The sequence below is a fragment of the Arachis hypogaea genome, chromosome 9, assembly GCF_003086295.3.
Source record: "Arachis hypogaea cultivar Tifrunner chromosome 9, arahy.Tifrunner.gnm2.J5K5, whole genome shotgun sequence".
Classification (NCBI taxonomy): domain Eukaryota; kingdom Viridiplantae; phylum Streptophyta; class Magnoliopsida; order Fabales; family Fabaceae; genus Arachis; species Arachis hypogaea.
Window position 1 is genome coordinate 117,946,577 of NC_092044.1, and position 72,089 is coordinate 118,018,665.

Sequence of the window (72,089 nt, forward strand, 5' to 3'; positions counted from 1 at the left end):
GTTCATGAACACCCCTAACTAGAATGTATAATATCTTTATAATTTTATTTAAATTTAATATTTATTTATTTATTTATTAAATAATTTCTTACGTATAAAATTAAATTAATTTTAGTTCCACAGAACCTGCGGATTTAAATCTAGTTATGCAATTATTTGGTGTTTAATGCAAAGCGTAATATAGTGGTAAACAAGCCACTCAAGAATTTCACTTTGAATCGACTCACTTGATCTACTGTGTACACATCCCAAGGCTCCATTAATGTCTAATTACATTGATTTTCAAAAAAACCACTTACATTTTGAAATAGGAGTACAAATAACGTGAACTTAAATATAAACTCATTCAGCTGGTGAATTGGTATCGTCGTCAACCTTGAAGACCAAAGAAAAAGAACAAGAATGGAAAAAATGCAATTTCTCATTAACCATATGAACAAAGTTACACACTGAATACAATAGGCAAACAAACAAAAGAATATCGGTTCTAATATATGTTCATCAATGTCTATCTATGCCGCGAGAAACTCGGGGATCCAGTATTATGGCTACCCATGTAGGCTAGAGCTAGGAGAATCCATCGAGCTCTTGAAGGCAGCTTTTGCTGGTTCCGGCACCGAGTCCAAAGGGATGGATTATTGAAAGCATGCTGTGTTAATGCGTGTCCGCTCAAGCTCTGGTTGAAGAAACTCAGAGCTACATTGCTGCGCAAGAGCCTGAAATACATGATACGAGCCTTCAGACAATAAATTTAGCCAGAAAAAGAAAATTCAAACCAAATGGTACAAGAGACACGAAAATTTGCACCTCATTTTCAACCCCAAGTCCCACCCAAACAGTCCTTTAGAGTTCAGTAGGTCTACTTACCCTCAACCAGTTCATAGGAAAAGGGTTGGTCAAACATTTAAAAAGATTGGGCCATTTAAAGCATTAAGTTTGCAAGACTAAACAGTTTCAAGTGATCCAAGAACTATAGAATAGACTCTAATACCATCTTAGTTCTTAGAATTGAGTAACCTGACTCAAGCTTAAAAGCTTAATGGAAAGCAAATTGCTCAGGTGGTTATAAAGATTATCCAAGCTTTATTTCTTGGCAACGGGAGACTTTTAAAACAAATAGCAAACAACATAAACAAGTTCCTTACAATGAGTTCATCTGGTGATACATTTGTTCCTTGTGGTTTATCGTCTGCAACTGCATCTTCACTTCCCCGAGTGGGCCGACGAGTATGCCCTGGATTATCAACATCAGATGCACTCTCGGTGGCTTTCTCTAAAAGCAAACCTTGTAGCGACCTCAAAGAATCTCTTGCATCAGACGTAAAATATGGGTTTAATATGGACTCAAAGTAGTCAAGCTGCATAGATACAAGTCAATTAATTAGAACTATGCTAGAAGTTAATTTATCATGTCTAAGAATATGCAACCACCACCAAGTCGTCGTCTTATTAGATGGAATAGGCTATTTGAACCAAACAATTTCATCGTAAATACTGCACCCACCAAGTTATTTTCTTACTAGGTGGAACAGACTATATGAACCAAACAATGAAATGCAGTCATATATACAAATAGTAAAGATTCTATAATAATGTCAAAAACTCTAAATAAACACTGCAGGTGAACGCCATGTAAGCATGTACAAGATTACCACCTCTTTCTTTATGTAACTGAGAATTACTGTCATAAAATCATGTTTTCCTTGTTACTTCAAACTTCGAAGATCGGTGGCTTTATGTCATTATCTGCGGAAACCTAAACCTAATGTATTTTCTAGATTAAGGTATCCAAAATATCATATCTTTTCTTGACAGGAGCCTTCTAAACTAAATGTTTTCTTTAGACTGGAGAAACGAAATGTCTTTTCGAGATCGGGGAGGGACCGGGGCCTCCCACATCAGGAAATCAAGCTAATCTTTTTCCCGTCTCCGAAACCAACCAACCCAGCAAGAAGACCAAACAAGTGTAGGTGCAATGGAAGATTGAAGGCTATTTTTTGGAAATATCATTCACCGCCAGTTCAACAGCAAGAAGTGTCAACCTCCTAATATTCATCTTGATCCTCCCAATTCAGAACCTCTGAGTGCAGAAGATCGAAAAGGAAAGAAAGTAGTAAGAGCTAATGATGAAGAGGAAGATGATGATAAGACGGTCTCTACAGATACTTTTGACTCCATAAATCTGCAGGAAGATGATATGGATGAATGCTCGCTTATAAAGCATCCCTCTTTATTTCCTATCTTTGTTTCGCATAGCAAAGGGGCTAAAACAATTGAGAAGATTATGAGGGATTTCCTTTTGTCTGTTTTGGTGAGTTGGGAGATTTGCAATCTACATATAAAAAATAAAAAATAAAAATAAAGCAATTGGGTCTTGGAAATCCAGTATCAAAAAACATTAGTTTGACAACAAAATGGCTATGGTGTTTTCCTTTAGAACCACATTTCCTTTGGCATAAGGTTATTATTAGTAAGCATGGCTTGAATAGAAATTGATGGGATGCAAATTTTGCTTCACATGCAACTCACTCTAGCCTTGGAAATTTATTTCTAGTGGTTACACTACTTTCAAACCATTGGTTTTATTGAAAGTCAGGGATGCTTCTCGATTTTTATTTTGAAGATCATTGGTTAGGGGATGCTCCTTTTAACTTCGTTTTTCCCCATCTTTATCACCTATCCTCCTTCCATAACATCCCTATTAGAGATTTCTATTCAATTCAGGAATGTTCCTACTCTTGGAGCTCTCATTTTTTAGAAATATTAGTGATAATGAATCCATTGAGTTAGGTAACTTTCAGGTCTGCTTTGATAATAACCCTCTGTCCACTAACCCTGACAAAAGATTGTCGTCTCTTGATTCTTCGGGTATACTTGTAAGTCTTTTTTTCTGTCTCTATCTCAATCTCAAATATTGCACCTTTTTTTCTCGATAACCCACTTGGAAGTCTTTGCTTTCTCTAAAGTCAAATCTTTTGTTTGGAATGCTATGCTTAACAGAATTAACACCAATGACAAGTTATAAGTCAGAAGACCAAATAAGGCTAATTCCCAAATGTGTGTTATGTGTTCGAGAGACTCAGAAAGGATCTCACATTTGTTTTTACACTGCTTTATGGCTGTTTCTTTGTGGAATTCTATGTTCGGCAGTTTTGGAGAATCATGGTGTACCTCACATCACTAGATCAATTTCTTTTGATGAGGTTAGTGGGTTTTGGGAGAAAGAAAGAGGCATAGTTTTTGTGGCAAGGTGCAATATCAAAAGAAAGAATTTTATTGATGTATAGATAAAACAGTACACAGGAGTGGATGAAAAGGTATCCCAAAAAAAAAAAAGGAGAGAGACAGCTACACGGAACAAAGATAATACACTAATGCTACATCATTTTTTCTCTCCCAATTCATCAAAGTGAACTGTGGTTGCCCAATTCAAGGTCAAGGTCTGCCACAAGTTTCAGCTAGGCTCAATATACCATATTTATAATCATTTTAAGGCTTAAAACAATAACACTAAAACTTACCTCAAGCATGAGCTGACAAAATCCATTTGCATCAAGTGCTCCGAGATCCTTATCTTCGTTTTCATGAAAAATGCTGATGAATGTATCAATCAAACCTTCCACAAGGATGCCAAGTGTTCTATCCAACAGGGGTTTAGCACCAGCAAAAACCTACAAAAAAGAATTCAGCTCAGCATGGTACTTTGAAGAAAATAAAGCAGAAACAATTATTTATACACATAGCTACTCATCACTCATTAGGTACCGCTTAAAACCCAAAAAGGAAACAGACCTTAATAACCAAGTTTCTAAACAAGGATGTGGTTGTCACTAGAATGTTGAAAACACCAGTTTATCAACTCAATCTTTCTAAATGTGTGGCCAAAAACTAACGTGAACAAGCTAAGTTTAGCAATTCAACTTATATAGAAGAAAGGACAGCAAAGTATCATAAGGTTAGTATGAGGTACACAAAAGTGTGACAAGTCAAATTACCATACACTTTATGAAAGAAAAACAGTAAAAATTCTTTGAAAAGTGGAAACCTCTTTGATATAGAGAAGCCCCTTCTAAGGTCAAGTGCTTCATAGGGACAGTAGTCGTGGAATGTTTATTCATCTTAATAGAAAACAGCGACTTATTTGTTTAAACTTTCAGAACACGAAAAACTCCTTGAAAAGTGAAAACCTCTTTGATATAGAAAAGCCCCTTATAAGGTCAAATGCTTCATATAGACAGTAGTCCTGGAGTGTTAATTGAATAATATAAATACAGCAACATATTTGCTTCTTCATTAAACAGCATCCTTGCAGATAAGCTTGTGCACTCAAGTTGGAGCATTTACTTTTCAGCAATTCCAACAGGTTTTGACCAAGTAAGAAGCTTAGTATGGGAGAGTATATTATATTCCTTGTGTCCTTCGTTGGAAAAAAGAATGTTCAGACACTTGAAGGAAATTTTTCATCTCTAGATTCACTTTAAAATACCATAGTTTCATGGCTCTTGTGGTTTTCACCATGTGAAGTATGCTTTAAAGTAGCCTCCTTGGATACATGTAGATACTAAGCTTGACTTATTGCATTCTTAAATAATTTTGTATTTCTTTTTCCATCAATAGAACTCATTTTTACCATTTTAAAGAAAAAAGAACTGAATTTAGGATTTAAGATGCAATAATTACCTCTGCATGCACAGCTACCAATGTGTGCAATAACTCCACTGCAGCATCACGAACGCCCTGAAAGAAACCAGCATAAAATGAAACATCATATCCAAGCACCATAAGGTAAAACAAACAACCAAATAATGAGAACTATAACATTTACAATAACCATTGTTGTCACTAGTTCCTCACTTTAACTGCAGGTGCAGCTCCCCAATTAATGCCAGAGTTCAACAGATAATTCATGGCAGCAGACCTGATCAAGTTTGCCTGAAGAAAATAGAAGAAAGCGTCAATGTATTTGATGGTTAAGGCTGGACTATATTGTGTAGATTTTTTCTAACAAGAAAGTGTGTATCCAGTATTAGTAAACGCACCCCCCCCCCCCCTCTCGTTCCTATATTAAATGTGCAGTCTTTTTCATTCTGGACCAAACTGAATACAAATGCAAATCACTGTACAATACATCATATCTATTATTCCATCATGCCATACAGAGGAGTAAACATCAACAAGCCTGTACATTCATTCATTAAAAAAACCTAGTTGTCCAGCATTTTATAACAACTAATCATTGATCATCTTTTGTTGGCTGATCTGATCTTTAGAACTTTGCAGTAACATAAGCAGAAGCAACTCTTTCTCAATTTCAGTTTCTTCCATTATCCCACCTCAATGACTGAAACTTAGGCTATACAGAATACAGAAGCATTCTTTGGGGTAATAGTAGCTGCTGAGTAATGCAATGTGAACCCTTCTTTTTGTGTGTGGGGGGATCTGGGAGTTTGTTCAGAAAATGATCACTATTTGAATAATTTATTTTTGTGAAAGAAGAGGCAACATCTATTATTCTAACATAATTTTATTATCTTCAACTATGTCAACAAGAGCAGGTAATACATTGCCAAGAAATGTTCCTTCCACAAAAATCAACAAGTCAAACAATATCCAATATCAAATTAAGTAATTTAATGCTCCTTAACTTTGATTAGACTGCTAATTTCACACGTTTTCCTCCCACTTATTTCCTTGCAGAAGATGGAAACAATACTTTCTCCATTACCTTTGCAAAAGTATATTGTTCAAGGACCTTCTCTTCAAGTCCTGAGAAACAAATCATAAGATCTTGTACATCATCACCGTTTGCCTCATCCTTCCCTCTGAATCATAGGAAAACCAAGGACCAGAATGTCAGCAAATACAAAGTAGGATACAATATTTCAAGAAAGCACCACATAGCACAAAGTAAAGTATTCAACCATGGGATTCTGAAAGAGAAAACATTTGATCATTTGAAATGATTTATAGCCAAATTGGAATCCCAGTCCCATCTCTTTTGTCTGTATAGCTTAGGAAATTAACTATATACAAATCAACGTATTAAATGAATTCTCACACAATCCAACTGGATCATCAAATCAAATTGAACTGAAATAGTACCATTCCTGATAAATGCATCAATATTTTACAAGAACTCAAAAACGTACATAAATTAAGAAGGAACAACTATGATAAAGTACCTGGAATGCTGCCAGATATGTTTATATTTCTCATACAATTCATACGAAAGTTCATCTTTGCAATATCCAATATTACTTAGAACAATCAATAATTGTTGATGTGGATCGGTAACACCATCAGCTGCATTTTGTTCTAGTTCATGGGAATATCCGTTTGTTAACTGGGAACCTTCTATGTCTGATCTATTTTGGCCAATCTCAATTCCAATACGCTCTAAATTACCTAAAAATCAACCAAAATAGCCAACTTTTTAACTAAAAATCCAAGTGCACCACCATTTTATACTTACACTGGGTTTCTCTCATTCTGCTGTTACTTTTACCGGGAAGAAATAAGCTATTGGACAATAGAGACAAGATCTGACAACTAATCCAACATACCAGCAAAATCAAGGAAGCAGTTTAAAAATGCCAATCTGACAGATTCTTGAATTTCCTGAAGTTGTATAAATGTATCCTCTGATTTTGTTGCCTCGTTCCTCAAGGACAGAAGCATCCTGAAGAGATGATTATTGAAAAATTAAGACAGGTTTTTAGAACTTAGATAAAGTAAATATCATGAGTCCATGACAACTGAAAAACAAAAAAAGTATGTTGCCTGCAGTATGCCGTGTCATCGTTTAAAAATAACTAGAACCAACCAGGAAGAGGTTTATCTGTTCTATAGTCTGTACCTATTCTAATATTGCATTAACATAATTTATTCTAATATTCAATAATATTGATCTAATTCTAGTTATAGATACAAAATTATCCTTGGGACTCTACCTAAAGGTCGTAAGTGCCCTTGTGTGGCAGGCAGCTAGTTAGAACCATTATGGGTCCTCCATGGCTCCACCTGAAAAGTTAGACTTGACCACTAACAAATCTAAACCTAAGATTTTTCCTCTGCAATCATGATTTTCTAAAGTTTGAGCTAAGAAAACTACGCATTTCCCTATTTCCCCCAAAACACTAAACTGTGTTTGACAGTAAGACTAAGACATATGAAGAACTTAAAAGTTTTTTTTTTTTTAAAGGTATAAAAAAAAGGTATCATGGTGCAAAGCTTTATTGTACATACACAACTATACATATTTTGAACTTTAAATTTGTGTGACTTTCATTGAAATAGAACCATACCAGATCCTATAAGATAATCATTTAGACTTACGTATTTATCTGATCCAACGCTGAAGCTATAATTGAACGGAATGTTAAAGGCAAGTATGAGATTGCGTAAGGTGATTTGTTCCGTTCAAGAATAGAAACAATAACCCATGTCACATTCTTTGAGATCTCTTCAACTGATGCTCGCGTCCAAGAGCAAAGCCTCAGAACATAAATCTTTGTAATCTCTGATTGCAGTGATCGCAGAGCACCAACTGAAACAAAAAGAAAGACATACACTCAAAAACTTAACAAGGACAACAACTCTAGACCCCAAAAATTAATACCAGCAATCTGAGGAGCAGCTTCCTTCATTTCAAAAGCTACACATGCTTTAGATATATCTTCTATGGCATCACTCATGTAGGACTGGAGGACATTTGATTCCTCTAGATCACTAAAGATGGTAATAACCTGCGCTAATGAGAAACTATCAGAATATGGAAGCGTAAGTGGGAAAAAGAAGGGGGGGGGGTTAAAAGAAAGTTAAAAAGAAGAAAACCTGCAGCCTACATTCTAAACCAACCATAATTAATGAATGCTTCTCCAAATTACTGAATTAGGTGTTGGCATGCATGTAGCCTGATGATCTTATGTCTATTTAAAATAGTTTCCATATATAACAACTAGGACAATAATGCTTCTAGAAATTACTGAATTAGGTTTTGGCATGCATGTAGCCTGATGATCTTATGTATATCTATTTAAAATAGGTTTCCATATATAACAACTAGGACAACAGAAAAGGAAGAGGGCCCACATGTAAGTGCAGTGTTAAAAAAGAAAAACGAAACATAGAAGAGACTACTTCAGAAGCAAGATACCATTAGCAATTTAGCATCTAACGATGAATGCATTTATTTTATAAACCACTTAGCTTTCTTGGATACATCCCACACACTTTAAGATAAATTTAAAAAGGAACAAAAGAAAACATACACGGACACTTTCACACTCACTCACAGAAAAATACATATTCTTAAAACACAAGTTCTTGTTCTGAAAATAGGTCAATCTAAATGGCTCTTCCTTCCAGCACAGGATCGTGGAAAAAATAATCAAGACCAGAAGCATCAAGGACACTACCACCAAGTATATCCAGATCGAACACGGCTCAAATGTCATGATAATCCTTTTACCTTTTTGGTAAGAAAATAGCACCATCCATTCAAAGCAAACATTTCTCTAATTGAGTACAAACAAAAAGGATGAAAAATTGAGTTTTGAGATATGAACATGTTTTTAAATGAAGAAAAAAATGAATAGAGCGCAATTACCTTGTCTCCATAAACCGAAATTGTGCTGCATATCATTGCAGCAACTTCATCCATAGAATGACTTGAGTATTTTGTGTCTCCAGCTTTTTCTTCAACTCTATTAGCAGAACTGTTGGTATTTGAATCTGTTGGAACTTGTGAAGACTGGAAAGAAAAAAAGATGCAAAAATATAGTAGACGTGATTCCGTATGACATCTTGAAGAAAATAAACAGCATTAAAATAGAGTATATACAATGGTAACAACAACAACTGACAAAGCCTTGTCCCACTAGGTGGGGTCGGCTACATGAATCAAACGACGCCGTTAGAGCTCTGTCATGTATCATGATATACAATGGTAAAAGAAAAAAACAATAAAGCAGTAAACCCAGTTAAAAAGGCAATGGCAATCAAGGACGGCAGCTAGATTACAACGAGAAGTGGAAGAGTTTTTTAAGCATGATGATTCAGACATGCCTAAATTAAGACTCAAAATAAAAATGTCACAAATAACTCATGTATACATAGACTAAGTCAAAAATAAATTAATAAACTCATAGTACCTTAGCAAATTTTCCACTGAAAACAGAGAGTGCAACCTTCCAGAAGGCTGGTATGTGGCGGATGATTACAGCAGTTAATCTACGGATATACTTTCCTCTTAGAGCATCAACCTCTTCACCAGTTAGATCTACCAGATGAGATTGGGTATTACCAACAATAGGAGAGCTGTTGATATCTGACTGACAATAGTTGTAAAAAGAATATTAAAAAGGAAAAACTTAATGCCATTTTCTTAAGTCAACTAAAGAACAACCCAACAATCAACTTAATGCAGTTTGCACCTACAGATTCACCCAATTCATCTTGAATCTTCCTCCACCTAGCATCAGAAAGAGCCCTTTCATGCAATTCCTTCTTCAGATGTTCCATTCTGACCTCATGATCTGAGGTACACTTCTCAAGCAAACCTCGGATTCTCTGATTCTGTAAAGGAAACGAACCCAATGGACTCCACATTCAGCCATCTCAAAGTAAAAACTAAAGGCTTGTTTTTGTGAAAACATTTTCTATTTTCAGGATTTTGTGAGTGAAAAGAAAATAGAAAACATGATTTTATTCTTTTCATTTTCTTCACAATCTTAAAAAGAAAAAATATTGGAAATGAAAAAAGAAAATGTTTTCACAATCCAAACAAGCCTTAAGGTTCTTAAGGAATAAGTGAAGCTTATAAAAGAGAGAATATTAAAAGTAAAAGGGACATTGGACAGGGGAGCTATAAAGCTACACAATATATATGCAAAGTTACAACAACTCTAGCAGCAAAATATGAAAATAAATGACAAATATTTCAAACAATGGGTACGAACAAAATTTCCAAACCTGTATATTCAAATAATGCCAGACTGGATCAGACTCTGGTTCCAAATCCAACAGCAACCTCACAGTATTCTCAAGCTACATGGAGAATAAACATGTGTAAAAATCACCCCGCAAGCAGAATACAGATAGAAGACCAAAAACAAAAAAAAACAAGAAGGCAATACTACTTAATAGATTCATACAATTTCAGCAACTTCCAGAATGTATAATGTTTATCAGGGTAGACTCAGTCTTTTCTCACATAACAATTTGAATAGTCATATTTTATTCTAAATTTACCAAGGCAATGCAATTTTTGTAAATAAATGGTTACACAAAGGGTCAACCCAAAATCTCCTGCAGAGTACCCCAAATTCCTCATCAAACACCACTAATCCACTACCAGGGACATGACTCAATTAACAGTTTGAAATACCACACCAAATGCGAATGAAACGGTTAAGCTTCAAGTAGATACCAATCTTTAAGAAAACATCAAACCTGCTATCCTTGATGCTCCATTGTATTTAACCCATTAACCAAAATTCATTCTAAATATAGCTTGATGCAGCATTATGCATTAATTACCACGGAGAAAGTTGTAGGAGCAACCATAAAATAAGTCATCACAAACAAGGATACTGCCTGAAATGCTACCTCCCTTCTAGGTTGATGATTCTGTCAATTAATTCGAGTCTGAAATGGCTGTTAAACTGAAGAAATTAAAAACTTACACTTGTTAGATCTATTTCCGGATCTTCCATAGATTTGAAAAGCATTGCCTTGAACTCATTCATCACTTTTTCAACTTCTTCGAGAACACGTTTTAGGATCCCCACCTGAATCTGAATCAAGATCATATGAAAAGCTAACTTCAATAAGAAAAGAGCATGACAAGTTGTTCAGGAAAAGAAGAGAAAATCCATAAATATTATATCACATGGTAAATGCTGGAACGAATGGCAACTCTTCAATGGAAAAAACCTCAGTGACATCTATATTGAAATTTCAATAAACCTCTAAAATAATATAGCTTACCACCACCAATCAAACAAGAGTAACCAATAAAAAGATTTAAATCAATATAATAGTCTCGTACATGAGAAGGAAGAGCAATTGACTTGGCCTTCTTGTACTCCCTGACTGCCAAATCAAATTCCCCCTTGCTAATGCTACCACGGATAGTACTTGGTAAGTTGAAAAGGGTTCGGAATCTCTGCAGCATTCCTTGGACAGTCCTAATTTTTTCGGCTTGAGCCTACACAATCCAAATAATTCATGGAAAAAACTAATTCTGAAATATTCAAAAAGACACCACAAGAAAATGTAAAATTTAGACTTCACTCACTTGTCTCTCAAACAAAGGCTTCAAAGCACGATTAGCTTGCAAATTAACTCCTTGAATAATACTATGCAAATGGGAGGTCCCAGATCCTTCAGGATCATCCTCAATTCTTCTTAACTTTGATTCAATATCTGTATATTGGTTGGGGAGAAAAAAAAAAGGCCAGCATGTTTTAGTTCACCAAATAAAACTGAGGGGGAAAAAAAAGAGTGCTTCTTATAAAATTGAATGACATGTTCCAAAAGTGTAGGGCTCTAACCACTTTGTATCTAACTGTGTATAGTGTGTAGTCTAGATTTCGATTAAGTGGTTCATATCTTTATGCATCAGCGTGAATCAAGATCTCTTGAGACAGTTCTGAGTTTGCCTCTCATAAAGAATCAAAGATCGTATAATAAGCCTCGATTTTTGCAGTCTTCTGGTGTATTTGTTGGAAGAAAATCTAAAGTGTTTAATTATTCCCTTCCAATTATTGATATTATTTCAAGAGATTACTTTTCTGGCATCTGTTTGGTACTTTGTAAATGGCCAGTTTGAGTTCCTTTAGCGAATATATAGAAGGATTGGCATGCACTGCACGGTTTATCAATTATAGCACTTAGCATAGCATTCCAATCTCTCAACACACCAAAGAGGGAAATACTCTAAACCCTAAACAGATTATGCACTTTACACCAAATAGAGGCCAAAAATCAATCCTATCACATAAATTTGTTTCTCAAAAGTCTGTCATTGAAAGTATGTGAATTGGGCATGTTTAGCCTGCAAAGGCTTCAATGCATGATTGTGTTACAAACCAACTTCTTGAATAATATTAAACATATGGGAAGTCCCAAATTCTTAAAGGTCATCCTCGATTCGTCTTAACTTTGACTTGATATCTAAATAATGAATAAAAAATAAAAAAGGTGTGTTTGAATTTACCCGAGGAGAAAAAGGTGTGTATGGTGTATATTGCATATATATTAAAAGATTTTGCCTCTTTTCAACTCCTAAAACCAGCAAAGTAATCAAGAGAAATTGATCTAAGGTTGTAGAGCACACTCAACATTCAATAAACAAAATATTCTATTAAAAGCTAGCCACAGGATAGTGCAAAAATAGCTGTGATTTTTTAAAAATAAATAAATAAAAGAGGAACATCAAGACAGATAAGGAGGATAAAAAAGTGATATTAAACCTAACATCTTACAGATATAACGGACAACAAATGAGAAATAGAGTAAGAACATGAGCAATGAGCATGATAGGAGTACCAGTCATCAAGAATAAATGATTGATTCTCAATGGTTAAAATTGCAGTTTGAAAACCATACAATAATAATAATAATAACAATAATAATAAATCAACCACATACCATCAATTGTGGTTTTGCAAGAGACAAAGCAGTCAAAGTTATCCTTAACCAGCTGCTTTTTCTGCTCGGTACGACTTTGGAAATCAGCTTTCAAAGCACGTGCACCAGCTACCAGATCTTCAGTTTTTGTTTTAGCATGTACTCGTGATAAGAACAGCTTTGGATCGAAGTTCTCGGAAAAATAAAGCAATTTCTCTGCATAAAGGCATCAAGTACACTATCAACCTAAGTAACACTCAATAATAATCATATGAACAAAGACCACAAGGAGAGGAAGTAACAAGGTTTCCAATCTAAACAACACACGCTAGTTATTTGCACATACTTGTGTAAAGCAGAACACATTTGTAAGAGTTTATGCAATACTAGATATCCCAGTAACCTATATCTGCACACTGTAATTTGTGATTATAAATTCTCTGTATAAATTAAGAGTTTCACTATGATTTCAATGGACATTAGCCATAAATTGAGTGTTCGATACAGAAGCAAGAAGTTATAACATCCATGCTTATTGCATTTTTCCACACAACCAACCTGCTGTACCCGTAAAGGAATATATATAATAGCAACTACCTTCAATAATTGATCAAAATGGAAATGGAGAATCTACAAGCCAAGTACTGGAAAGACAAAGCCCCCTCAACCCACAAACATACTCATTCCTTCCCTCCAAAAATTGATGGAATTTCCTTTCCCTCCATTTTAAATTATACTATCAAATTATGACCCTTAATTAAACCAGAGAAAGATAAACAATACAGACAGACTTACACTCACACACACTCAAAGACAAACACACATACATGGGGAGACATAGACATAATATTCTTCTCCCCAAACCAAAAGGCCGATACTGGCCAAACTATTTCAAACCCATCACATTTACTTTTTTATATTAAATGATAAAAGCATCCCTTGCCATATACAATGTGTGCAAGTGTGTGTCTACATAAATTTCTGCTTTTTTATCTCAAGGAAAATGAATAAGATAAGCAGATTTGTGGCTTAACCATGGCCACCTCCTCAAGCAATTTAAATGCATCGTGAGAGTGGAGGAAATCAAATACAATTACTTTTAGTGGTATAATTACCAAAAGAACAAATAATATGATTTTTTTTTTCCATAGTATCCCCCAACCCGACAAGGCAAAGACTAATCTGTCACGGATCGGAACTCCATTTAAGGGTTTGTCACTACTCACTAGCCAACGGGTTGATGCATCCACAAGGCGGAATTCAAACCCCTGACTATGATTTAACGGTGAGTAAATAGGTGACTGTCAATGTATGGGGAAAAGTGACATTTCATCTCAAAACTCAAAAGTACTTTATATTTCTCACAAAATGAAAGGCAAATTAAGGTTTAATTCTCCCAAAATTAATTATGGATACCTCAAAAGTAATACTAGGGAAACAAATACAATCCAAACAAGTTAATTTATAACCAAAAATATCTCTTTTCCAGAATTTCATTTGGTTCTTAGTCAAACAAGCATGAAGTGTCTTAAGTAAATCACTAAATTGAACCAAAAATTACTTCCACAATCCAAGTAATACTATCTGCAGCTGCAGATACTGGGATTTGGATCCTCTAAAGAGAACGTAATTACAAAGTGAGAGTGAGGAACCAATCACCTCTACACTAATAACCGTCATTGCATGTGGATTCAACAAAAACATTCCAAGGGATGTTACTAGCTTACTATTTAAATTTGCAACTATCCTCACTTTAGAGAATACTATCCCAATAATAAATGCAGAACAACACCTCATATGTCAAGGTTGATTTTAAAAAGTGCTTCCTAGGGATAACATAATCTAATAACAGAAAACAATTACCTCGAAGGTTGGGATCCTGCTCTTCATTGTCAACATTGTGAGAACTCTCTGAATACTCGGTGATCAACCTTAGTGTTCTGTTGTCTATGATCCTACAAACAATCACCAAGATTAGGTCCGCAGAAAACTAAATGAATTAAAGCAATGACAGATTGTTAAAAAACACAATAAAAAAAGTCGCAACAAAAGGAAGATAAGCATCAAAATGAACTTTACCCCAAACCCAGTGGATCGACACATTCCATGCCACGAGGAAAAGACTGCGTGTAATTGAGCCCCTTTCTAGGACCTCCTGCCGCAGTGGCTTTATTCTCGTATTTCTGAGCCACTGGTGCTATCCTTGATTCCCTCATCGCTCGAACCCTGCGAGCAAGCTGCCCAACAACACCAAATTAAACACAAGTTCCATAACAACTACTTCTTCCACCATACAAACATAAACACCACTTCCACCAAAACTACTTGCATCAATATCACTTTCTAATTCCCTAGCACAACGAACACACAACACAATAATAATAATTAAAAAAGAAAAAAGTTCAATTAAATTCAGCATTCATAAATGCTTCTTCCACCAAGGAAACACAAAATCAACTTGTCATTCAAAAAATCTAAACAAATTGAGCTAGCTCTAGATGAACGCAAATCTAAAATCATCGAATTATAGCATACGTCAGCTTCATTGACGTGCTTCCAGCAACTAGGCTCTTCGCCGTCCCAAGCGCGTTCGTTGTCCCGAGCTCCCGGCCTTCCGCGACCCTTGGCAGCGGCAGCTGGAGCTCTGGCGTTGTCCTCTTCGCCGCTGGATATGCTGAGCATCTCGACTTCGGAGTCATCATCGTCCTCGGCCACACGACCTTTGCTCTGCACCTGCTTGGCGGCAGCCGGAGCTCCGCCGCGCTTAGGAGCCTGGACGTAATTGGCGACGGGCTTACGGGAATTGGAGGAGGGTTTGCCGTAGTTAACATCGCGCTTTTCTTGCTCCTGCAGCGCTTTCAAGATGAGAGCATCTTCGTCGCTATCGCTCGACATTTCCGCCGCTTCTTCTTCTTTTGCTGAATTGAGATTATGAGTGTGATTTTCTCGATTTTAGATCTGAGACTCTCTGAGTTTGTATCGGAAAGAGAAAGAACAGGGGAAGAAGAAAGTTCAAAGCATAATCTTCAATCTTCAAAAGAGTTGTGAATTATTTGTGAAGTTAAAGTTAAAAAAATTACCATTTTTTAAATCAAAATTATTTTTTAAAGATTATTATATTAGTCTTTGGTCACTTTTTAGTAACTTAGAATGATTAATACGATTAATTTAATTTTTTTTAAATTAATTTTAATTTAAAGGTTTTACAGAAATCGATTTTTAAAAAAAAATTAGCGATCAATTTAATAATTTATTTTAACATTTTTCTTCTAAATAGGAGAAATATTTGAGAATAATTTTCAATGTTGTTATTAATTTTTTTATTTTTCTTATTGTTAATTTAGTAAATGTTTGCTAAATAATAATATAATATAGGAGGTGTAATAAAAATACATGATAAATTCCTGATAATATAACTATTGTAAGTAAAGTTAAAAAAATAATAAATAATAAATAATAATATTTATTAAAAAAGATAAAATTGAAAACTTGTGTAAATATTAAGTATGAAATTCAAAATTTTCAAATATTGTGAATAAAGTTAAAACTAATGATAAATATTGAGGTTGTAAAAATTCCTAACATCTTAAAAGCAGAAAAAATAATTTAGGTTAATGCTATGGTTTTCTAACTATTAGATTGTGTTTTATTATATACTCAATTTAAAATTGATTCATCATTGAGAATTTTTATTATCAATTTCAATTAGGATGAATTTGGAAAACTCATATTTATTTTTATAATGAACATTATTGAAATGATTGATTGCAAAATTATTAATTATGATTTTTATGTAACATGTGTTAATTAATAATTTTGTGATATAGGTTTATTATTGGGCCGAAAAATAAAAAATTGTTGCAGGCCCAAATCAAAATACACATTCAGCCTTGTTGAATGTTTCTATATTATATGGCTGAATTGATTGTTATGTTACTTGGGCCAAATTGATCCATTATAGCTACAAGCCCAAGTTAAACATATTTTGCTATCCACCCTAATGCATGATCCGAAAAAAATTCATCAGGAACGCAAATGTTGATATTTGCCTTATGGCCTCCAACGGATTCCATTTCTTGTTGTGGGATGGATTTTAAATTTAATTTGCTAGCATTGGAAACATAAATGAGAGAGAGAAATTGATTTGATGGTTTCAGTAACTCTATACGCTACCTTATGCAAGGGAAGTTGAACTTTAATTTCACTTTATCATTACCCATTAGCTAGTGTTTAAATTTCTCTCTCCTCTCTCTCATTTTTGCTTTCTATTTCGGTCTTTACACAGCAAACCATGGAAGCTCTTGCAATACATCAAGATGAAGCTATGAGCAAGCCAAAGACCATCACAATGATGGCAAGAAAACATAAAAAATGTAGTGGCTAAGATTCTCATTCACTTGTGGTAAGATATTGTGAAGATATCTTGCCTCCTCCATACCAAAAATTGAAGAAGATTTCAACCAGCAAGGAGAATATCTTTGGAGAGATGGCTTGTCTCTGATTCTACTCAACCACCCCAGGAAGTAGCTAGGGTGGCTACGTGATGGAAGAGGCAGAGATTGTAGCAGATGAAGCCATCATCATCATGAAGCATCAAGGGCCAGAATTTCATCTTGGAGAGCATACCAAGGATGGAACGCTCGGATTGATGTAGGATGATGACCAAGGAAGAAATAGAGGTATTTGCATGTTGGGTTTTACATGGGTTACCTCTTCTCTCTCTCTGGCCAAACCGGTTATGTGTGAAGGAAAAAAAGTTAAGCTTGGTTTTGTTTCAACTGTGGAGCTTCCCCCTTCTATAAAAGGGGTGAACAGTCATGGTTTGATTCAAGGAGTTAGTAGTAAGCAGTGAGAGTGCAAGGCACAAAATTCTCATAGCTACTTAAACTTACAGATTTTTTTTCTTTCAATGTTTTCTGTTTTGTATTTTTCTGTTTAATTTTGTCATGTCTTGAGTCTCATGGAAAAAGACAAACAGTAAGGTTTGTATGAAAAAGCCATAGAGCGAAAAAAGACAGAGAGTGCAAAATTAAAAGAAAAAGCCATAGATGTCCTTAGAGTTCCTTTGTTTAGCTATGTTGTGTTTCATGATTCTGTGGGAATCCCCTTGTAAGTTGGTTTAGCACTTTACAGTCTGTAATCAAGAAGATTATAGTGAAATTCCATCATTGTTGTGATGAAAATTGGATGTAGGCTGCATTGCATTTAGCAGTTGAATCAGGATATATTTGGGTGTAATTTTCTCTCTCTTCTTCTCCATTTCTGCTGCACACATGAGATAAAATTAAAAATATCTCGTACCAAGTGACGAGATAAAAAAAAAGTCTCGTGGATAGGGACGAGACAAAAATAAAAAAGTCTCATAAAAAACCAGTAAATATAATCAAGCAAAAAAAATGATAAGATTCAACTCCCTTCTCTTAGCCACTGAAAACCATCAAATTACTTTACTTCTCTTTATTCAACTTGAACCGAAAATTTATTTAGAGACCAGATTATATTACTTCAAATAAATTACCCACTAAAACTAAAGTGATGTTTGCTACCTTCTATCCTTGCCCCCTCTGCCTTTTGTTGTGTGCCACAATGCCATGATGAATGGAAGAAGAAGATTTTTGGTGAAGATTCTAAAGTTCATTTGGAATTAATTACTCACTAATCTTACTTCTTTTTGTCAATTAATTACTCACTATATAATCACCCAAAGAGGAAAGTAAGGGAAAACATAATAGAATATTAATAGAGTCCAGAACTAAAAGTATCATAGGTAAACCAATACAAGACATTATTAAACCAAATCCAACTTGTGAAATAGATAAAACAGAACAAAGCAAAGCAAAATTCTTCAACTGAGAATGTAATTTCTTATTGGCATTAATCATAGACCAAGATATTAACCTATCACTGCCAAAAGCAAAATTCTAAGCATAGTTGTAACACTTCTTAGTTAGTTTACTCAATATTATTAAATACAAAAATCTTTTACGACATATCTATAAACCTTTTTTGGTATAGTCATCAAAGACAAGACAAGAAAATAAACAATGCGACAAAAAATATCATATTTAATTTCTAATCAACAAATAATATCTTGTACCAACCAACAAAACCAATAATAAACGCTCAAAATAGCTAGAAATTAAATCATCAATTGCACATCTTTTAGTTTTCAAAATTGGCCACATGATATCTCTATCCTCCCCTACCTCCTCTTGTTCTTGAATTCAATCTTCAGAATAATAATTGTAATTCCTCTCCAAAACACATGCTTCTGAGGTCAATCTTACTTGCCTTTTCTCCGTGTTTCTTCCCTTTGGATACGGTAGGCGTTCTTTTTTCCGGCGAGATCTTTGAAGCGTTTTGAATTTTTTAGTACTCTCTCGCCTTTGCCTTCTTCTATTTTTCATAGTGACCCATGTCATATCAACATCCTCCCAAACCTCCTCGTCTTCATATTTTACTACTAAGTCAAGTTTGGCTATTTTTTCATCTTGAAACCTCTGCCATTTCTCTACTAAAATGTTAAAATTCCAATTCTTCATTGCCTCTTCACAAGGTAGTAAAGAACAAAACTCATAGTCAATTGTTGATGCACCTAAAATTGGAAGTCTAAAATCCTTGATTCTTCCTTGCAACATTTCTATTATTATTTTTCTTTTCAAATCAAGGTTGATACAGTGACGTAAATCTAGAGATTTCAGATGTGGACAACCGTTAAGAATAGCATGCAAACCATCATAATCCAAATTGCTTTCAACAAGTTGGAGATGGCGTAATTGTGGCATGCTTCGTGCAATAGCATATGCATATTCATTACCGGCGAGGAGGTGACAAGAAGAAATGTGATCATAACAATACTGTCGGTGGTGGCTGAATTTGAAGGTTTTTAGAAGAGGGCAAGCTTGACCCAAAGATTCTAAATAAATCGGGAGAATACAGTGGCAATTGGTAATTTCAAGCTCCTCAAGCAAAGGAAACTTCTTAGCCGAGTCACGCAACACTCTTTTTGATATGCGTGCGTAGTCGCACTTGTAAAGTCGTAAACGCCGAAGACGACTTCCACAACTGTATATAAAATCACCAATACAATCATAACATTATTATCAAAAGGAATTTTATCATGCATTGTTAAATAGGGATATTCATTGATGTAATCCGCATATCCGCGGTATTTATCTGAATCCGATCAATAAGTTTATTGGGTCGGATCCGATCACATTTATAGAATCGAATTATGAATTTTACATATTCCGGATCAGTTAAAAAAACGTAAATTTTTTTTGCTTTATTTCAACTAATAATTATCATATATATTATATTATTTTAATATTATTATTTAAAAAAATTATGTTTAATATTTTTTTAAAATAAATATATTTAAAAGAGTAGAAAAAAGAATTTTATTAATATTTTTTAATAAAAATAAGATTTTAAAAATATTTTTGTGTTTTGCAAATATATCCGATATTCGATCCAATCAAATCAGCAAATGTGCGGATGAGATCGGATCCAAAATAAAAAATTGCGGATATCTGATCCGATAATTTTAGTGCAGATCAAATCGAAATTTTAGTCATATCTGATTCGATCCGCGTTCATCCCTCGTTGTATTGATTAATAAAATTTATAATTTTTTATCAATATTTAGATAATATTTTAAATTTAAAATTTTAGTAGTATAAAATTAAAATATTGACTCTCTAATATAGTGTTTTTACTAAACAAATCATTGATAAGAATTAAAATTCGAGGAGTGCTAGGAATCAACAAATTTTGTAATTTGTAGTCATCATTAATATTTGTAATGGTATGAAATTACATCTAATGGTATAAAATTGTTCACTTTTTTCTTATTGATAAAGTATTGGTCAGATTTTAATAAAACTGCTAACAGCTTTAGACTTTCTCTTAAAATTAATTGATAAGAACAGAAATAGAATAAATAAATTTGACTTTTATAAGTATAAGAAAAATATACAGAAAATTTTTTACAAATATTCTTTTTCTATTATTAGAACTGTCTTTTGAAATATAATTTACTTAAAATTGTAAACCTATATTTGAAAAAAAAACTTTTAATAAATACAAATAATAATATTATATTTAGTAAAATAGTTTTTATAATTAAGATTTTTTTATTATATCAGACTTTTTCATTTTAATAAATATAATTAACATTAAAAAATAAATTTTTAAGTATTTTTAAGAGCATCTTAACTTTTAAAAGCTGTAACTATAAACATATAATTTTTTATTTACCGAATATAACACAAATAAAGTGCTAATAATATCTTGATAACTCTCTAATAATTAGAATTATATTTTCATATCTTTTATGATAGTTTATGAATTTATTTTATTAAAATTTAACAAAAAAATTGTCTAGTTTAGATTATTGTTAACTAATATTATTAGACAAATAAAGAATGATATTTGTATAAATTTTAGATTATGTTAAAGGTAAAATCAATCAAAGAGACACAAGCATGCATAAAATCAAATGACAACTCGTAAATAATGCAACTTATTTGGACTAGAAAAGAAAAACAAAATGCAGAAAAGTAACAAAAGCACATGATTTCTATCAAATTAAAACTGCAGTGTCATGAAAGTTAAGAAAATCAAATTGCCAAATGAGAATTACATTAAAATTTTATGAAAATTCAAAGATTTTCAACTGCCACGCACAATCACATTTTCTTCAAATATACATGTATATGTTGAGTTGAAAATACTACATTTTTTCCTCTATGAAAAGAAAACTCACTCAAAATTTAAGACATAGAGTTTTTAGTGAAAAATACACTCATAAACGAAAATACATTATAGAAAAAAGATAGTTATTAGAGAAAATTAGAGTTTATAATCAACAATCCAACTTCACTTTTCAATAATGTACAAATTTTTTTATTACTTGAACTTAGTAGTGCACTTATTAAAAGGTGTGGGCGTCTATCTCACTACATGCTTTTCTAAAATTGTTTACCAAACCAAGCATAAATATAACTATAACTAATTTTTTTTTGAGAATCCTTAATCTACAATTTTCCACAATAGAATATATATGTATATGTATAGATGCGCTTACGAATTAGCGATGTGGTTGAGGAGATACTTGGTAGCAAAATAGTCAATACTTATGTCCACCAAGAGACCGCAGCTGCGTTCGATGGTACGGCGGCACAGCGAACTCAATTGGTAGTCCATGAATTTGGGAAACCCCACGACGCGCATGTTGATCACGCGCCACGTGTACGGATCCTTGCAGATGGTCCGCCAGAGCATGCACACTCGCTGGACACTGGTGAGAACCTCTATGGCTCCGAGCTTCTCGAAGATGATAAGAATGAGTTCCACCGGAAGATGGAGCCAGTTTCTACTGCTCTTCTGTTCTTGGCGCTCTTGGTGGGGGCGGCGCAATAATGGATTCGTATACCAAATGAATGATGAAGGCGATTCTGGTGCAAACAAGCGGCGTTGGAATTCCGCTTCCATCGAATAACTCGGACAACGAAGATGCATTTCTCTTTTTGCCGTTTCGCGAGCTCGAGAGAACAATGCTTATTTATATACACGTTGCTACTTGACGCGCAAGATAGAAAGAATAAAAGAAAGAATAGGGTTTGAGTTGGATGAACTTTTGAGGTAAGTTATGGTATTGGTATGAATAGTATTTTTAATGGTGTGAGATTATATTTAATAGTGAGAGATTATTCATTTTTTTTATAATTAAGTGTTGATTTATAAAATACAAAAGTTACTGCGCCCTAAACTTTCTCAGTAACCAAATAAAATCCTGCCATTACAATAGACTTGCGCCTCAGGGTAGACAAAATAAAAATTTTAAAAAATTAAATACATAAAATATAAAATTGTAACTTGACCATTTAAATGCTTACCTCGTAAAAATCAACCCATATATATATATATATTAAAAATTAACTATTAAATAATTATTTATATAAAATATATGTTAAAATACAAAATAAACATACATAAATACATAATAACTAATTTAAATTTTAAAGTGAATGTTAATACAAAGGACACTTTTTAGCCAAGTCACACAACACTTCATTTGATATACCGTCGTAGCACTTGTTAAGTCGTAAACGTCCAAAACCACTTCCACAACTCTATAAAATTATTATCAAAAGGAATGTTACTATGCGTTTTGTCACTAATAAAATTTATTATTTTTTATTAATATTTATATAATATTTTAAATTTAAAGTATTAAATTTTAGATTCTAAATTTAAAATTAAGATAATATTTAGATAAAATTAAGATATTAACTAATATTAATAAAAAATATTTACTCTCTAACTTCTTTTTTATTAAAAGCAATAATTGATAAGTATTAAAATTAATTAATAAGAATAGAAATAAAATAAATAAATGTTTTTTTATAAGTATAACAAAAATATACGAAAAAAAATTGTACAAACAATCTTTCTCTATTATTAGAAGTGTTTTGAAATAGAGAAAGAATAGAAACAACGTTTTTTTAAAATTAAATTTTGAATTAATTAAGTTTAATCATAATTTAGATGTTTTTTTAATTTTTGTCGCAACCGTTCTCTCGCGATTCTGTGCCACTGTTGCTGCTGTATCGCAACCTCAGTATCCCGCAGTTATTGTCTCATTACTTGTTTCTTATCAAATAAGTCAGACATTGATCATTTTACTATGTATGTATGCAGATGGTTCTTTTCATTTTAAAGTTGATGTTTGTTTGAGTATATTATTAGTATTTTGCTTAATTTGCTTGATTTTGTATGCACATGTTCCGCAAAATGTTCGTTTTACTATGTATGCGAATGGTTAATTTTACTAAGATGTGAATATTTATTTGGGTCATACTATTTGGAGAACAAAATAAAGGGGCACGCGATGAAAGTGGCGAAGACACGACGTAACGGTGTGAAAGTAAGAGCAGAGGTCCAACTTGTGAAATAGATAAAACATGTAGAACCTATGCACAATTACTCAAGAGGGGGGTGAATTGAGTAATGCAACAACAATGAATCTTTTTAATAAATTTAAAGACAATATACAAAAGTGTTATTGTACTAGTATTTTTCCAAGAGCTTAACTCAATTGCTAAGCATTTATAAGGAGCTTTTACTTTCCAATAGACACCAACTCAAATAAATTGATCAAGCTTTTCACCAATCGGACTTAAGCCACTCCTTAAGTACTTACGAAGCTACTTTACGATCACAATTTATTTGCTTAAAGGTAAAAGACAATAATATTGAAGAGATGAGTTTGGAGAGATGCAAACGCTATTTAGAGTGGTTCGGCACAATCCTTGTCCTACGTCCACTTTCTTTCTCAATCGCAATTGAGAAGTTCCACTATTGCCAAGCTTCAAGGTGCTCGCGCAAAACCTTTTACAATCCGAGTCCTTAGTTTCTAACACCTCACGGTATATGATCACCACTCGTATACTAACCCACTCCACTTAGAGATACCTTCTCTAAGATTTGCCTTGAGTACTTAGTATACCTCTTTGGTATCCTCACCGACTATAGTGTTTATAACTCTTGACTCAACCTTGGAGATCACACTCCAATTTACAAGGTGTACAAGAAAACAATTCTCAGAGAATTGTTGAGATGAAATGAGTACTCTCTAGAAGAGTGTATGATTACAAGTTTAGCACTATTGAACCAATTGATATTTCTCTCTCAAATTGTGTATTATATTACTTTAAAAATGTGTAGAATGAAAGAATATGAACAAGATAGTTTCCAAAATACTCAAAGTTATGAAATAAGGCTTCAATCCATCCATTTATAGATTCCCCAAACCTTAGAAACGTTGGGGAATTAATGGGATGGAGCATTTATGTCAAAACTAGCCGTTTTTTATGTTTTTGAAATATTTGCATCGATGCATAACACTTTGCATCGATGCAAATGTGTCTTTGATGCTGAAATTTGAATTTTCAGCTAGGTTGCATCGATGCAAACATCTTTGCATCGATGCAACAAGTCGTTGCATGCTTTGCATCGATGCAAGATGAGTGTGCATCGATGCAAACCTTAAAGAATGGCTTAAAATCACTTCAAAATGCTTAGGATTGATCTCAAACTTGTTGGAGTCAATTCCTATGCTTTTGTACCTTTGAAAACAAGTTTTTAAACCATTTGGCTAGCATCGAATTGCAAGATGTGCATCAAAACATTTTGTGAGTGTGTGTTGAGAGATTTAGCAATTGGTTCTTAACAAGAAGTTACCTAAGTCCTAAGACACTATACTTGTCTTCAAATGTTGTGGACTTGAGTTTCTTGTTGTTGTTGTGTTGCTTTCAACTCTTCATTCCTCAACGTTGAATGTTGGTTGATCTTTCAATCATGCTTGTTCATTCAAGTTGTTTGTTGGTTTGTCTTTCATGTCGTTTGTTTGGTTTGTCATTCATCAAAACCTACGAATACAAACTTCGCATACAAGCAACATGATTTACAATTTCCCCCTTTTTGATAATGACAAACCAATTTTGAGGATATGTATTTATAAATGATTTTGAAAGTAACAATAATGCACTTTGTTTTATAGAAAGCTTTGGAGAAGACTTCACAAAAAAATTTTGCAGGAGTTCCCCCTAAATATGTGCATTTGTTCTTTTAAAGGGCGTTTATCAAAGAAAACGATTTAGATATCAAAGTTTTTGCTTAGCGGAAGTCTTTTTGAAATCATTGTTTTGCAAACTTATTTCTTCTTTTCAAATCCTCAAACTTCTCTTCCTTTTTCAAAAGTTCAAAACTTCAAATATCCTCAAACTTTTCTTCCCCCTTTTGACATTATCAAAAAGAAGGGAGTTTAAAATGTGTCATAGAAGCATGCATAAAACAATGAATTTTTTTTTTAAGTTTAATTTCTCTATTAATCTCAAGGATGAGATATTCCCCCTTTCAAAAAGAATTTGATTTCCTCTTTTTATATATAATAAGCATGCATAATTCCCCCTAAAATATATCAAGACATGCATATTAACTTAAAATAGGGGTACCAAGCCTATTTTGAGTTATTCACCAAACAAGCATACAAGCATTAATCATTAAACAAAATTATGAAGGAAATATCAAAGTATTTAAACCATAATAGAAATCCTTAACTTGCTAGGAGTTAGTTTAACAATTCATATAATCAAATAAGCATAAAGTAATGAAAAGTGACTTTGCTCAAAAATGGGGTTTTGTTGCTCAAAAATGCCAAATTCACTTGTTTTTGTGTAATTTGGTCGTGTTTGCATCGATGCAATGGTCTTTGCATCGATGCACATAGCACGTCGTGTGCTTTGCATCGATGCAAAGCTTGGTTGCATCGATGCAGCATGCATCATTTTGCCCAAAATCACCAAATTTTCATCCTTTGGTGGTTCTTTCTTCAATCCTTTGAGTTCCAACATGTATATACTCACTTAAACCATTATAAGCTTCAATTTGTTGATCCTCCATTGTTTATAATCTTCAAATTCTTCAATCTACCTCAAGATTAATCACTCATTCATCAACTCAAACTTTTCCAACGCCGATTACTTTGCCGGTGTTGTTGTCTCCATAGATCACGTTTCCTCCGTTTGTAGGCTCTATTGCGGTGAACTTTGATTCATCGCCGGTCATGTGTTTGGAGCATCCACTATCAACATACCAATTTGTATCCTTAGCTCCAACACATACCTACAAAATAATTAAAATTTGGTTTTAGGTACCCAAGTGAATTTGGGTCCTTGATGGTTAGTATGAGCATAATGCCCATAAGGTGCCCATCTCGTATCTTGACTACGAAAGTTTATATGTTTAATTCTAGTAAAGCATACGGGTGCTATATGACCTACTTTATTACAATAATGACATATGACATTTGGATTATGCATCCTATGCATGTTTCTAAATGGTTGCCTAGGTTGTTTCCTAAATGCAACATCTTTTGATCTATATACATTGTGATTATAATTTCTAAATGAAGCATGTTGAGGAGGATGTTTAAAGGCTTCATTCCTTTTAGGCATGCTTACCTTTTGGGCTTGCGGTTGCCTAATAGGAGTTTTAGCATTTTTAAATTTTCCTTTTTCAAAACCCAAGCCTTCCTTATTATGAACATGCTTTTGGTTTTTCAACATTTTATCTAAGTTCTTTGAAGATTCATTGAACTTAGCTAAAGTGTTCTTAAGATTTGTAATTTCATTTTCATGCATTTTACAAGATTTGTATGGATCACTACTTGTGCTACACTTATCTTTTCCAAGATTGATATTCTCGTTTTTCAACATCTCATTTTGTTTTAACTGAGAATGTAATTTCTTATCTATTATATATCTATTATTTTATAATCAAAATGTGCCACACGTCACTCCTTTATTGTAATTGAAATCAAATCTTTTCCTGTAAAATTAAAGAGTTCTTCCCTTCTCCATTTTTCTTTCTCTATTTCTCTCATTCCTTCAACTACTCTATCTATTTTATATATCATTATCAATATCAATGATTCATTACTAATTTGACAATCAAAATGTGCAATATGACATTCTTTAATTGCATTAAAATTAAAATTAAAATTAAAATATTAAAATTAAAATTGAAATATACCTGTTCATACCCTGGCCCAATAATAAAGGCCCAGATCCAAATAAAAAGGCCTAATCCGAAGAACTGAGCCTTGCTAAGCACCGACCTTCATACTAAGAAGTCGGTGTTAAATACAACTTACTCTAAAGAAGTCGAACATGAGATTAGCTGGCAGATAAACACTCATTTAAATGAGCAACCGCCCCTAAAATCTCTCTAACCGCTTCATCAAGTCATATCTTAACCTCCCTAAGATAGAGGGACGGTCAACACCCAAAAAATACGGCACTACTCCAACGGTGGTTATTGGCTCACCACTATAAATACACTGACACCCCTCAGGTATCTCTAAGCCCAATACTCTCTAGACCTGCTAACACCCTTGCTAACTTAGGCATCGGAGTGTCTTTGCAGGTACCACCCCCCATTCACTCACGTATACAAGCCGGAAGGAGGCTCCAGCATGCGAACCAGCTCGGAGACTACCATCCGCGGACGATTGGGCCAACTAGCGCCATCTATTCTATTAATCTCCGGTTACCCACCGTAACATTTGCGCCATTGCCGGGAACCCGAGAGATCATCCATCAATGGCGGACAGATCCCACGAAGAAGGCCATGTGGAGACAGATTCTGAACAAGAGAATCTGGACACAGGCAATAACGATGTGGATTTTACCCTCCACCAGGAAATCGATAACCAACACAGGGAAGGCACCTCCGGAGTAAAAAATCCAAAGGTAAACCCCTCAGAAGGGCGCGAGTCAGAAAAAGAAGGACCGCCCCATGTAACTGAACTCATGGGATTAGTCCACAGCCGCTTGGAGCAATTAGAGCAGGAGCGAGAGCGGCAAAAGGAAACTGAAAAGAACCTAAAAGAGGAGATGGAACGACGAAAAGAGTTAGAAAGAAAACTCTTAAAGCTGGAATCCTCCCTCAAGAGTCGCAACTCCCGTGACGAACAAGAAGAGCCGCTCTTAGGTGAAGAGGATCCTTTCAGCGAGGACATAATGAGGGCAAAAGTTCCGAGAAACTTCAAAAGCCCTGATATGGACCTCTACGATGGAACCACGGATCCAAAGCATCATCTAAGCAACTTCAAAAGTCGGATGTACCTAGCTGATGCTTCCGACGCTACGCAATGCAAAGCCTTCCCGACCACTTTATCGAAAGCAGCGATGAAGTGGTTCGATAGCCTTCCCCCGAGGTTGGTTACTAGCTTTGAAGACCTCTCAAGGAAGTTTTTGATGAGGTTCTCAATCCAGAAAGACAAAGTGAAACATGCACCGAGCCTCCTGGGAATAAAACAGAAGGTCGGAGAATCTTTACGAGCCTATATGGAAAGGTTCAACAAAGCATGTTTGGAGATTCAAGACCTGCCCACAGAGGCAGTCATAATGGGACTAGTCAATGGACCTAGAGAAGGACCCTTCTCGCAGTCCATATCTAAAAGACAACCCGTTTCTTTAAGTGATGTACAGGAAAGAGCTGAAAAGTACATCAATATGGAGGAAAACGCCAAGTTAAGAGACCTGAGTTGGCGACCTGGGCCCCCTCCCTCAACAAAAGAGAGGGAGAGGGAAACCAAGAAAAAGGAAGAACTCGGACTCGAAAGGCCAAGAAAATATCACTCTTATACTCCTCTGAAAGTCTCCATAGTGGATGTATACAGAGAGATTTGCAACACTGAGAGACTGCCACCTCCTAGACCCATTAAAAATAAAAAAGGGGGAAGCCACAGCGATTACTGCGAGTACCATAAAATATATGGTCACTCCACTAACGACTGCTACGACCTCAAGAATGTGATAGAAAAGCTGGCTAGAGAAGGTCGGCTTGATAGATATCTCATAGAAAGGCCGGATAGTCATGGAAAGAGAAAGCGAGATGATATGGATAGAAGAGACCCACCACCGCAGACTCCAGAGAGGCATATCCATATGATCTCAGGAGGGTTTGCGGGAGGGGGACTTACCAAATCCTCTCGCAAAAGACATCTCAAAAGAGTCTACCAGGTCGGGGAGGAGACACCCGACCTTCCCACCATTTCATTCACAAAAGAAGATGGGCAAGGAATAATCCCTGGACACGATGATCCAGTGGTAATAACTATGATCCTAGCAAATGCCCATCTCCACAGAACCCTAGTAGACCAAGAAAGCTCGGCAGACATTCTCTTCAAGCCTGCTTTCGACAAGCTAGGGTTAGATGAGAAAGAGTTAAGAGCCTATCCCGACACCCTATACGGATTAGGGGACACGCCAATAAAACCACTAGGATTTTTGCCCATTCACACCACTTTTGGAAAAGGGAAAAAATCAAAGACTCTGAGCATAGACTTCATAGTCGTTGACGTGGGGTCAGCATATAATGCTTTAATCGGCAGAGCTACCCTTAATCGGCTCGGAGCTGTGGTATCCACTCCCCACCTCTGCATGAAATTCCCGACCTCAGCGGGGATAGCAACGGTAAGGGGAGACCAAAAATTGGCAAGAAAATGCTACAATGAAAGCCTAAATCTGAGAGGAAAGAACAGAAAAGTTCACACAATAGAGCTCGGCGGCGCAAGGGCCAGAGAAGAGTTGCGACCACAACCGGGAGGAAAAACCGAGGAGATACAGGTCGGTAAAGAGGAAGGGAAAAACACTTATATAGGAGCCGACCTAGAGGAAACTCTAAAACAAGGGTTGGCTAAACTCCTAAGAGATAATTCCGACCTCTTCGCCTGGAAGGCCTCTGACATGCCTGGGATTGACCCCGAGCTCATGTCCCACAAGCTCTCGGTTTATCCAGGGTCCCGACCCGTACAACAAAGAAGACGCAAGCTCGGCCCAGAACGAGCCCTAATAGTAGAAGAGCAAGTACAGGCGCTCCTGGAAGCCGGCTTTATCAGAGAGGTCAAGTACCCAACATGGCTAGCCAATGTAGTGCTAGTCAAAAAACAGAATGGCAAATGGAGAATGAGTGTCGACTATACCGACTTAAATAAGGCATGTCCCAAGGACCCTTATCCCCTACCAAGTATTGATACCCTAGTGGATTCCAGCTCGGGGTACCAATACTTATCGTTCATGGACGCCTACTCGGGATATAATCAAATCCCGATGTATGAGCTAGACCAGGAGAAAACATCATTCATCACACCCAGAGCTAATTTCTGCTACGTGGTCATGCCATTCGGATTGAAGAATGCAGGAGCCACATATCAAAGGTTGATGAATAAAGTGTTTTCAGGTTGATGAATAAAGTGTTTTCCCCTCACCTAGGAACCCTAATGGAAGTATACGTCGACGACATGCTGGTAAAAACCAAGAAGGAAATCGACCTCCTATCAGACCTCTCACAAGTCTTTGATACCATGAGGCTACACGGGATGAGATTAAATCCCGCAAAGTGTGCCTTCGCGGTAGAGGCAGGGAAGTTTCTAGGGTTTATGCTAACACAAAGACGGATTGAAGCCAATCCCGATAAGTGTAGAGCCATCCTAGAAATGAAAAGTTCGACTTGTTTGAGAGAAGTCCAACAGCTCAATGGCCGACTTGCAGCCCTCTCTAGATTTCTGGCGGGATCGGCGCTAAAATCCCTTCCACTATTTTCCTTATTAAGAAAGGGATGCCAGTTCAAATGGACTCCTGAATGCGAGGAGGCGTTCCAGGAGTTCAAAAAGTTTTTAAGCCAACCTCCTATCCTAACCCGACCAGTACCGGGGAAAGACCTCGTTCTGTACTTATCCGTAGCAAACAAGGCTGTCTCGTCAGCCCTGATAAAAGAAGACGAGGTCGGACAACATCCAGTCTACTTCATCAGTAAAGTTCTACAAGGCCCTGAACTAAGGTACCACAAACTAGAAAAGTTTGCCTACTCCTTAGTAATAGCCTCACGAAGGCTACGACCTTACTTTCAAGCCCACACAATAAGAGTCTGTACGAACCAACCCATGAAGCAAATCCTTCAAAAAATGGATGTTGCAGGGAGAATGGTTCAATAGGCAATAGAGCTCTCTGAGTTCGACTTAAGATATGAAACTCGGACGGCGATCAAAACTCAATGCCTCGCTGACTTCGTCGCAGAATACACAGGGGATCAGGAGGAAAAACCAACTACATGGGAACTCTACTTTGATGGATCCTCCAACAAAACGGGAAGCGGCGCAGGCATAATATTGGTAGATGAAAGAGGAACCCAGATAGAGGTTTCCTTAAAATTTGAATTTCCGGCTTCAAATAATCAGGCAGAATATGAAGCCTTGATCGCCGGACTAAAGTTGGCAGAAGAAGTCGGTGCTACAAAGGTGATGATATACAGCGACTCACAGGTGGTGACCTCCCAGATAAGTGGAGAATATCAGGCAAAGGACCCAAACATGAAGAGGTACTTGGACAAAACTCTGGAACACCTCGGGCATTTTGCAGAAACCGAGGTTAAACACATAACTCGGGACTTAAACAGCATAGCAGACGCCCTGTCCAAGTTAGCAAGTACCAAACCAGGAGGGAACAACAGAAGCCTAATTCAAGAAATCCTCCAAGAACCCTCAGTAGCAAAAACAGAAGATAAGCAAGAAGTACTTGAGGTAACCGGTTTAAACCTCGGATGGATGAACCCCCTAGTCGAATACATAAAATTCGACATCCTCCCTAAGGAGGAGAAAGAAGCTAAAAAGATCCGAAGGGAAGCACAACACTACACCTTGGTGAGGAATGTCCTCTATAGAAGGGGGATATCAACGCCATTGTTAAAGTGTGTACCGACCTCAAAAGCTCCTGAGGTATTGGAGGAAGTACATAGTGGGATCTGCGGATATCATCTCGGAGTAAGGTCGCTAGCCAGAAAAATAATCCGAGCTGGATTCTACTGGCCGACCTTGCAGAAAGATGCCACAGAATTTGTGAAAGTGTCAACCATGTCAGATGCATGCGAATTTCCACATAGCTCCACCAGAAGAGCTCATCAGTATCACTTCTCCATGGCCTTTTGCAAAATGGGGAATGGATTTGTTAGGTCATTTTCCCCAAGCACCAGGACAAGTCAAATACCTGATCGTGGGAATAGATTACTTCACAAAGTGGATAGAAGCAGAACCATTGGCCACCATCACCGCTCAAAGAAGTCGTAGGTTCCTCTACAAAAATATCATCACAAGATACGGGATACCTTATTCCATTACTACAGATAATGGAACCCAATTCACCGACGCTACCTTCAGAAGCTTAGTAGCCAGTATGAAAATCAAACATCAGTTCACCTCGGTAGAGCACCCACAAGCCAATGGGAAAGCCGAGGTAGCCAACAAAGTCATACTGGCAGGGCTGAAGAAGAGACTGCAGGAAGCAAAAGGAGCTTGGGCTGAAGAGCTCCCTCAGGTGTTATGGGCTTATAGGACCACCCCCCAATCCGCCACAGGAGAAACACCTTTCCGACTAGTTTATGGCGTAGAGGCCATGATACCAATAGAAATCAATGAGCAAAGCCCAAGGGTAATTCTCCATGATGAGGTCGGAAACATACAGGGACACAAAGAGGAGCTCGACTTGCTCCCCGAAGTCCGAGAAGATGCCCAGATAAAGGAAGCAGCATTGAAACAAACGATGACTACAAAGTACAACAAAAAAGTCATTCGGAGAACATTTTCCCCGGATGACTTGGTCCTAATCAGGAATGACATTGGAGTCAACAAATCAGGAGAAGGAAAGCTCGCCGCAAATTGGAAGGGACCATACAAAGTCAATGAAGTTTTAGGAAAAGGTTATTACAAAGTAACCGACCTGAACGGCACTGAGTTACCAAGGTCGTGGCATGCTTGTAATATGAAAAGGTACTACAGTTAAAAGCAAACTCTACTCCCTGATGTACTTTTTTCCCAACTTCATGATTTTTCCCAAAATTAAAGGTTTTTTTCTGGAGAAGGGTTTTTAACGAGACATCATAGTAGAGGCTAAGGGAAAATAGGCTCTCAAAACCCTTAGTAGCAAGTAGGTACCTCCCCAATTAATAAAGATCTTTTTCATCTATAAAATCTCTTATAAAATCCTTTTCATTTTTCTAAGTCTTTCTACGAAACGCGCCGACTTAAGCTCGACAAAACGTGAAAATCCCATGAACCGACCTAGACGGTCGTCAGGATAAAACGACGAGGTACAAGTCGGTGTAAAGAGGTTATATGAGTTGATCGTAAAAAACTCGGGAACAATCTGACTCGTAAGTCGAAATGAGAACCCGAGTAGAAAAGCTCGAAAATACTTCGACCCGTAAATCGGAGCGAAGGACCGAGTAGAAGAAAAACGCATCGCAAAAATAACCTAAGTCATGAGAACTCGCTAAAACAAAGTCGAGTATAGGGGATAACAAAAGGAGATTGGAAAACCTAGGAAAAAGTTTAAAGGCTGTCCCAAAAGCCCTTAAATAAGAAGTTCAGAAAAACAAACAAGCCGAAAGGAAAGGTTTTCAAGAAAAGATCAAGGAGACTTCAGAAAATCAAAAAAAAAAAAAAGCATACACGCATAAGGTAATCTAAACCCTTATCCAAAAAAGGGTATCCATTTATTTTAACTTAAAAAACCCTTATTAAAAAGGGTATTTCTTAATATTTTGTTCACGGCCTGGGAAGGCCAGAAGAAATTGTTCAACCAACACCACCAAAAATAAATAAATAAAGAGTTTAAAAACGGGGGGCCCACAGGCCGAACCCCCAAAATAGTCACAGATCATTTTTTAGGAAGAAGAGTAGACGAATCGCCACCACCGGAGTCAGGAGGAGCGCCACCAGAAGCATCCATGGGAGATGAAGAGATAGGAGGATCTACTGAAGAACTCGGAGCATCTTTGGAACGAGGGGGGACTCAATAATCCTCTGCCCCCGAGTCTTCAACTCTGACTCAGAAACGATTACGGGGGCAGGAGGATCTACAATGACACCATCAATAACAACTTTGTCAGGATGTAAAGGAGAAAGATCCAAGTCGGAAGCAATAACTCTGACTTGCTCCAGAAAGATCCTCCAAGACTCCTCGGCGCCGTCAGCAATAGAGTCCTCCAACTCATCATATGCTTTCCGAGAATTCAACAGATCAGTCTTCACAGACACAAGATCTTTGAATAAGCTTTGATAGCTGGCCTGCGCTGTTTTCCTCAGATCCATCTCCATGTTGCATTGGGCCTGCAAAACCTTCCCTTTCTCCCGAAGGGTATCTCTCTCCTCCCTCAGCTTGGCAATTTCCTTCCTCAACTCTCCCTCATGCTCTTGATATGCACGAATCCTTCCTTCCAGCTCCTCGACCCTCGAGATCATCCCTAAAGAGCTGAGAGGAGACTTCTAAAAAATATCCAAGAGCTTGCCACAGACCCCCGCCGTTTTGAGACTCTCCTCGATCATAGTGGTAAGGTGGCTCCGAACAGACATATCATCCATGCCTATACGAGCATGAGGATAGATATTCTTTCGGACGAACGCAAGAGCATCCGCCTTAACCTCACCAGAAGAACCAGACTCTAAGGTCTTGCGCTTCTTGGGATCATGGGAAGGTCGGACGACGGGGGGCGGCTGAGAGGGAGCTGAAGAAGAAATCACCATGGGATTGGAAAGAGTCCCAACGTTCCGAGGAGGAGGAGGAGGGGAGATAACCCTGGCACCACCAGCCCGAGCGCGAGACTTGGCTTTGGCCTCTTGGACTTTCTGGAAAGATTCTTGAGCGTTTGTCTTTGCCATTTCTGAAAAAGATAAACAATAGCTAAAGAATCAAACAAGTCGGAATGATCAGTTAACAAGTCGGGAATCTAACAGAAAGCTACCTAGCTATGATTGGACAAAGGTCGGAGACCCTTGGAGGAACTTTTTAGTATCCAAATATGGGGCCCTCCCCCACACTTCTCGGAGGAACCCCACAACGGCAGCCTCTACTTCATCCAGGTCATCCAGACAATATTTCTCACAAGGGGAGGCCTCCAGCCAGTATAAGGGAAAGCGAGGAGAAGAGTTATCATCCAGATAAAAGGGGTGATGACCCTCTACAGCTTGCACTTTGAAAAAGAAATTTTTAAAGTCATGAAAAGACTCATCAAAAAGGGTAAAAATCCTCCGACCTTGTATGGCTCGGAAGGAAACCCATTGTTGTTTATTGTTCAGCCCACTAAAAGGCTTGGTCATATGAAAAAGATGGAAAAAGATTTTCAGAGGGGTCGGGAAATCCAGAGCATGGCTAATAAATTGATAAATTTTCAAGAAACCCCAGGAGTTGGGGTGAAGTTGGGTAGGGGCAACCCGACAATGCTGCAAAACAGACACCTCAAAATCTGAAAAGGGTAGAAAGACGCCCAGACGGGTGATCATGCACTCATACATAAAGAAGAAATGGGGAGCCGTTTCATTGGCTCTCCCATGACAAACTCGGTCCTCTGAACCAGGGACAAGCAATTCATACTTAGGCTCATCCTCATCCGAAGTACAGAGCCGGTGGTGGGTGCGAAGATGAGTAATAAACTCCGCATCAACCAACGGCTCCTCCCCCAGAACAGTAACATCGACCCAATCTACGGAGGCCATTTTCTTTCTCTAAGGAAAAATGAGGAAACCTACAAAGGGAAAAAGAAAAGAAAAAATCAAAAACAAAGGTCTCTAGAGAGGAGAAAAAAGAACCAAGCAAAAGTCTACAAACCTACTTATCTCCAAAGTAAAGGCATACGAAAAGGGCGAAAGAAAAAAGAAACTAACCTTTTTTCCGAAAATAAAGGTTAGAAGAAGCAGAAGTCTCCGAAGCACAGGAACGCAGCACGAATGAATGAGGAACAAAGAAAGAAGAAATTTGAAAAATCGCAGAAACGAAACAATGAAAGAGAGGGAAAGTATTTATAAATATGCTAAGGGGCATAATGGTAAAAGCGGGGCAGTCATTAATGAGAATGCACCGTTACCAAAGTCTACGCACATCCCTAACGGACACGACGCTTGATTAGACGTAACTGTCAGAACCAAAAAGACGCGGAAAAGTCACGTCGATTTCAGAAAATCACGTCGGTCCTCCAACAAGTCGACTACGACCCCGAGTAAAATACTCGAACCCAAGTCTTATAAAGACCTTGGGCTCAAGTAGGGGCATTGTTCATACCCTGCCTCAATAATAAAGGCCCAGGTCCAAATAAAAAGGCCTAATCCGAAGAACTGAGCCTTGCTAAGCACCGACCTTCATACTAAGAAGTCGGTGTTAAATACGACTTACTCTAAAGAAGTCGGACATGAGATTAGCTGGCAGATAAACACTCATTTAAATGAGCAACCGCCCCTAAAATCTCTCTAACCGCTTCATCAAGTCATATCTTAACCTCCCTAAGATAGAGGGATGGTTAACACCCAAAAGATACGGCACTACTCCAACGGTGGTTATTGGCTCACCACTATAAATACACTGACACCCCTCAGGTATCTCTAAGCCCAATACTCTCTAGACCTGCTAACACCCTTGCTAACTTAGGCATCGGAGTGTCTTTGCAGGTACCACCCCCCATTCACTCACGTATACAAGCCGGAAGGAGGCTCCAGCGTGCGAACCAGCTTGGAGACTACCATCCGCGGACGATTGGGCCAACTAGCGCCATCTATTCTATTAATCTCCGGTTACCCACCGTAACAATACCTATACTATGTATCATATATTACTATCTAATTTAATAATCAAATGTGTCACATGATACTCTCTTATTAAAATTGAGAGAAATTTTTTTTTCAAAATTAATAAACTCTCTTCCTAAATTCTCTCATCTACCTCTCTCCATTTTTTTATTTATCTCTACTATTTTACTCTATATATAATTTATATTTTATATTAGTAATTTGACAAATTAAAAATATGTCATCCGATATTTTTTATAATAAATTTTTTTTTCCAAAATTAACAAACTCTCACTCTCACTCACACTCTCATTCTTCATCTTTATCTTTCTGTCTCTTTTCTCTCATTTTCTATTTTTTCTATCTTTCTCTTCTACAGAAAATAAAATTAACAAAATAATATAATTTAAATAAAAATATTATTATTATTGTTATTATATACATATTTTTTTAGTTTTTTATTTAGTTTTAAATTTTCACTGCTTATCTTTCTAATTTATATTTTCATTGCTCTTCTTTCAAATATTTATTATATAAAATTTGGAGAGAATACTAATGTTATAATTAAAAGTTAGAATCAAGATTCAATTATTTAAAAAAAATAATTTGAGTTAATTTTATAACTATCAGTATAATTTTTTTATGCTAATATCTAATTATATTTTTATATACATAGAGAGAAAAAATATTATTTTTAAATAGCAAGTATATAAATTAATTATTTTTATTTGTGCAACAGATTTAACAGTTAATACCTAATTAAACATAAAAGTATACACGTTAAATTGTTTTAAATTTTAGATAACGAATGTTAAAATTAATTATTAATAAAAAATTAGACTTTTTCATATAAAAATAATAACTAAAAATTTTATTATTTAATTTTTTATCTATAGATACATACTTTAGTCTTCTTAGCCATAGACTTTTATTAACCTACGACTTTTTTTGTAAAAATAGTTTAATTTTATAAATTTTTTGTACCATGCATAATCTATACTGCCAGAATAAAATGGATCATTGTTTTAAAAATTTTATATTTTCGTAATATTATTAAGGATAAAAATACTAGTTGGCATTAATCATAGACCAAGATATTAACCTATCACTGCCAAAAGCAAAATCTAAGCATAGTTGTAACACTTCTTAGTTAGTTTACTCAATATTAAAGCCAAATTCTATGGTGTCTTTTGTTTGCTGTCTAATTTTTACCTAAATTATTTTTTAGGGGTAAGTACTGTTTTGGTCCCTAAAGTTGAGCGTGAAAATCAAAACCGTCCCTCATCTAATTTTCGATTTAAAATCGTCCTTAACATTTTTTTCATATTAAAATCATCATTTTTAATAAAATTTTGTATGTTATTCCTAAACTATCCCTATTCCTATTTTAATAATAAAAGTTATAAAATAAAATAAAAAATACGTGTTCGCGGGGAGAAGGGGGGAGAAACACGTGGGGGAGAGGAGGGAGAAAAAGGTATACAAAGGGGGAGGGGAGGGGAAGGGAAGGGGGGAGGAGGACGGCGCCAGCGCCAGCGAACGTTGGAGCTGTCGTCGCCGTCGCCGTCGCCGAAAGAAATGAGAGAAAAAAAGGGGGAGAGAAACAGGGAGGAGGGGGGAGAGAAGGGGTCCTCGCCGCCGCCACTCCTCGCCCTCGCGCCGCCGCTGTGCCCTCGCGCCTCGCCCTCCTCGTCGAGCCGTTTCTGCTCCTCCTCCTCGCCCTCGTTGTCGCCGCCTCGCTCTCGTCGTCGCCACCTCCTCTAGAACTCTGATGATGATGATGATGATTTTCTGAGTTGAGTTCTTGTTTTTTTGAGTTTGAGTTTTGGATTTGTTTTTCATTTGAATTCTAGATCTGAGCTCTGGATTCTGATGAGAATAATGATGATGATGTTAATTTTCTGAGTTTTGGTTGGTGTGATGCAGATGGTGATGGAGTGGCAGTGGGTGGGGGGTGGTGTTGGTGTTGGTGTTGGTTGTGGCGGTGATGTTGGTGTTGGTGGTGGTGGTGGAGGTAATTGTGTTGGTAGTGGTGAGGATATTTTTGTCAAAAAAAAAATTAAAAGGACGATTTTTATATAAAAAAAACTTTAAGTACGATTCTAAATCGAAAATTAGATGAGGGACGGTTTCGATTTTCACGCTCAACTTTAGGGACCAAAACAGTACTTACCCCTAACTTTTTATAATAACTTTAAAATATTTAAAGTTTTTTAACTTTTATACTTTTAAATTTAAAATTAATTATTTTACTTATTTTAGTAACTAAACAATACTTTTTAGGCATCATAGCAAACACTCAATATTAAATACAAAAATCTTTTACGACATATCTATAAATCTTTTTTGGTATAGTCATCAAAAACAAGACAAAGAAAATAAACAATGCGATAAAAAAATATCATATTTAATTTCTTATCAACAAATAATATCTTGTACCAAACCAACAAAACCAATAGAGTAAAGTATTGTTTTTGTCCCCAATATTTGAGGTAAATTCTATTTGTGTCCCTAACGTTTAAATCGTCCTATTTGTATCTCTATCGTTTGTTAAAGTGATTCAATGTTATCCTGCCGTCAATTATACATCATGAACGCTTTAGTTTGAGTTTTAAAAACCTCTTTTTAAAGTTAGAATACAAATGTCTGGGATAAAATCAATGATCCACTCTGCAAAATAGCTCATCAAAAATTGAAATTAATTCCTACAACATTTACATAATTCACTTTTCTAAGGACATAATTGAATCTAAACACAGATAGTTGGTATAAAATATTAAAATCGAACACATCCAAGTGAGACATAATTGAAAAAAAATACATCCAAGTGAGAATAATTGAAAAATATAATCTGATTTGTTAGTATAATTGATAGTATGATAACATTGAATCACTTTTATAAACGTTAGAGATACAAATAGGACGATTTAAACATTAGAAACACAAATAAGACTTACCCCAAACGTTGAGGACAAAAACGATACTTTACTCAAACCAATAATAAACACTCAAAATAGCTAGAAAATTAAATCATCAATTGCACATCTTTTAGTTTTCAAAATTGGCCATATGATTTCTCTATCCTCCCACACCTCCTCTTGTTCTCCAAAACACATGCTCCTGAGGTCAATCTTGCTTGCCTTTTCTCCATGTTTCTTTCCTTTTCTTCTCCATGTTTCTTTTCTTTTCTGGCGTGATCTTTGAAGCGCTTTGAAATTATTACTACTCTCTCGTCTATGCCTTCTTCTAATTTTCATAGTGACCCATATCATATCGATATCCTCCCAAACCTCCTCGTCTTCATATTTTACTACTAAGCCAAGTTTGACTATGTTTTCATTCTTCATGGTAGCTTGATGAAACCGGTGCCATTGCTCTACTAAATAGTTGAATTCCCAATTCTTGAGTGCCTTTTCATAAGGTAGTAACAAACAAAACTCATAGTCAATTGTTGATGCACCTGGAATTGGAAGTCTAAAATTCATGATTCTTCCTTGCAACATTTCTATTATTACTTCTCTTTTCGTATCAAGGTTGATACAGTGACGTAGATCTAGAGATTCCAGATGTGGACAACCGTTAAGAATAGCATCCAAACCATCACAATCCAACGTGCTTCCAAGAAGTTGGAGATGGTGTAACTGTGGCATGCTTCGTGCAATAGCATATGCAAATGCATTACCGGCGCGGACGTCAATAGAAGAAATGTAATCATAATAATAAAAAAGTTGGCGGTGGTGGTTGAATTTGAAGGTTTTTAGAAGAGGGCAAGCTTGACCAAAAGATTCTAATAAAGAAATAGGGTGAAAACAGTAGCAATGGGTAATATCAAGCTCCTCAAGCAAAGGAAACTTTTTAGCTAAGTCACATATCACTTTATTTGATATGTGTGCGAGTGTGAAGCACTTCTTAAGCCGTAAACGCCGAAGACGACTTCCACAACTGTATATCAAATCACCAATACAATCATCACATTATTATTAAAATGAATTTTATGATGCCTTGTATATGCCTAATAAAATTTATTATTTTTTATCATTATTTAGATAAGATTTTAAATTTTAAATTTAAAAATATTAAATTAAATTTTTAAGAAAAATAACTTTTAATAAGTACAATTAATAATAATTGTTTTTTTAATCAAATAGGAAGACTTAAACTCGCGATCTCTTAGATGAGTATAAAAAGACTATATCATTTGAACTATATCTCATTGGCAATTAATAATAATTATATTTAGTAAAATAAATTTTATAATTAAATTTTTTATTAGCTCAAATTTTTTAATTTTGATAAATATAAATTAATTTTAAAAACTAATTTTTAAGTATTTTTAAAAACATCTTAACTTTTAACAACTGTACCTATAAACATATAATTTTTTATTTATCGAATATAACACAAAACAAAGTGCTAATAATATCTTGATAACTCTCTAATTAGAATTATATTTTCATATCTTTTATGATAGTTAATGAAATTATTTTATTAAAATTTAACAAAAATGTCTAGTTTAGTTTATTGTTAACTAATATTATTAGACAAACAAAGAGTGATCTTTTGTATAAACTTTAGAGTATATTAAAGGTAAAATCAATCAAAGAGACACAAGCATGCATAAAATCAAATGACAACTCGTAAATAATGCAACTTATTTGGACTAGAAAAAGAAAAAAAATGCAGAAAATTAACAAAAGCCCATGATTTCTATCAAATTAAAACTGCAGTGTCATGAAAGTTAAGATAATCAAATTGCCAAATGAGAATTACATTAAAATTTTATGAAAATTCAAGATTTTCAACTGCCACCATCCCATTTTCTTCTATAAAAAGAAAACTCACTCAAAATTTGAGACATGGAGTTTTTAGTGAAAAATACACTCATAAACGAAAATACATTAGAGAAAAAAGATAGTTAGAGAAAATTAGCGTTTATAATCAACAATCCAACTTCATTTTTCAATAATGTACAATTTTTTTATTATTTGAAAGGGTAAAGTATCGTTTTTGTCTTCGATGTTTGGGATAAGTCTCAAAGTTATCATTAACGTTTAAATTATCCTATTGAAGTCAAAATTGGCTTAATGTTGTCCTGACAAAATTGAGACAATTTTAAAACGTTAGGGACTTAAATAGAACAAGAACGTTCGGGACAAAAATTATACATAGAAATAAATTATAATTTTATCCTTTCAATAATATCAATTTTTTACTTGTTCAATTATTTTTTAATCACATCTAAGTTAATTAGACTTAATCACATTACTTTCATTCTAAATAAATTCATTTTACAAATATTTCATGATGAGTAAAAATATTTAAGAATAAAATTATGATTAGGTGTAATTTATTTAAATGTGATTAAAAATAGTTAAATAAATATATATAGTAAAAAATTGATATTATTGAAAGGATAAAATTAAAATTTATTTCGATGTATCATTTTTGTTTCAAATGTTTTCATCCTATTTAAATTCTTAATGTTACAGATCTCTAATATTGAGTCAATTTTAAAACGTTAAGAATTTAAATAGGACGATTTAAATGTTAAAGATAACTTTAAAACTTACTCCAAATATTGAAAACAAAAAACTACTTTAGTCTTATTTGAAATTAGTAATGCACTTGTTAAAAAGTGTGGGCGTCTAGCAGCTCACTACATTATGCTTTTCTAAAATTGTTTACCAAACCAAGCATAAATATAACACTAACTAATTTGATACTAAATTAAAATATTTGTTTATATATCAAGTGTACGTTAGTCACTTCCAAATTATGAGAATTTTTTTTGAGAATCCATAATCGACAATTTTCCACAATAGAATATGTACATGTATACGTATATATGTATGTAACTACTATGTATAGATGCACTTACGAATTAGCGATGTGGTTGAGGAGATCCTCGGTAGCAAAATAGTCAATACTTATGTCCACCAAGAGACCGCAGCTGCGTTCGATGGTACGGAGGCACAGCGAACTCAATTGGTAGTCCATGAATTTGGGAACCCCGACGATGCGCATGTTGATCACGCGCCACGTGTACGGATCCTTGCAGATGGTCCGCCAAAGCATGCACACTCGCTGGACACTGGTGAGAACCTCTATGGCTCCGAGCTTCTCGAAGATGATAAGAATGAGTTCCACCGGAAGATGGAGCCAGTTCCTACTACTCCTCTCTTCTTGGCGGGGGTGGCGCAATAATGGATTCGTATACCAACTGAATGATGAAGGCGGCGATTCTGGTGCAAACAAGCGGCGTCGGAATTCCGCTTGCGTCTCATAACTCCGACAATGAAGATGCATTTCTCTTTTTCGTGTATCGAGATCATAGGGATTTATTATTCTTCTTTTTCTTCTTTGTTTTGCGAGACTCGAGAGAACAATGCATTTTCAGGACTCTACTTTTCTGCAGCGTCAAAATGCGGATTATTTGCAGGAGCCTACGGTTGCTTATTTAATTATATACACGTCTTTGCTACTTGATGCGCAAGATAGAACAAATAATTAAATAATTGTTAATTTGTTATACACAATTTTAAAAAGATAAAGTATAGGGAGATAATGAGTTTAGTGAACAATGTGAATAATATAGTTAAAAATAAAATAAAATCAGATGATAATTAATTTAATTTATTTCTCATAATTTCGTTTAAATTTTAAAAAAAATAAGGATTTGTAAATGGTGCAACTTAGGGGTGTTTATGGATCAGATCCGATCCACATATCCACCGTGTTTATCCGAATCCGATTTAAAAATTACGGATATGGATCCGATCTACAAGACTATCGGATCGGATCGGATAAGATCCGCACACTAGTCAGATCGGATTGCGGATTTTGTGTTGGTATCCGCGTATCCACAAAAATAAAGAAATAAATAAGTAAATATTATTTTTATGTTTTATTTCAACTAATAATTATTATATATGTTGTATTATTTTAATTTATTATTTAAGAAAAATATGTTTAATAATATTTTAAGAGTAAACATATTTAAAAAAACAGAAAAAATGAATTTTATTGATATTTTGTTAATAAAAATAAGCTTTTAAAAATGTTTGAGTTTTGCGGATATATCCGATATTCGATCTGATTCGATCCGCAAATATACAAATCAGATCGAATCCAAGTTTAAAAACTGCGGATATTGGATCTGATCCGATCCAATCCGCGTTCACCCCTAGTGCAATTACACCCATGATCAATTCTAACCGCCCTGCCCCATTTGTGAATTGGGTTCTGCAACCCAGCCCTCCATTATCTTCACCTCTCGCCTGTCTGATCCCGCCCAGAACACCAGCCATCCCTGCCAGCCGCAGCCGAAGCCGCCTACCTCTACTACAACGTTCGAGCAGGCCCCATTTGCGTACATTGTGTCCTTCGTGCAGGCCATCAACGAACCAACGGTGTAGGCCCCCTGCAGCCCACCGCATCCACCATCGCAGCCTCTTCATCTGTGACATATTCAACCAAATACGAGGGATATTTGCAACTGTCATTTCATACGTACATCACCCCTAACATTCACGTAAATGGAGTCCAATTTGGTTGAACCATTTTGTCATTTTTATCTTCGTTCACCGACAACAATTTCCATCCTTTAGCCGACAGCGTCATCTTCCGCAATAAATCCGAACAAAATACATTTTCATACGCGACTGCATTTTTGTACGTTCATCACCCCTTACGTAGAGTGAAGGGAGCCTGATCATGGTTGGTTCATTCATCTCCTTCTTCTACTTCAGTGGGCAGTTTAGGATGGTCATTTTAGTAAGTATGTAGATGATTATTTTGATTGGATTAGCTTTAGTTATATATAATTAAAATATGTTAGATGTTCAATTCATTAGGTATGCAGATGATTATTTTTATCCTTAAGCGGATGGTTATTTTTACTACAGAAAAGGGGCGCCGGTGGCAGTGTGTGGCAAGTCAAGCAGTGACAGTGAAGTGGGATGATTATTGATGAAGGTGGGGATGGCAGCTAGTTGGAAAAGAAGAGGGTATTAGAGTGAAATACTTTGATAAATTAGGATTTGGGATTGTTATTTTTTGGAATAACTAAGTAGATTTTTTTATTTAGGTAATTTATGGAGTATTTTTTATTTTTTACATGTATTGGGCTAAATCTGTAGCCAATTATTCACATTGTTAAGATTCTTCATTGTCTCTCTAGTGGAGTTGTTTTTAAAAAAGCAAAGTATAAGAAACTCATTTTTAATTAGTCTATATTAGTTTTTTTTTCAAAGATAGGGAGACTCGAATCTGCGACTTTTAGGTAAGTATGAAGAGACTATATCATTTGAGTTATAGCTCGTTTAGTTAATTTTTTAATTTTAAATAATTATTTTTTTGAAAGATTTAGAGTTTATACTTTATAATTTAGAATTTAATATTAAAAATTATGATTTAAAATTTAAAATTTAAGATAAAAAATAATTTTAAAAAGATTGATTAAGAAATGGTGAATGAGTGTTAAGAATGCTTTAAAAGGATTTTAGAATGATTTGAAATGGAATTAGATTGAATTTCGGTGAAAATTGACAATTTGGTAAAATTGATAAAAAAATATAATTTTTACCAATTTTAACGGGTCATAATTTAGTGTTCGAAGTTCAGATTTTGATAAAATTTATCTTAAATTAAAGATAGAAATTAGAGTTTTTAAATGGTTTAAAAATAAAAAAAATTAAAATAGAATTTTATAAAAAAAATTATGAATGATTGAAAATTAGTGTCAATTAACTTTCTAATATTACTCTTTAAAAAATTATATAGTTATGTTCAGTAAAGTAAAATAAATGTTGGTTTAATCGGTTTGATGATAACAGAACAAATTCTGCTAGGTAATCAACATCCAACTAGTTAATTATTATCCAACTTGTTATCAATTGGTAATTCTAATTTTTTAAATGGTCAAAATTAGTGATTATTCAAATTTTATTTTTAAAACACACAAAATTAATTATTATTAATTATATTTATTTAAAATTGATTAGTTAGGAGTTATTTACCTATATTTTTTTAATAAAATAGAATAGAAAATACAATTTACACATAAAATCAAAGAAAGAAATTATTAATTTACAAGAGTTAAGATATAAATTGATTTTTTAGATTGATTGTGTACATTAAAATAGTCATTACAACAATATAGATTATTTTTTAGAGTTATAATGTGTAAAAAAAAATTAAAATTTATCAAAAAAATAAATTTTGACACTATTTTAACTATGAAAATATGTTAATAAAAGTTTTGTCAAAAATAGTATTTTTAACATATAAGCGATTGTGAAAAAAATTTAAATCTTATTTTGATAAATATTGGCTGTCAAAAATAATTTGTTAGAAAATTTTGAGAACATATTTTCTGTGATACTTATTAATTGTCAAAAATACTATTTATTTTGATACTTATTGACTGTAAAATATTCTCAACAAAAAATTTTAACAAAGAATGAGATGTGATCTTGAAACTAAAGAATAAATTGAGATTTTGAAGATAAAGAATGAGTAGTATAATCCTAAACTGAGAGCAGTGTGAACAGAGCCCAAAGAAAAAAAAATAGTAGAGTAAATTGAAAACAAATGAGTGTCAAAATTGAGGAGTAATTTTCTACGGTCAAATTTTTCGTCAAGAAAATATAGAAAATTTGACATTTGTGATATTTATCAAAAATATATATTAATTTTGACATTTAATTATGGTGTTAAAAAATAAAGTGTCAAAATAATTCTATTTTCTTGTAGTGAGTTTTAACTAATGTTTTTGTTCATAATAACATTACTGAAATATTTTAAAACTACGTCGATGTTGTCCTAACATTATAGATTATATACGAAAAAAAATATTTATAGAATCAAATTACTTTAACAAAAAATTCGTAGAAAACAAAAGTTTTGGTCAACTAAAAAGATCAAGATTCCTGTAGATAAAAGATCAAATAATAAATTTATTACTATTATTTTCATATAAAAGAATTTAATTTTTTCTAATAATTAATTTTAATATTTATTATCTAAACTTTAAAAGAATTTAATATGTATATTTTTATATTTAATTAGACATTAAATATGTTACACTAATAAAAATAATTAATTTATACTTATTATTTAAAAATAATATTATATATATATATAATTAGATATTAATATAAAAAATTTATATTGATAATTATAAATTAACTCAAAATTAAATTTTTTTAAAACAAATAATATCTCGTACCAAAAAATAACAAGAGCAATAATAAACATTCAAAATAGCTAAAATATTAAACCATCAATTGCACCTCTTATAGTTTTCAAAATTGGCCATATGATATCTCTATCCTCCCATGCACACCTCCTCTTGTTCTTGAATTCAATCTTCAGAATAATAATTGCAATTCCTCTCAAAAACACATGCTCCTGAGATCAATCTTGCTTGCCTTTTCTCCATGTTTCTTACCTTTGGATACGGTACGGTGTTCTTTTCTCCGACGAGATCTTTGAAGCGCATTGAAATTATTAATACTCTCTCGCCTATACCTTCTTCTATTTTTCATAGTGACCCATATCATATCTATATCCTCCCAAATCTCCTCGTCTTCATATTTTACTACTAGGCCAAGTTTGGCTATTTTTTCATTCTTGATGCTAGCTTGAAACGTGTGCCAGTCGCCTACTAAAGCGGCAAAATCCCAATCTCTCATTCCCTCTTCATAACTTAGTAAAGAACCAAACTCATAGTCACGTGTTGATGCACCTGGAACTGGAAGTCTAAAATCCATGATTCTTTCTTGCAATATTTTTATTATTATTTCTCTTTCCGTATCAAGGTTGAAACAATATCGTAGATCTAGAGATTCCAGATGTGGACAACCGTTAAGAACAGCATGGAAACCATCATAATCCAACTTGTTTTCAAGAAGTTGGAGATGACGTAGCTGTGGCATGCTTCGTGCAATAGCATATGCATATTCATTATCGGCGTAACGGAACCGATCAGAACTGTACTGATTAAGCCACTGGGGGTAGTTGAATTTGAAGGTTTTTAGAAGAGGGCAAGCTTGACCAAAAGATTCCAGAGTAATGGTGGTAATACGATAGCAATGGGTAATATCAAGTTCCTCAAGCAAAGGAAACTTTTTAGCCAAATCACACCATACTTTATCTGATATGTCGGTGAAGCACTGGTTAATTCGTAAACGTCGCAGACGACTTCCACAACTATATATAAAACCATGACAAAATTATATATTAATAGGAGAGAATAAATTTTTGTATTTACTGTGAGAATATTAGAAAGGATAGTGCTAGGGAGTCAATGGCCTAAGCATACAATGTGTACAATGAGCTAAATCTTTGGTTTATGAATAAAATAAACATCACTCATACTATCCAGAATAACCATCCGGATACCAGGTCAGGGATAATAAATATCTAATGTCATAAAATCACTCATCCCAAAAACTTAAGTTGATTTTGAAATTCACCAAGAATCGAATCTTTGACCTTTCGAATCTAGAACTCTAATACAATGTCATGAACCCACTCATCCCAAAAGCATAACCTGACAGAACAATGTAACACTAATGGTCATATCTCTAATACTTCCTAAATCTTCATTGTACACTTAGACTATTGACTTTCTATACTTTTTCTATTAGAAATGACTTAGAAATCTTATGTTGAACTCTATATGACCAATAAAATTTATGATTTTTATCTAATATTTAACTAACATTTTAAACCTCCTTAAGTACTTGAAAAGTTGAGAAATTTAAAATATCCAATCTTAAAAATTTCAATGACAAATTAAAATAATTACTCTAAAAAAAATAGTTAAAAAAGATTAGAGTCTGGAATCAACAATTCAGATTCATTCTTCAATAATATACACTACTCTTCATCTCTTAAATTTTTTACCAAACCAAACATAAATATAACTAATTTGATACTAAAATATATAAAATATTTGTTTTTAAGAGTTAGTCGTCACTTCCAAATTATGAATTTTTTTTTTGGAGGATCAATCTACAATTTTACACAAGAGAATATATATGTATGTACATACAAGCACTTACGAATTAGCGATGTGGTTGAGGAGATCATCGTCAGCAAAATAGTCGATATTTATATCCACGACGAGACCACAGCTGCGTTCGATGGTACGGCGGCACAGCGAACGATACTGGTAATCCATGAATTTGGGAACCCCGACGCGCATGTTGATGACGCGCCACGTGTAGGGATCCTTGCAGATGGTCCGCCAAAGCATGCACACTCGCTGGGCGGCGGTGAGAACCTCTATGGCTCCGAGTTTCTCGAAGATGAGAAGAGTCAGTTCCATCGGAAGATGAAGCCAGTTCCTACTACTCCTGGGTTCTTGGATTCGCAATAATGGATTCGTATACCAACTGAACGGTGGAAGCGATGATACTGATGTAAACAAGAGGCGTTGGAATTCCCCTTCAATCGCATCACTCAGACAACTATAATGCATTTCTCTTTTTCGTGTATGGAAATAATAGGGATTGATTATTCTTTTTCTTCTTTGTGTTTGGTGAGAAAACAATGCATTTTGAGGATTCTAATTTTATGCCGTCAAGATGCAGGAGGTTAGGGTTGATTCCGCTGCTTGATGCGATAGAACAAATAATTAAAGAGGAATTATAAAGAGCCAATAGAATATTTGTACCATGTGAAAAATAGAAATTTAGAGATGTTCGATTCATTATTAGAGTATAACCATTAATGTTACTTTTTCTTTTCAACTTAAGTTTTTGGAATGAGTGGTATTATAACAATTGGTATCAGAGCTTTAGATCCGAGTTCAATTTTTGGTGAACTCCAAAAAACGCGAGTCTTTACTTAAATTATTGTTAATTTGTTAAACTAATTTTAGAAAAATAAAGTATAGAAAATTAATGGTTAATTTGTCTATATTAGTTAATTTTTTAACTTTAAAATTTTTATTTTAAAAAAACTTTAAAATTTAAAATTTATTATTAAAAATTTATAATTTAAAATTTAAGATACAGAAAATAATTTTAAAAAATTAATTAATATTAGTTGAAAAAATTTACCTTCTAGTATTACTCTTTAAAAAAATTGTATAATTATATTTAACAAAGTAAAATAAATGTTGGTTTAATAGATTTGATGATAATAAAATAGAAAATTCAATTTATACATAAAATTAAAAAAATACTAATTTACAAGAGTTAAAATTTTAAAATTAATTACGTACACTAAAATAACTTTAATTACATTAATTATATCCATAAAATTAACATAAATGCACCATAATCACATTCATTTTCACCTTTATCTCAAAGAAAAAGTATGAGGAGTTAATGGAATATTTGTACAATGTGTACAATAAAAGTTTAGGTAGTGCTATCTTTTTTTATCGGCTGAAATTTTTGGGATGAGTGGTATCATGACATGGTATTAGAGTTTTAGATCCAAAAGGTCAAGAGTTCGACCCGAAAATCAATTTAAGCTTTTGGAAATATGTTTATTATCCCTAGATGGTTATTCTAGATAGTATGGGGGATGTTCATTTTGTAACTCATATAGCTCATTGTACACATTGTACATTGTACAAATAAGCCATTGTCTCTCTAGCAAGACTCTATCTGAAAATAGGAATCTATAATCACAAATTAATATTCAAATCAAATTAAAAATAAAATAATTTCACATTTAAATCTTTATAATTTCACAACTATAAACCATTAAATATTAAACGATATATATAATTTCACAACTATTTCAATAAATTTACAATTTTTAATGGAATAAAAAAATTATAATTTTAAATTTACAAAATTTAAAGATTTTATAATTATAAATTTATAATAAACATAATCATAAACAAATTTTTTTAAAAAAAAAACCTCATATTATCTAAAATAAAACAAACATTGTCCAAACATATAATTAAACATCTTTTAAATTTTTAATCAAACAAATATAAAACATAATCCAAAATATAACTTAGAACATTTTTAATTATCATTTTATTTTCTTATAGATCAATAACATCATAAAAATTTATAAAAAAAAGAAGTCCTATAAAAAAACACTTTGTCCCGCCGAAAAATTCAGATTTGGCCATATGATATCTCTATCCTCCCCTACCTCCTCTTGTTCTTGAATTCAATCTTCAGAATAATAATTGTAATTCCTCTCCAAAACACATGCTTCTAGGTCAATCTTGCTTGCCTTTTCTCCATGTTTCCTCCTCTTTTTCGATACAGTGCGGTGTTTTTTTCTCCGGCGAGATCTTTGAAGCGCTTTGAAATTATTACTACTCTCTCGCCTATGTCTTCTTTTATTTTTCACAGTGGCCCATATCATATCTATATCCTCCCAAACCTCCTCATCTTCATATTTTACTACTAAGCCAAGTTTGGATATTTTTTCATTCTTGATCCTAGCTTGAAACATGTGCCATTCGTCTACTATAGTGTTGAAACTCCACCTCCTCATTGCCTCTTCGTAAGGTAGTAAACAACGAAAACATTCAATTGTTGATGCACCTGGAACTGGAAGTCTTAAATCCATGATTCTTCCTTGCAACATTTTTATTATTATTTCTCTCGTTGTATCAAGGTTGATGCAATAACGTAGATCTAGAGATTCCAGATGGGGACAACCGTTAAGCATAGCATGCAAACCATCATAATCCAACGTGCTTCCAAGAAGTTGGAGACGGCGTAACTGTGGCATGCTTCGTGCAATAGCATATGCACATGCATTATTGGTGCGGTGCAGCCTAGAAGAAATGTAATAATGAAGTTGGAGGTAGTAGTTGAATTTGAAGGTTTTTAGAAGAGGGCAAGCTTGACCAAAAGATTCGAAAGAACTTGTGGTAATACAATAGCAATGGTTAATATCAAGCTCCTTAAGAAAAGGACACTTTTTTGCCAAGTCACACAACACTTTTTCTGATATGCCGTAGTAGCACCGGTTAAGTCGTAAACGTCGAAGACGACTTCCACAACTGTATATAAAATCACCAACACAATCATAATTCTTAACATTATTATATATCAAAAGGAATTTTATTATGCGTTATGATTAATAAAATTTATTATTTTTTATTAATGTTTAGATAATATTTTTAATTTAAAGTACTAAATTTTAGATTCTAAATCTATAATTTTAATATTATAAAATTAAGATATTGATGAAGTGTTGATTAATATTAATAAAAAATATTTATTTTGTAACTATTTTTTATTAAGAGCAATAATTGATAAAAATTAAAATTAATTAATAAGAATAGAAATAAGATAAATAAATTTATCTTTTATAAGTATAAGAGAAATATACAAACATTATTTTTCTATTATTAGAAGTGTTTTGAAAGGTGGTTTATTTATTTATTTTTTTAATTTAGACAACTCATATTTATTTTAAAGATTGAAAAATAACAATTTGTTTTTTATTTTTTCTTTTTGTTAGACACATAAATCCTTCTTTAAGAATTTTCGACAAAAAATAGCAAAAAATAATTATATGTAAGTGATGTGACTTTAGTTTTTATGATTTGCTTTTTATTTATCTTACATGAATAATAACTATGATAGGAACTATTTTCGTTTATACAATCATTAAAATCACTTTGCAAATAGATGATCATTATTTGATTGGAACATAATTTTGATAATTATATAGGAGTATCTTAATAAAATGTTTATCATTCACGTAAAACTGATAAAGGACAGCTCATATATATATACAAATTATGTCACACATAAATATTTTTTGTTATCTTTTATGAAAAAATTTTCATGAAAAAACCCATGCGATAAATTGTCATTTTTTAAAAGTTAAAATGTAAGTTGTTTAAATTGTAAAAGAATAGAAAGTCAAAAGGGGTTTTTCTTTTTATTTAAAATTATAGTACATATATTTGGTAAAAAAAATATTTTTAATAAGTATAAATAATAATAATTATATTCAATAAAATAGTTTTTATAATTAAAAAATATTATATCAGATAAAATTCATTTCGTGGCTTCAGAATATTATAGCCTTTAATATCATATAAAAAAATATATCAGATAAAATAATATAATTCTTTTTTTTTATATTTTTCTTGAAATTTAATAAGAGTGTCATTTTCATAATCTTCATCAAATACATCTCTTCCTTAATTAAAAAAAATTAATACATTGGTGGGAGAATATTAAATTATTATATTATCACAAAAAATATTAAATTATTATTCAAATAACAAAAAAATAAAATAAAATAAAAATTTTAATATTTACATTTGTTTCAAATATTAATTAATTATTTTATTATTCATGCCATTAATTATCTACAAAAATTTTATTTTTGGTGCAAATTCATATCTGCCATATAAAACTCATATTCTCTTGATTCTCTTCAAACGTAGTACGAAAAAAATCTTAGAAAGAAGGAAGTTGAAAAATTGATTGTTATGTTTGTTAAAATTAAAAATTAAAAACGTAAGAACAAGTTTAAAATTTTAGCCTAATTGATTGAAAATGATGATTCAATTTAAAAGTAATTAGAATTTTAAAATTGGAAAAGAAGTGTATTTAGTGAGGATGATGAAAATGACACAATTATCAAATATAAAGAAGAATGTAGTGTCAATTGAAAAGAAAAGAGAAGATAACGTGAATTTTAAAACTCTAATAAAAAGATAATTATCAATAATCAGAATATATATCACAATTCACCAGAGATAATTTATCTTTTATTTTAGAAAATATATAGTAAAATTCACCTTTTTTTTTATTCTGTAGAAAGAAAACTCACTCAGAGTTTGAGGCATAAAGTTTTTGCCTTTTTGGTGAGAAATACATTCAAAAACTGAAATACATTAACAAAATAAAAATAAAAAGTGCGCGTGTTTAATTCACCCGGTACAGAAAATCAATTAAGAGTGTAGCCAAATAGAATAAATTAGTTGAAAAATAAGATATTTGGTATTAAAAAAAAAAAACACAACTCCCTACAACCCTAGTTTTTAAATTTTCAAATTTAAAAATATAAAAAATTAGTTTGAATCGACTTATATTATAAGTGGATCCTTATATTTTTTCATTAAAATATTTGTTTGTTAAGAGGACGCTTGTCACTTCCAAATTATGAGAATTTCTTTTCTAGAATCAATCTACAATTTTACACAATATATATTATAAACAAGCACTTACAAATTAGCGATGTGGGTGAGGAGATCATCGTCGGCAAAAAAGTCAATACTTATGTCAACCAAGAGACGGCAGCTGCGTTCGATGGTACGGCGGCACAGCGAACTCAATTGGTAGTCCATGAATTTGGGAACCCCCACGACGCGCATGTTGATCACGCGCCACGTGTACGGATCCTTGCAGATGGTCCGCCAGAGCATACACACTCGCTGGGCAGTGGTGAGAACCTCTATGGCTCCGAGCTTCTCGAAGATGATAAGAATGAGTTCCACCGGAAGATGGAGCCAGTTCCTACTACTCCTCTCTTCTTGGCGGGGGTGGCGCAATAATGGATTCGTATACCAACTGAATGATGGAGGCGATGATTCTGGTGCAAACAAGCGGCGTTGGAATTCCGCTTTCATCGCATGACTCGGACAATGAAAATAAATTTCTCTTTTTCTTCTGTGTTTGGTGAGAGAACGATGCATTTTGAGGAATCAAATTTTCTTCCGTCAAAATAAAGGTTATTATTGCAGGAGGTTAGGGTTGCTTCTGCTGCTTGATGCGCAAGACAGAACAAATAATTAAATAAGAGAAATGCTATATGGACTTCAGCATCACAATTTATTGTTTTTGCTGGTTACAATCTAATTTTTTATTCTAATAATTTAATAATATATTTTATTAAATAATTATTAATTTATTTTACACAAATTAAAAAAAATAAAGTATAAAAATAAATTTTTAGATAGTCTATATTAATTAATATTTTAATTTTAAAAATTTGTATATTTTGAAGGATTTAAATTTATGATTTATAATTTAAAATTTAATATTAAAAATTTATGATTTAAAATTTAAAATAAATAAAATAATTCAAAAAGTAACTTATATGGACTAAAAAAATTAACTAATTGTATAATTATATCCAATAAAGTAAAATAAATTTTGATTTAATAGGATTAATGAAACGGTTTGTTAAGTAGACCATTGAGAATTGAACGTCAACAATGAACTGAAAATTTGGCCCCATAAAATTAAAAAAAAACCACTTCATCTAAATTATCCATAAAAAAAATTTATTCAATAGTTCAAAAATTTTAATAAGGACATTGACGTTGTTCTTCTTTAGACCAGAAATGAATGTCACTTCTAGGCTCCACCTTATCGTCGCTGCTTGGACACCCTAGTGAAAATAACCATCCACTTCAGGATAAAAATAATCATCCGCATATCTAGTGAATTGAACATCTAACATATTTTAATTGTATATAACTAAATCCAATCCAATTAAATAACCATCCACATAAAAATTAAAATAATCATCCGCATACATACTAAAATGACCATCTGAACTAGCCATAATTAAATACCAGAACTTGTTTTTTTGAAAGAAAAATTCAACACATAAGTGGAGCACAGGGGACAACAACATAAGCAAAACAAGCACAAAAATGAACAACAAAAACAAACGTAAATATCTCCTTGTCATCTTCGGTATTGCTATCAACAACAAAAGTGATCCGCACCTAACCACTCCTTATAGCTCAGAAAAGACAAATTGATAATCTCATCAAGCCCTTTTTTTTTTATTCTGAAAAATTCTCCAGTTTCGTTCCAACCATATGTTCCAAATGATCGCATAAAAATACACCATTTATCTCTTGCGTTCCTCCCTCCTATTTGATATCTCAGTCCAACTTTAAAAGTGCTCCTTCACCGTACCCAAACAGACTCATTGCATTCTAACATATGATATCCAAGCACACCGCCAAAAAAAACTACAGCCAAGAAACAGATGGTGACCATATTCCACACCCATAGAACACATAAAGTATCTTCTTGGTAAATAACGCCAAACCAACTCAGTCTCTCGTTCGTATTGACCCTGTCAGTCAATACAAACTAAACAAATAACTCCACTCTAGGTGAAACAAGTCCTTTTTAAATTGTCCTAGTAAAGTTGTAACTTGATATATCCTCCAGAACCGTTTTCATCTGCAACACCTGCATAAGTGGTTTGTGGGTATGACTTCTAGTATAACCATAGAGCATGTAGAGTCTCAAAGGGGGAAGAAATGCTATTCCTTTTCAATAGGGAGGCAAGAAGGCCCGATCTTCAAGTGAGCCTAGAGGTAAGGACTCTAACTTTTTAGAAGAGAAAATTTTTATGTTGGAGAATATTCTATCCTCTATGGATCAGCACTTCCAAATGATAGAACATGACAAGGAGACCCTCGAGACTCACGTGTTAGGAGAACTAGATGCTTTCAAAAAAAGCATACTCCAAATCGAAGAGAAGCTTGAGAATTTTTTAAAACTATTTGAGGAATTTCTTAAAACTATTTGAGGAAGTTCGAGTTTGGTTCGAGGAGGCAAAATCTCGACCAACCATTATAAGGAAGACAATAAAGATTGATCTCCCAAAGGAAAAGGAGTTCAAGGGTGTGAGGGACGCTCGAGAGGTGGAGAACTTCCTATGACAAATGGAGAGACAAACGAAGAGATGGAACTCATCGGAGCCCCGGATAAACAGAGTGAGACCGTCGTAGAAGCCTTGGATCAAGTAAATAATTATTTGGTGCACATGCTAAAAACATAACATAACAGAGTGGGATGTGAAATAGTGCTGGCAATGGGACCCAAAACGGCACAAGGACCTTCATCATCGAGTTCTAGTGTAGGTGTAGGTTCTAGCTCAAAGAAGTGGTGCATGCCGAAAACAAACGCGAGCGAGAAATAATTACAGTCGGTGAAAGTGAAAGAGATCGACGCTGGTGAAGAGTGTAAAACGGTGTCGTTATTATCTGGGTTGGAAGAGAATTTGCATTTGCGGGAGAGACCGACGCGATTGAGGGATTGGTGGGGGTGTAAAACGTATAATATATAAATATGTAATCGTACGTAGTGGTTTAGGTGCTAATCCTAATATTTTCAAATTTTAAAATCTGATAATAATTATTTAATTAATTAAAAATTTAATTTTCAATTTTTAAAATTTTTTTTAAATCATTATTCACATTGTTCACTGTATACATTATTTCTTTATACTTTTCTTTAATGATGATAGAAAATTGCTAATTTACAAGAGCAAGTTATAAAGTGTTTAATTTAAATGATCATATACCAAAATAGTATTTGAGATATTTTAATTATATTAATTACATGTTTAAGATTAGTAAAATTACACCATAATTACATTTACTTTCATCCTTACAACGCAAAAGCAATTCAAAATTGATAAAACTATGGAAGAATAAGAAAAAAAATGAAAGATGTATTGTGTATTTCTTGATTGATTGTTGATTGATTGAATTGTAAATTATGAAGGTAAAACTAAATATATATAGAGTATTAACATATGAAAGATAAAAGCAAATAAAGATAAGATAAAATAATAAAGGTTAAAATTGTAACTGAATTTATGTATTCTGTTGGGGTGAATTTGTGGACCGTGAAACTTCTTTATTGTTGTCATGGGTTAAGGTGGAAAAGTGGTTTAATACGCCCTCACAAACTAGAGGATAAAAGATGTCAAGAACATCAAGTTTATTGAGATTAAGATGGAAGAGTTGAAAAGACAAATGTTTAGTGAATATGTCAGCTAGCTGCCCAGAAGAGGGAATGGAGAGAAGTTTTATAACTCCAACTTGAGGTTTTTGTTGAATCAAGTGACAATTAACCTCTAAATATTTAGTCCGTTCATAAAAAATCGAGTTAGCAGCAATATCAATAGCACTCTGATTATCACAATAAAAACTGGTGGGGCGGATAAGAGAGTTGCGTAAAAATTGTAATACATTTAGTATCCATTGAAGTTCACAAATCGTGTTAGCAAGTGCACGATATTCTGAGCGGGCAACGGTAGTTTGTTTCTTAGTCTTCCAAGAGACTAAAGAACTGCCTAAGAAGAAATAATAGCCTGTTAAAGATCGTCGAGTGTCAGGACATCTAGCCCAATCAGTCACTGAAGTCGAGAAGTTGAATTTCTGATTCTCTTAGAAAGAAAAGTCCTTTGTCGGGGCTAAATTTTATATATCGTAACACATGAATGGCATCTTGAAGATGAGATTCAGTAGGAGATGCTATAAAGTGACTTAATTTTTGAGTGGCATACATGCGACGCCCAACCAAATGGCGATATACAAAAGGGTAAGATAGCAGGGGACTTTTGTCTTGATATAGTGTTGTGGTACTATCCATTAGAACAGAGACAATTTTAGCACCTAATAAGCCAGAATCCTCCAAAAGATCAAGACAATATTTTCTCTGAGATAAGCAAATTTCTTTCAATGATTGAGCAACCTCAATACCCAAAAAGAGTAAAGTATTGTTTTTGTCCCCAATGTTTGGGGTAAGTCTCAAAGTTGTGCCTAACGTTTGAATCGTTCTATTTAAGTCCATAATGTTTTCAAAATTGACTCAATGTTGTCCTGCGATTAGAAATCTGTTAATGGAATTGATGGCAGGACAAAATTGAGACAATTTTGAAATATTAGGAGATGAACACGTTGGGGACAAAAACAATACATATAAATAAATTTTAATTTTATCTTTCAATAATATCAACAAAGATTCAAGACAAGATAAATAACTAAACTTAGACTTATGTTCGTTTAAATTGCAATCTACTAATAATACAAAATATTCAAAGCAAAGTAAATTTTGTCTGATCAAACCCTTTATGCACTTCGAATATGAAAAGTCAACCAGCTCTCCATCTTTCCGTGCTATGAACAAACATCTAGATCGCTCAAAATTGGGATGATATCCAATCTGTCACAGGAAAAGGAATGATAAATTTTTACCAATGCATAAAGATAAGAAACGAAGTGTTAAGACTGGATAGGATTCAAGAGACAGTGATCTCAGTAATTTCTTATATCATTAAAAAGCCTATCATTGGAATGTAATGTACGAAGATTAGAGATGAGAAGCCAATTTTTATACTTTTCTTTCTTTAACCAAAGAAGGGAAAATGGGGTCTGGTCAGGTCAAAATCATGGACAAAATCTGTATTTGCTAGTCACAAAAGATTTTAGTACCGTATCACATTACTAAATGCATTTATTATACAGATTAATGCTATAAAAATCTCTATATGAAGATACATTGACTTTCGAAAGTAAAAATATTATGGAATGCAGTTGTTCATACCCTGACCCAACGATAAAGGCCCAGGTCTAAATAAAAGGCCTAACCTGAAGGGTTACGCCTAGACAAATACCGACCTTCACATAAGAAGTCGGTATCAACCACGACTTGGTCTGAAGAAGTTGGGTAAGAGATTAGCTGGCAGATAAACACTCATCCAAATGAGTAACCGCCCCGAAAATCTCTCTAACCACTTCATAAAGCCGTATCTTAACCTCCCCAAGATAATGGGGACGGTTAGCGCCCTAAAGATACGGCACTACACCAACGGTGGTTATTGGCTCACCACTATAAATACACTGACACCCCTCAGGTATCTCTAAAGTCCAATACTCTCTAGACCTGCTCACACTCTTGCTAACTTAGGCATCAGAGTGTCTTTGCAGGTACCACCCCCCATTCACTCGCGAGCACAAGTCGGACGGAGCCTCCCGAGTTGCAGATCCACCGGAGTTCTCCTCCTTCACACACTTGGGCCGCCAAACGCCATCCTCCTATTTAATCTCCGGTTACCTACCGTAACATTGGCGCCATTGCCGGGGACCCGCGAGATCATCCCTCGATGGCAGATAGATCCCACGAAGAAGGCCATGCCGAAACAGATTCTGAACAAGAGAACCTTGATATGGGTAATGGCAATGAAGACAACGACCAACACAGAGAGGGTACCTCCGGAGTAAAAAATCCAAAGGTAAATTCCTCAGATGGGCGTGAATCAGAAAAGGACGGACCATCCCACATAGCTGAACTAATGGGATTGGTCCATAGCCGCCTGGAGCAATTGGAGCAAGAGCGGGAAAAACAGAAGGAAACCGAAAGGTACCTTAAAGAGGAGATGGAACGGCGAAAAGAGTTAGAAAGAAAACTCTTACAGCTAGAATCCTCCCTCAAGAATTCCCGCGACGAGCAAGAAGATCAACTCCCAGGCGGAGAAGATCCTTTCAGCGATGACATAATGAGGGCAAAAGTTCCAAGGAACTTCAAAAGCCCTGATATGGACCTCTATGATGGAACCACGGATCCGAAGCATCATCTAAGCAACTTTAAAAGTCGGATGTATCTAGCCGATGCCTCCGACGCTACGAGATGCAAGGCATTCCTGACCACTTTATCGAAAGCAGCAATGAAGTGGTTCGATAGCCTTCCCCCGAGATCCATCACCAGCTTTGAAGACCTCTCAAGAAAGTTCTTGATGAGGTTCTCAATTCAGAAGGATAAAGTAAAACATGCACCGAGCCTCCTGGGAATAAAACAGGAGGTCGGAGAGCCTCTACGAGCCTATATGGAAAGGTTCAATAAAGCATGTTTGGAGATCCAAGACCTGCCCACAGAGGCAGTCATAATGGGGTTAGTCAATGGGCTCAGAGAAGGTCCCTTCTCACAGTCCATATCAAAAAGACACCCCGTTTCTCTAAGTGATGTACAAGAAAGGGTCGAGAAGTACATCAACATGGAAGAGAATGCAAAATTAAGGGACCTGAGTTGGCGACCTGGACCCACTTCCTCATCCAAGGAGAGGGAAAGGGAAGCCAAGAAGAAGGAAGAACTCGGTCTCGAAAGGCCCAGGAAATATCACTCTTATACTCCTCTAAAAACCTCTTTGGTGGACGTATACAGAGAGATTTGCCACACTGAAAGGCTTCCACCCCCTAGACCTATTAAAAATAAAAAAGGGGGAAGCCGCGGCGATTATTGCGAGTACCATAAGATATATGGTCACTCCACTAACGACTGCTACGACCTTAAGAATGTGATAGAAAAGCTGGCTAGAGAAGGTCGGCTTGATAGATATCTCATGGAAAGGTCGGACGGTCACGGAAAGAGAAAGCGAGATGACATGGATAGAAGAGATCCACCTCCACAGACCCCAGAGAGACATATCCACACGATCTCAGGAGGGTTTGCGGGAGGTGGAATCACCAAATCTTCTCGCAAAAGACATCTCAAGAGAGTCTATCAGGTCGGGGAGGAGACACCCGACCTCCCCACCATCTCATTCACAAAAGAAGATGGGCAAGGAGTAATTCCCGGGCACGATGACCCCGTGGTGATAACCATGATCCTAGCCAATGCCCATCTCCACAGAACCCTAGTAGACCAATGAAGCTCGGCGGACATCCTTTTCAAGCCCGCCTTCGACAAGCTAGGGTTAGATGCAAAAGAGTTGAGAGCCTACCCTGACACCCTATATGGGTTAGGGGATACGCCAATAAAACCACTGGGATTTTTACCCCTTCACACCACTTTTGGAAGAGGGGAAAAATCAAGGACTCTGAGCATAGACCTCATAGTCATCGACGAAGGGTCAGCCTACAATGCCTTAATCGGCAGGACTACCCTTAATCGCCTCGGAGCAGTGGTATCCACTCCCCACCTTTGCATGAAATTCCCGACTCCAGGAGGAATAGCAACGGTAAGGGGAGATCAAAAATTGGCAAGGAAGTGCTACAACGAAAGCCTAAACCTGAGAGGAAAGGGCAAAGAAGTCCACACCATAGAACTAGGCGGCACAAGAACCAGAGAAGAGTTGCGACCCCAACCGGGAGGAAAAACCGAGGAGATACAAGTCGGTGAGGAGGAAGGAAAAAACACTTACATAGGAGCCAACCTAGGGGAAACCCTAAAACAAAGGTTGGGTGAACTCCTAAGAGCTAATTCCGACCTCTTCGCCTGGAAGGCTTCTGACATGCCCGGGATGGATCCCGAGCTCATGTCCCACAAACTCTCGGTTTACCCAGGGTCCCGACCTGTACTGCAAAGAAGACGCAAGCTCGGCCCAGAGCGAGCCTCAATAGTAGAGGAACAAGTACGGGCGCTCCTAGAGGCCGGCTTCATCAGGGAGGTCAAATACCCAACGTGGCTAGCCAACGTAGTGCTAGTCAAGAAACAGAATGGTAAATGGAGAATGTGCGTCGACTATACCGACTTGAACAAGGCATGTCCTAAGGACCCTTATCCTCTACCGAGTATTGATACCCTGGTGGACTCCAGCTCAGGGTACCAATACCTGTCATTCATGGATGCCTACTCAGGATACAACCAAATCCCGATGCATGAACCCGACCAGGAGAAAACATCGTTCATCACACCAAAAGCCAACTATTGCTACGTGGTCATGCCATTTGGGCTAAAAAATGCAAGAGCCACGTATCAAAGGCTGATGAACAAAGTGTTTTCCCCCCATCTAGGGACCCTAATGGAAGTATACGTCGACGACATGTTAGTAAAAACCAAGCAAGAAGTCGACCTCTTAACCGACCTCTCACAAGTCTTCAACACTGTAAGGTTGCATGGGATGAGACTAAATCCCACAAAATGCGCCTTCGCAGTAGAAGCGGGGAAATTTCTAGGCTTCATGCTAACACAAAGGGGGATTGAGGCCAATCCCGACAAATGCAGAGCCATCTTAGAAATGAAAAGCCCGACTTGTGTAAGAGAGGTTCAACAGCTCAATGGCCGACTTGCAGCCCTCTCCAGATTTTTGGCAGGATCGGCACTAAAATCCCTTCCATTATTCTCTGTATTAAGGAAGGGATGCCAGTTTGAATGGACTCCGGGATGTGAGGAGGCGTTCCAGGAGTTCAAAAAATTCTTAAGCCAACCTCCTATCTTAACCCGACCAGTACCGGGAAAATACCTTGTCCTATACCTATCCGTGGCAAACAGGGCTGTCTCATCAGCCCTGATCAGAGAAGACGAGGTCGGTCAACACCCGGTCTACTTTACCAGTAAGGTCCTACAAGGCCCTGAACTAAGGTACCACAAACTAGAGAAGTTTGCCTACTCCTTAGTAATAGCCTCACGAAGGCTACGACCTTACTTTCAGGCTCATACAATAAGAGTCCGCACAAACCAACCCATGAAGCAAATCCTCCAAAAGACGGATGTTGCCGGGAGAATGGTTCAATGGGCGATAGAGCTCTCCGAGTTCGATTTGAGATATGAAACTCGGACAGCAATCAAAGCCCAATGCCTCGCCGACTTCGTCGCAGAATATGCAGGAGAACAAGAGGAAAAACCGACTACATGGGAACTCTATGTAGACGGATCCTCCAACAAAACAGGGAGCGGCGCAGGCATAATATTGGTAGATGGAAAAGGAACCCAAATAGAGGTCTCCTTAAAATTTGAATTTCCGGCTTCAAACAATCAGGCAGAATATGAGGCCTTGATTGCCGGATTAAAGTTAGCAGAAGAAGTTGGCGCTACAAAGGTGATGATCTACAGCGACTCCCAAGTGGTGACTTCCCAAATAAGTGGGGAATATCAGGCAAAGGATCCCAATATGAAGAAATACTTGGAAAAAACCTTGGAACACCTTGGGCACTTTGCGGAAACCGAGGTCAAGCATATAACTCGGGATCTAAATAGCAGAGCTGACGCCCTATCCAAGTTAGCAAGCACCAAACCCGGAGGGAACAACAGAAGCCTGATTCAAGAAACCCTCCAAGAACCCTCGGTATCCAAAACAGAAAATGGACAAGAGGTACTTGAGGTAGTCGGCCTAAACCTCGGATGGATGAATCCCTTAGTCGAATACCTGAAATTCGACATCCTCCCCAAAGAGGAAAAAGAAGCTAAGAAGATCCGAAGGGAAGCACAACATTATACTTTGGTGAGAAATGTCCTTTACAGAAGAGGGATATCAACACCATTGCTGAAGTGCGTACCGACCTCAAGAACCACCGAGGTGTTGGAGGAAGTACATAGTGGAATCTGCGGAAACCATCTCGGAGCAAGGTCGCTAGCCAGGAAAGTAATCCGAGCAGGATTCTATTGGCCGACCTTGCAGAAAGATGCCACAGATTTTGTGAAAAAATGCCAGCCATGTCAGATGCATGCAAATCTCCACGTGGCTCCACCAGAAGAGCTCATTAGTATAACTTCCCCCTGGCCTTTCGCAAAATGGGGAATGGATTTGTTAGGTCCTTTTCCCCAAGCACCAGGGCAAGTCAAATACTTGATCACGGGAATAGACTACTTCACAAAGTGGATAGAAGCAGAACCATTAGCCACTATCACCGCTCAAAGAAGTCGCCGGTTCCTCTACAAAAACATCATCACAAGGTATGGAATACCTTATTCCATCACCACAGATAATGGAACCCAATTCACCGACGCCACCTTCAGAAGTCTGGTAGCCAGTATGAAAATCAAACATCAATTCACCTCGGTAGAACACCCACAAGCCAACGGGCAAGCCGAGGCAGCTAACAAAGTCATACTGGCAGGACTGAAGAAGAGATTACAGGAAGCAAAGGGAGCTTGGGCTGACGAGCTCCCCCAAGTGCTATGGGCTCATAGGACGACCCCCCAATCCGCCACAGGAGAAACACCCTTCCGACTAGTCTACGGCGTAGAAGCCATGATTCCTATAGAAATCAGTGAGCAAAGCCCAAGGGTAATTCTCCATGATGAGGTGGAAATGTACAGGGGCACAAAGAGGAGCTCGACTTGCTCCCCGAAGTCCGAGAAGATGCCCAGATAAGAGAAGCAGCATTAAAGAAAAGAATGACTACCAGATACAACAAGAAAGTCATTCGAAGAACATTTGCCTTAGATGACTTGGTCCTAATCAGAAACGACATTGGGGTCAACAAATCAGGAGAAGGAAAGCTCGCCGCAAATTGGAAAGGGCCATACAAAATCAAGGAAGTGTTAGGGAAAGGTTATTATAAAATAACCGACCTGGACGGCACTGAGCTACCAAGGTCGTGGCATGCTTGTAATATGAAAAGGTACTACAGTTAGAAGCGAACTCTACTCCCTGATGTACTCTTTTCCCAGCTTCATGATTTTTTCCCAGAAAAGGGTTTTTTCTGGAGAGGGGTTTTTAACGAGGCATCATAGTAGAGGCTAAGGGAAAACATACTGTCAAGACCCTTAGTAGCAAAAAGGTACCTTCCCAATTAATAAAGATCTTTTTTACAATATCTCTCTTAATATCCTCCTTTATTTTTCATAAGTTTTTCTACGAAACGCGCCGACTTAAGCTCGACAAAACGTGAAAATCCCATGAACCGACCTACATGGTCGTCAGGATGAAACGACGAGGTACAAGTCGGTGTAAAGAGGTTATATGAGTTGATCGTATTAAACTCGGGAATTATCCGACTCTTAAGTCGAAAGGAAATCCGAGTAAGACAAACTCGAAAGAGCTCCCAGTAAAAGAAAACCGAGCTCCGAGTAGAGGAAAAACGCATCACAAAAATAACCTAAGTCATGAAACTCATCGAAAAGCAAAGTTGAGTATAAAGGATACCGAAAAGAGATAGGAAAACCTGAAAAAAGTTTAAAGGCTGCATAAAAGCCTTTGAACTTAAAAGGGCTCAAGAAAACAGTACAAGCTAACGAAAGGTTTTTCCGAAAAGATCAAACATATCCAAAACAGAAAAGCATGTGCACGCACAAGGTAACTTAAAACCCTTATCCAAAAAAGGGTATTTATTTCGTTTTAAACCCTTATCCAAAAAAGGGGCACAGATCGGAATATTTTGTTGACGGCCTTAGAAGACCAGAAAGCAATTGTTCACAACCACCAACAGAGAAATAAAAGTTTAAAAAAGGGGGGACCCACAGGCCGGGCCCCCATATAGCCATAAAAAATAATAGAAGTCATTTTTTGATCGGAGTAGAGGAATCACCACCACCAGGAGAAGCGCCACCAGGACCGGGAGGAGGAGCCGAAGAGGAAGTCGGGGCAAGGATTGAAGAACTCGGAGCATCTTTGGAACGAGGAGGAGACTCAATAATCCTCTGTCCCCGAGTCTTTAGGTCTGACTCGGAAACGACCTCGGGGGCAGGAGGATCAACAATGGCACCATCAATAACCACTTTGTCAGGATGTAGTGGAGAAAGGTCCAGGTCGGGGGCTATAACCCTGACCTGCTCCAAGAAAATTCTCCAAGACTCCTCGGCGCCCTCGGCGATAGAATCCTCCAACTCGGCGTACGCGTTCCGGGAATTCAGCAAGTCCTTCCTCACAGCAACAATATCTTGAAAAAGACTGTGATAGCTCTCTTGCGCTGTTTTCCTCAAATTTGCCTCCAAGGTGCATTGGGCCCGCAGCTTACCCTCCTCCTCCTTAAGGTGATCCCTCTCCTTCCTCAGTCTATCTCTCTCCTCCTTCAATTCTTTCTCATGTTTTTCATAAATGAGAAGTCTCCCCTCCAACTCCTCAACCCTCGAGGATGCCCCCAAAGAGCTGAGGGGAGCCTTCTCAAAAATGTCCAAGAGTTTGTTACAAACACCCGCTGTCCTAAAACTCTCCTCGGCCATGGCGGTGAGGTGGTTTCGAACAGAAACATCATCCATACTTATAAAAGGATAGATGTTCTTTCGGACGAATGCCAAAGCATCCGCCTTAACCCCGCCATCAAAAGAAGAAGAGCCAGACTCTGAAGTCTTGCGCTTCTTCTTCTCGGGCTCGGAGAGAGTTTGGGCAGAAGGGGGTGGTCGGGGCAAACTTGAGGAAGAAATGACAAGGGGTTGAGAGGGAGTACCCACATTCTTAGGAGGAGGAGGAGGAGGTGGAGAGACGACCGTCTTGGCCCTAGCCCGGGACTTTGCCTTAGCCTCCTGGACCCTTTGGTAGGCCTCCTGAGCGTTCCTTTTTGCCATATCTACAAAAGAAGCAACCAAGTTACAAGTCGGTGAAATACAAGTCGGCCGGAACAACTCGGAAATAAGAAATGCATGCGCTACCTATGCAAAATTGAACAAGAGTCGACGTCCCCTGAAGGATTTTTCTCGTATCTAAGTATGGGGCCCTCTCCCACGCTTCTCGGAAAAACCCCACAGTGGCCGCCTCCACCTCATCTAGGTCATCTAGACCAATCTTTTCACAAGGGGAGGCCGGCAACCAGTAAAGGGGAAAGCGAGGGGAGGAATGCTCGTCCAGAAAAAAGGGGTGGTGACCCTCTACGGCTTGAACTTTGAAAAAGAAGTTTTTGAAGTCGTGGAAAGATTCGTCAAAAAGGGTGAAAATCCTCCGACCTTGAATGGCTCGGAAGGATACCCACTGCTGCTTGTTGTTTAGCCCACTAAAGGGCTTAGTCATATGAAAGAGAAAGAAAAAAAATCCTCAAAGAGGTCGGAAAGTCCAGAGCATGGCTGATAAACTGATAAATCTTCAAAAAACCCCAAGAATTGGGGTGAAGTTGAGTAGGGGCAACTCTACAGTGATGCAAAACAGATATCTCGAAATCAGAGAAGGGAAGAAAAACACCCAAACGGGTGATCATACATTCATACATAAAGAAAAATGAGGGGCCGCCTCATTTTCTCTCCCAAAACAGACCCGGTCTTCAGGACCCGGGATTATCAGTTCATATTTTGGCTCGTCCTCCTCCGAAGTACAGAGCCTGTGATGAGTACGAAGATGAGTAATGAACTCAGCATCGGCCAACGGTTCCTCCCCAAGAACCGTAACGTCAACCCACTGAGAAAGAATGTCTACAGAAGCCATTTTTTATATAAGGAAAAAGTGGCAGAGACCTACAAAAAGGAAAAAGAAAAAGAAAAATCAAAAAACAGGGCCCCTAAAGAGGAGAGACATGAAGCTAGAATCTACAGGACAACCTATCCACTCGCAAAACAAAACATGCAAACATAAAGCATGACATGAAAAAACAAAACTAACCTTTATCCGAAAATGAAGGTTGGAGAAGAACAGAAGTCTTCGAACGCAAGAATGCAGCACGAACAAGATAAGGAGAAGTTTGAAAGATTGCAGAAACGGAAAATAGAAAGAGAGGGAAAGTATTTATAAATACACCTAGGGGCATAATGGTAAAAACGGAGCAGTCATTAATGAGATTGCACCGTTACCAAAGCCCTCAACACTTCCCCAACGGACACGACGCTTGAACTGACGTAACTGTCAGAAACAAAAGGTCGTGAAAATCACGTCGGTTTCTAAGACCCACGTTTTCTTCAAACAAGTCGACTATGCACCCGAGTTGAATACTTGAACCCAAACTTTAAAGAAAATTTGGGCTCAAGTAGGGGCACTGTTCATACCCTGGCCCAACGATAAAGGCCCAGGTCCAAATAAAAGGCCTAACCTGAAGGGTTACGCCTAGACAAATACCGACCTTCACATAAGAAGTCGGTATCAACCACGACTTGGTCTGAAGAAGTCGGGTAAGAGATTAGCTGGCAGATAAACACTCATCCAAATGAGTAACCGCGCCGAAAATCTCTCTAACCACTTCATAAAGCCGTATCTTAACCTCCCCAAGATAATGGGGACGGTTAGCGCCCTAAAGATACGGCACTACACCAACGGTGGTTATTGGCTCACCACTATAAATACACTGACACCCCTCAGGTATCTCTAAAGTCCAATACTCTCTAGACCTGCTCACACTCTTGCTAACTTAGGCATCGGAGTGTCTTTGCAGGTACCACCCCCCATTCATTCGCGAGCACAAGTCGGACGGAGCCTCCCGAGTTGCAGATCCACCGGAGTTCTCCTCCTTCACACACTTGGGCCGCCAAACGCCATCCTCCTATTTAATCTCCGGTTACCTACCGTAACAGCAGTATTTTTCATTAATACTGAGACAAAAGTATTTGTTGAATTCAGATGTGTACTATATATACATTATTAGTTAAAAGAATGAAGCAATGAAGCCACAAAAGGTAATTCTCATCTGAGGTATTTTACAAATATGTTTTTCTCATAACCAAGTTTGAAACATGAAATAAGCATCTTCTTGTTATAGCATAACATACATGATTACAGTTAATTCAAACTGGATGAAAACATATATAGGACTCATACAGTCATACCTGTATATTATTTTTCGGATATTCTATTTCATTTCATCATCAGACTCTTAATTTAAAAAAAAATCCAAACTAACTATAATTTGGATTGAGTAATTATTTATATGATTATTTAATGCATTTAAAATAAACATATTATATATATAATAATATATGAGAGTGAGGTAGCAATTTACTCTTTAATTTCAAAAAGATATTGAACAATTATTGTTCATTTTTTATTTTATATATGAAATTTTTTGACACTTTTAGTATAACAAAAAGAATTAACTAATGTTAGTTTAAAATTAGCCAAAAATTAAAAAATTCTGATCACGTAAAATTTTTCATTGACAATAATTTGAAATAAATAATTTAGACTTGATTTAAAATAATTTCAAAGTACGTAAAAAAAATTATTCATGAACCATTAGCATGCAGACTTGATCCAGGAACCATTACTTATGAAACTATCGTGCATCTTCCATTTCAAAACATAAAACATATGCTTTTGTGGTTACTAATGTCAGCTTCCTTTCTTCCGTGTTTCTTCTTCTTTGATTTCGATTTATTCTTCTTATTCTTCTTCTTCTTCTCCTTCTCTTTATCTCTAAGATATCTTTGAAATCCTTTGCGCGATCTTTGATTCTTTGTACATTCCCATATATCATATATTTCATCCCAATCTGTTGTCATTTTTTCTGTTATCACTTCTTCTGTTGTCACTTTTTCTTTTTCTTCTTCTTCTGAAGACTTATCATTATCTTGTGATTCATTCTCAGCAATATGATAACTGAGCCTTTCCTTGCGAGGTGTAAAGGTATATTTGAAGTCATCGTACCACAATGTACTATATCGTTCACTAAATTTGTAGCCAGGAAAACCCTTGGGTGTATTTGGTTCTATAAAATATTTTAATTGTTCATCACACATTTTCCTTAATCTCCCCTCCAAATTAACGTTGTGACACCAACGTATGTCCAGAGATTCAAGAAAACGACAGCCGTCAAGAATGGCGCTTACACCATCGTCATCCATACATTCGTTTCTAACAAGTTGGAGATGGCGCAAGTTGGACATATTTTGTGCAATAGCAAATGCATCTTCGTTACCCATACTGCAATCATTGTGGTTAAACTTTAATGATTTCAGAAGAGGACAACCTCGGCCAATAGCTTCTAAAGCAACATAGGATATATGTTTACAAAGAGTAATTTCGAGTTCTTCCAACAACGGAAGCTTTTGAGCGATCTCACATAATCCTTCGTCAAAAATGGCATAAAAACATTGAACAAGTCGTAGCCGTCGCAAATTACACTGCCTGTACAAAATTACCATTCCATCATATACATCACATAATTTAATAATAATTAAATAAATTTTGTTTAAAGAAAAGAGCTAAACACAAAAATAATATGAAACATAATTAAAAAAAAAAAGCATATAGTACAATAACAAACACCAACAACAATAAAAGCTTTAAACTTACGAGTCAATTATGTATTTAAGAAGACAATCGTTACCAAAATACTGAATACTTATGTCTTCCAACTGGCCACAACTTCGATCAATTGCATGGCAGCACATCTGCCACAATTTATAGTCCACTAAATTGTATATATCATAATCGCACATGTTGATGGTGCGCCACATGAGCGGATCCATGCAGATGCTCCTCCATTGACGGCAAACCTGCTGGACGCTATTCAAGATGTCAAACGTGCCAAGCCTCGAGAAGATCATCAAAGTTAGGTCGTTTGGAAGATCCAGCCAGTTTATCACGGCGGTTTCGCGTTTGTGGCCGCGCAACAATGGATTGGTAGTCCATCTAGCCATTGGATGAGTAAGGAATTGAATTTGAGGGTTGTTAGTGTTGGAGTGAAAACAAAAGCCTTTTAAATAACATGTGAGTGATTAGAATCCCTAATTTAATTCCGTGAGATGCAAGTCATTAATATTTATTTTCCTCTTCCTGGTTTTGAAACCGTCTTCTCCTATGATGAAGCCTCAACATTCTCATATCTCATCTCTTGAAACATGTGGCCAGTTATTAGGTATTAATGGTGTATTAATGGAGTACTTCAAATACATATAGTAATAATAGTCGTAATGTGTTCAAAATAAATGAAAAAAAATTGTTGATGTGTTATTTTTTTTAATGAGCAATGATAGGGGCAGTAATATTTGTGATTGGTAGCCGTTAATTAGCCATCAATAATGATTTGATGGTGTGAGATTTCATCTAATGACTCATTTTTTTCTGCTGGTTACATGCTGCCAAAATACAATAAAATTGATGGTTCCTAGACTTTTTTTTTTAATTATTTTAAATTTAATTTTGCTGTACCAATATTTTACTTTATATATAATTCAATTATATTCATTTCTTTAAATAATTATTTAACTGTTGATTGTTAAAAGTTATTATTTTTACTGACATAATAATACATAATTAGATATACGTGCAAAATTTTTTTATACAGATAAATATATTAAAATTAAATTTATTTTTTATACTTTAAGGTGTGTTCACGAGTTTTAAAACATTTTAAAGGAAAAAAAATTTCAAAAGTGTAAAACCAGTTCATGAATTTTATTATTTGAAAAGTAAATAACTAAATATGTTAAAACTTTTTTTAGTTTTTCAAATTTCTTCGAAACTCCTTATTTCTAGGTTCTCAAAATTGGAGATTTTATTTAATTTTTAATTAAATTTATTATTTTATCTTTAACTTAAATCTAATATGTTATTATAAGTATTAAAGAATAAAATTATAAAAATATATAATAACTATTTTTTATTTTTGAACCTATTTTAAACCCATAAGACAGATTTTAAAATTATTAAGTTCTTCAATTATCTTTAGTTGCTATATTTATATTTATAATTAAATTACAAAATCAGCATGAAATTTGTTGAATAATGGGCAAACTCATCTGAGCTTTCTACTGATTTCAAATTTAATTTTTTGAGATAAAAAAAATTGTTTAGTGAAAAACACTTGCAATCCTTATTTTATTCGTTGTCCTTGCTCTTTCTATAAATGTCAAATATGCAATTCTAATTTCATTGTTGTCCTTTATAAATTATAATGATTGTACCATAATTTGATTCTAATAATTTCTTTCCAACAATCAAATCAGATATGGCCAATGAGTAATAACTCAAAGGGCATAATCTTCCCATA

The 72,089-nt window shown here is 35.4% G+C and overlaps 3 protein-coding genes across 5 annotated transcripts; all 3 read right to left on the reverse strand.

Moving 5' to 3' along the window:
* Positions 1–403: 403 nt before the first annotated feature.
* LOC112712536 (exocyst complex component SEC5B) lies at positions 404–15,711 on the reverse strand. Of its 3 annotated transcripts, none has more exons than XM_025765448.3 (21): positions 15,169–15,711; positions 14,713–14,870; positions 14,497–14,588; positions 12,655–12,849; positions 11,300–11,427; positions 11,051–11,209; positions 10,686–10,796; positions 9,973–10,047; positions 9,439–9,576; positions 9,153–9,332; positions 8,609–8,752; positions 7,619–7,745; positions 7,336–7,546; positions 6,564–6,679; positions 6,183–6,405; positions 5,726–5,822; positions 4,855–4,932; positions 4,681–4,737; positions 3,522–3,671; positions 1,146–1,358; positions 404–716 (listed from the first exon to the last, which is right to left on the reverse strand). In XM_025765448.3, the coding sequence occupies exons 1-21, from the start codon at positions 15,526–15,528 to the stop codon at positions 636–638; spliced, it is 3,093 nt and encodes a 1,030-aa protein (XP_025621233.1). In that variant the 5' UTR covers positions 15,529–15,711; the 3' UTR covers positions 404–635. The 3 variants fall into 3 exon arrangements, 2 of the variants coding, with proteins under 2 accessions (XP_025621233.1, XP_072059739.1); XM_072203638.1 differs by having other exon boundaries at positions 9,153–9,328; positions 9,435–9,576; positions 15,169–15,696; XR_003157817.2 differs by lacking the exons at positions 404–716; positions 1,146–1,358 and having other exon boundaries at positions 4,826–4,932; positions 15,169–15,696.
* Positions 15,712–18,678: 2,967 nt separating this feature from the next.
* Positions 18,679–22,198, reverse strand: LOC112712537 (putative F-box/LRR-repeat protein 9). The gene is made up of 2 exons (XM_025765449.2): positions 21,722–22,198; positions 18,679–19,698 (listed from the first exon to the last, which is right to left on the reverse strand). Exons 1-2 carry the CDS (start codon positions 22,153–22,155, stop codon positions 18,858–18,860), a joined length of 1,275 nt encoding a protein of 424 aa, XP_025621234.1. The 5' UTR covers positions 22,156–22,198; the 3' UTR covers positions 18,679–18,857.
* Positions 22,199–39,702: 17,504 nt separating this feature from the next.
* Positions 39,703–43,228, reverse strand: LOC112713120 (putative F-box/LRR-repeat protein 21). Its single transcript, XM_025765864.3, has 2 exons — positions 42,690–43,228; positions 39,703–40,753 (listed from the first exon to the last, which is right to left on the reverse strand). Exons 1-2 carry the CDS (start codon positions 43,115–43,117, stop codon positions 39,829–39,831), a joined length of 1,353 nt encoding a protein of 450 aa, XP_025621649.1. The 5' UTR covers positions 43,118–43,228; the 3' UTR covers positions 39,703–39,828.
* Between the last annotated feature and the right edge of the window lie 28,861 nt (positions 43,229–72,089).

Excerpts from the sequence above, each read along its gene's own strand:
- LOC112712536 (XM_025765448.3), bottom strand. The coding sequence starts at position 15,528 with ATGTCGAGCGATAGCGACGAAGATGCTCTCATCTTGAAAGCGCTGCAG. Across the intron at positions 11,428-12,654 it reads TTGCAAAACCACAATTGATG|ATATTGAATCAAAGTTAAGA; the intron begins GTATGTGGTTGA and ends ACCAATATACAG. Across the intron at positions 10,048-10,685 it reads CGGAAATAGATCTAACAAGT|CTTGAGAATACTGTGAGGTT; the intron begins GTAAGTTTTTAA and ends TTCTCCATGTAG.
- LOC112712537 (XM_025765449.2), bottom strand. The coding sequence starts at position 22,155 with ATGCATCTTCGTTGTCCGAGTTATTCGATGGAAGCGGAATTCCAACGC. Across the intron at positions 19,699-21,721 it reads CTCAACCACATCGCTAATTC|TTGTGGAAGTCGTCTTCGGC; the intron begins GTAAGCGCATCT and ends TTTTATATACAG.
- LOC112713120 (XM_025765864.3), bottom strand. The coding sequence starts at position 43,117 with ATGCATCTTCATTGTCGGAGTTATGAGACGCAAGCGGAATTCCGACGC. Across the intron at positions 40,754-42,689 it reads CTCAACCACATCGCTAATTC|TTGTGGAAGTCGTCTTCGGC; the intron begins GTAAGTGCATCT and ends TTTGATATACAG.